The sequence below is a fragment of the Podarcis liolepis genome (assembly GCF_965112155.1).
Source record: "Podarcis liolepis genome assembly, chromosome: 11".
NCBI lineage: Eukaryota > Metazoa > Chordata > Lepidosauria > Squamata > Lacertidae > Podarcis > Podarcis liolepis.
The window spans coordinates 10,578,128-10,650,216 of NC_139565.1; the positions used below are offsets into that span (position 1 = coordinate 10,578,128).

At 42.6% G+C, this 72,089-nt stretch overlaps 1 long non-coding RNA gene across 1 annotated transcript; it reads right to left on the reverse strand.

The window, feature by feature from the left end:
* Positions 1 to 14,115: 14,115 nt before the first annotated feature.
* LOC310688548 lies at positions 14,116 to 40,409 on the reverse strand. Its single transcript, XR_014517029.1, has 3 exons — positions 40,337 to 40,409; positions 19,663 to 19,703; positions 14,116 to 14,346 (listed from the first exon to the last, which is right to left on the reverse strand). It is a non-coding gene; the product is annotated as an uncharacterized lncRNA (long non-coding RNA).
* Positions 40,410 to 72,089: the final 31,680 nt, after the last annotated feature.

Genomic DNA, 72,089 nt, shown 5'->3' on the forward strand with positions numbered 1-72,089 from the left:
GAATTTTTTCCCACTGTACAGTGAAACTTCTCAGATTTCTCTCTCTCTCTCGTCAGAGAAATTGGAAACAAATGTGTGTGTGCGCGCGCACACACACACACACTGGTGAAGATTAGAGGGCAGAGGACTTCAGCGGTATTTTTCAGTGTCTCTTACAAAACATTTTTATTGAATTTTTATTTTTCACTTTCTTTTCAGACCTCATGCTTTTCAATGAAGACAGATAATTTAAACACCAGAATGCCTACAAATCTGAGGCCAGCTCTCTTTTTTATTATTCACTCTCCAAAAATGATACAGTGGAGAAGGATTTTAAGCCATCCTTTTATGCTTACTGAAGATACTAAAGAACTCCGGAAAAGCATTAAACTACTTATGTGCCCATATAGAGATGGTAAATTGTCCCTTCCGAAGTAGGAATAAAACCAGCTTCTCTCTTTACTCTCTAAAGCACAGAAGTTAAATAGACTAATGGTGTATTTTCTATTACTATCATTACAAATCAATTAATGTGACCGTAATTTAACCCAGCTGTGCAGTTGTTTTGGCAATTTGGAAGGTATAAAATGTTTAAGTTTAAACTTTTAACCTTCCTGAGAGGTATAAAGCAAGCTGCAAGTACCGCGGAAGCCATTCAGAAGTATCTAAAGATGATTAGGTGTGTTATTTTGTTTCCAAGCTCAGCAATTCTTTAGTTTTCATTAATTTGCATATTTCACAGCACAGTGGTCAAAAAGCACATATACTACAATTAAGCATAACAGCTTTCTCAGTGTTGAATATGGAGACTTGAGGTGGCATTTCATGGGAATGTACAGCAATGCGAATAGCACAGTCTTAGTCCTAATAGAAGGTTTCAACAAATGTGATTAACGACTAATTGCTAGCATTGGCTAATTATAATGCATTTTGCTCATTGCTAGAATGAGCCAAAAGGAGAGTAACTGCTCATTAGTAGAGGTGGTAACAAAGTTCAAAATGATTTATTTCAGAATATGAACTTGTCCGGCTCAGAATGCTCACACAAAGCATTATTACAAAGTGAGCAATGTTTCTTCCGAAGTTCTGCTCTAGGCTGAATCTTAATCCAGAAAGATATGTCTTTCTTTCTGGTACCCTCAGCACCACCAAGTACCATCCTAGATACTAAGGAGTCTGATAAATTTAGGCTCCTTCCGCAGTATTTATTTAAAGTAGTAACGTATCACTTTAAGCAGTCATGATTCCCCCCATGACTATTATTTGGGAATATTATTTGGTAAGGGTGCTAAGAGTTATGAACCCCCCTTCCCCACACAGTCCTAAAATTCCCAGTGTTGTTTAACTATCTCTCTTCTCAGGGAACAGTGGAAATTCATTATTTAAGTCTAAATCTGATCATTTAAATCTGAAGCTCTGTTTTGTTCCCCTTGACTATAACAGGGAATCGACAAACTTTATTTCATTTTCACATAAGTGGATAAAATTTGCAGGCCAAGGGAGCCCCTTCAAGAGTAGATGAAGACTTACAAATATGGAAAAATCCGTTTTTTCTTCCTACCATTTCTTTTTCATGGAAACACCATTCATGAAAGACAGAGAGAGAAAGAGAAAGAGAAAGAGAAAGAGAGAGAGAGAGAGAGAGAGAGAGGTGGCTTTAAGATGTTTCTTAAGGAAAATATTGAGAAAGATGCAGTCCATCCCAATAGTTTAATATCGGCATTCATGCCCTGTTCTCACATCTCAAACTCTGAGACGTATGACCCTATCATGAGTGTATATTTGCTTATTTCAACCACCCTCCCCCAAATCACTGTGATTAAAGTGCAATTGGAAAATAACGTATTGTGATTCTTAGACCTGCCTATAAAACAAAAGGTCCTCATTCCTCACTGTCCCAGCCCTCCCCTTGTGGGCTCTTGGTGGCTCCCCAGTTAGCTTCCGTTTGGTTCTGATAAAAGGGACAGGGATGAGGTGCGTTTAACTTACTGGAAAAAAACCAAGGCAACAGGGCCATTGAGAAGGTTGGGGACTTCCTCATCTAATTTGAAATCTCTTCTTGGTAGCATGTTCCAATTCAGGAATGTGAGCTCATGCTCCAAATCAACCTGTGGCGCAGTGGTTAGAGTGTTTGAACCGGGACTTGGGAGATCAGGGATCAAGTTCACACTCAGCCCTGAAGCTCATTGGATAACCTTGGGCCAAGACCTGTCTCTCAGACTAACCTGCCTCATGGGGTTATTGTGGGGATTAAATGAGATGCGGTAGAACCATGTACGCCACATGGAGCTCCTTGGAGGAAAAGTGGGATATTAATCAAATACATGAATAAATTATTTTGGGCACCCACAGAGCTGATGCACACCCCGATTAGGTACAATATCTGTTGGATGAACCTGACTGATCAAGAAGACCTTTTATCCAAAGTTCATGTGAATTTATTTTGAAATACTGTGCTTTCCCTATCCCAAAGTATTCCTGTATAAAGGTAAAGGACCCCTGGACGGTTAAGTCCAGTCAAAGGTGACTATGGGGTTGTGACACTCACCTCGCTTTCAGGCCGAGGGAGCCAGTGTTTGTCCACAGACAGTTTTCCAGGTCATGTGAACAGCATGACTAAACCGCTTCTGGTGCAATGGGACATTGTGACGGAAACCAGAGCGCACGGGAAAGCCGTTTATCTTCCTGCTGTAACAATACCCATTTATCTACTTGCACTGGTGTGCTTTCAAACTGCAAGGTTGGCAGGAGCTGGGATAGAGCAACGGGAGCTCACCCTGTTGTAGGGATTCGAACCACCGACCTTCCGATTGGCAAGCCCAAGAGGCTTAGTGGTTTAGACGACAGCGCCACCTGCTGCCTGAATAAACAAGCATACAATCACTGATAGGTCCACCTGCCATTGTGAGGTGCAAAGCAATGAAGATGGTGCCTCCACAGCTGTTGCCATTGGCTGTGGATTTCTTGTGATGTCACAAAAGCACTTGGCAACTGAGTGGATATAAAGGCAGGCCAAGGGGAAAGCCCTTTTCTATTTCCAGCAGGACACACCTGGCAATGGATGTGACATTCAGCACTGCCCGGGTTTCTTTCACTTGCAGGAAGAACACTGGTGAATGGAAGGAGGCAATCCTCTGGCAGTGGGATGCTAGGGAGCAATAATAAGGCAAGTTTTCTTGCTTGAATGCTGCTGGTATCTGTGATTAGAAGCTGGTGGACTTCTCATGATGGACCTAACAGTAGCTTCTGGCACAACACTGTGATGGAAACCAGAGCACACAGAAATGCCATTTACCTTCCTGCCACAGCGGTACCTATTTATCTACTTGCACTGGTGTGCTTTCCAACTTCTAGGTTGGCAGGAGCTGGGACAGAGCAACAGGAGCTCACACCATTACAGGGATTTGAAACACTGACCTTCTGATCAGCAAGTCCAAGAGGCTCAGTGGTTTAGACCACAGCTCCACCCTCATCCCCCCATTATCTATTCCTGTATAGAGAATGTTGACAAAAGAGGAAAGCAGAGGGGAAGGAATGGGGAATGGGAGCATTCATAGATGTCATGGATGTCATAGAATCATAGAGTTGGAAGCAACCATGAGAATTATCTAGTCCAGCCACCTGCAATGCTGGAATCTTTCACCCAACACAGGGCTTGAACCCTTGACCTTGGCATTAAGAGTCTCATGCTCTACCAACTGAACTATTCATCTTATCCTTTCCCCGCCCCACCCATACTTTTAAGAACAATGTGCAGCCTTGGCAACTTCATTAATTGAGGGGGACTTGTGAGGAAAATATTTCTCTTTTAGTCAGATTAGAGCCTTTAACTAAATACTGGCAGATTTCTCTAGATAAGTGGGGAGGACACTGAATTATTTTATTCATGAAAATGGATGGAAACAGTTTAAGATAATTTTGCAGAACACGACAGGAAAATTGTAGAGCTTTAATGTACATTTGCCAGGTCAGTCAAAAAGACACAAAACATTTAAATCCAATGCACACATCACAGTAGGCATTTTTTATTAGCAGAAATAATTTCCCTGCCATGCTTGCCAAGAAGGATGGGGTTATATTACTAGTGGCAGTGACTGTGCCTTGAAATTCATTCCTCTTGTGCCACACATTCAATTGCTTTAATATTCTTGGCTTGACCTCTTGGACCTGTAGTATTTTTATATGCCTCTGAGTCATGGTGATTTATCTACATATTTCACAATGCAGGCCAAGAAATGGAAGCATAATGACCTTCTCTTCTAAGGTGAGTGGGTCCAACATATTTTTGATGTCCTGTCACTACAAAACCTGTTCAGTCACTTTAAAAGACTGTGTAGTTTCTTGGTTACATTTAAAGAAAAGCCAGAGGGCCAAAAGAACTGGTTCGGAATGGACTAATCTTTAATGTAAATTGGTTTTGGAACTAAGATTTAAATTTGCATTGTTGGTTAGCATTAATTAGATTTGCATTTTCACATTAATTAGTTTAACACCTCCAAATCAGTTTCTAAGGGACAATTGAGGCAAGACACTGAGAGCTGCGACATAAATATAATCGGAATTAAGGCATTAAATACTTTTCAAATCCACATGATCAGAGTCCATGAAATTTGGAGGATTAATTCACAGAGCCATAAGATTCTCCAAATACTTTGAGTTTAAAAAATGTGGGCCCTTTGATGGGAGCATGAAAGAAACTGAAGAGACTGACAGTTAACATATTCTCAAGTCTTCCTGCTGTTTAGTCTATGAATAAAAGGGTTTTGTTCACATGTGATAAAATGTGTTTCACCGCAAAGATGGGGGGGGGGGCATATTGCCATTGTTAAACCTTTAGTCTATGCTCTCACACTCAGAGCCACGGCTTATATTCAACCTAGCACAAAGGTTAAAGTTCCACCAAGACAAGGATTTCCCCATCTCTTCCCTCTGTGCACCTTCCTAAAACTGTATTGGGAGTTCTCCCAATCCTCCAGAGCAGATATAGAGGAGGAGAGAGGGGAATTCCTGTTGCACTGACGGGAATCCCTGCTCTAGTTTCCACTAGCATGATGAGTTAGGATCCCATGTACATTTATCACACAGCAAGAGCTTTTTCTGGGTTCACCTGGAGTTTGGAGGTGCTGGGATGGGAACCCAGTAGGGAGCTTCAAAAACCTGACAGGCAGAGGCCAAGAAAATTCCAGCCACCCATTTCAGAGGTTGTGAGATAATTAGAGAGTGGGGTAACAAAACACAAGCAGGTCTAGGTTTGTGAAAGTAGTTCTGGTAAAGGACCGTGAAATCTCAGTGCTCTCCATGGCTAATTAATGGGTACATGTGACAGGTTAGGATCCGAATAGCTGGAGTGCTCCTCTGTCATCCTCTTCTCTTTGTGCCCTCCATCTTTCCCAACATCAGGGTCTTTTCCAGGGAGTCTTCTCTTCTCATGAGGTGGCCAAAGTATTGGAGCCTCAGCTTCAGGATCTGTCCTTCCAGTGAGTACTCAGGGCTGATTTCCTTCAGAATGGAGAGGTTTGATCTTCTTGCAGTCCATGGGACTCTCAAGAGTCTCCTCCAGCACCATAATTCAAAAGCATCAAGTCTTCAACGATCAGCTTTCCTTATGGTCCAGCTCTCACTTCCATGCATCACTAGTGGGAAAACCTTAGCTTTTACTATACAGACCTTTGTTGGCAAGGTGATGTCTCTGCTTTTTAAGATGCTGTCTAGGTTTGTCATTGCTTTTCTCCCAAGAAGCAGGCGTCTTTTAATTTTGTGGCTGCTGTCACCATCTGCAGTGATCATGGAGCCCAAGAAAGTCAGATCTCTCACTGCCTCCATTTCTTCCCCCTTTATTTGCCAGGAGGTGATGGGAACCAGCTGGAGTACAGAAGGTGATTTTTGACAGGATCACAACTGGGAGATCGAGGCTTAAGTTCCCTCCTCTCCTGCTGCCCTTGTCCCAATCCTACTCAGTGACTATTTACTATGTGCCTGTCAGCATGCAATATAGCAAGTTCAATATTGCATCTAATTTGGCCCTAACAGCCTTACCATGGATTCAGAGGGGTGTTTTCTGCAAGTGAGCCCTTTTAGCAGCCATATAATATTTACCTATTTGTGAAGTCACTTACTTACTTCAGAGCATTCTTGGCAATGCAGTAACTGTCTTGGAAATAAACCTTAATAGATGTAATGTTCGTTACCGAACGAGCATGCAAGTGCATCTGGATAGTCTTGTGGCAATTTATTCTAAAGTCCTACCAGCTGTTAAAATGAACCATATTAGAACGGTGTTCTCGCTAAATTGACATGCAGGTCTTGACCTGCACAATAGTCTAACATATCCTTTCACAAACATCTGTTATATAGAAACTCATTATTCAGAACTTGAAATATCACAAGTAAATACTTTCGGCAAGATTATTAGTGTCATGTATATCATTTAAAAACTTCAATTGTCATTGGTGAAGTATACAAGCTGCTCAATTAAAGCAGGCATGTGGTGCAGTAAAAACAAAAGCTCTGTAAATTGACTTCATGTTCATTATAACTGACTCTATATTTTCCCCAAATAACGGTGTCAACATACTATTGTCAATTACTTTGCCAAATACCAAAATGACTCATAAAAGGAAATGCTAATCAGAACCATGGGGATGAACTGCCAGGCTTTGCTCATAAATATTATTAGTATTTTATATTTAAATATCAATGACTACATCATTTCTATAATGATTACTCCTCAATAAGATAATTGGTTTGCAATGTCTTCTCAGACTACGTTCATTGTTGCTGCTCCTTTGCCTTGAATGAACACCTAGACTAGGTCCTCCTCTTTCCTAGCCCCTGAGTGTATACCATTAGACTGCTATAATAAAAGTTTATTTACCTATTTCCTTTTGGATTCAGTCTTTGGTGGGAGCCAGGACCCCAGAAGAGTGAGGCGTCTACACCCTAAAGCCTTGCTTAATGGCTCCCAGCATAGGTGTATATATGTTCTCTGATGGGAGAGTTTAGAAGGACCGCCATGTGTTGCGAAAACCCACAATAATGGTGGGTATAAAGTCCATCAAAGTAAGAGCAACTGAATTACCCCAGGTGGTACATGGGGCAAGGTCCTTGGGTGATGAAGATTGAGTCTCAGACCAAATGTTCATATGCCAAACCTACTTTTTGTATTCTTTTTTCTTCTGTTTAGTTTCAGTCCTTTAATTAACCTAGCTTATTTGCATTGCTTTATGCAAAGGTGTTTAGTTTATTTTTTATTTTTTAAATTTTTATTGGTTTTACAAAATTTTAAAAAGACAAACAAACACTAAAAGTGACAAACATACACGTATAGTTTCAAACATATTTTCATAAACCTCTTTTCTTGGACTTCCCCATACCCCCCCTCTCTGCATCCCAATGTCCATACTTCAACTAGCAACTCCCAATTGTTTCTTTCAAATCTCTGTCATCTTAGTCCTTTTTTTTTTTATATTCTAACCTTATATCCCTGTACCCCTTTGTTTCTGAAAACCACAACATTTTTAACATTCATTAAGTTTATAGTGGTCCTTAAGGTAACTTTTAAATTTTCTCCAGTCTTCTTCCACCGTCTCTTTTCGTTGATCTCGGATTCTGCCTGTCATCTCGGCCAATGTCATATAGTCCATCACTTTCATCTGCCATTCTTCCAGAGTGGGTAGATCTTGTGTCTTCCAGTACTTTGCGATAAGTATTCTTGCTGCTGTTGTAGCGTACATAAAGAAAGTTCTATCCTTCTTTGTCACCAATTGGCCGACAATGCCCAAAAGGAAGGCCTCTGGCTTTTTAGGGAAGGTACATTTAAGTACCTTTTTCATTTCATTATAGATCATTTCCCAGAAGGCCTTAATCTTCGGGCATGTCCACCAAAGGTGATAAAAGGTACCTTCAGTCTCTTTACACTTCCAACATTTATTATCAGGCAAATGATAGATTTTTGCCAGCTTGACTGGGGTCATGTACCACCTGTATACCATTTTCATAATGTTTTCCTTTAAGGCATTGCATGCCGTAAATTTAATACCGGTGTTCCATAACCACTCCCAGTCAGCTGACATAATGTTATGTCCAACATCCTGAGCCCATTTAATCATAGCCGATTTAACTGTTTCTTCCTGTGTGTTCCATTTCAACAGCAAGTTGTACATTCTAGATAAGTTCTTAGTATTGGGTTCTAACAGTTCGGTTTCTAATTTTGATTTTTCCACCTGGAAGCCAATTTTCCTGTCCTGTTTAAAAAATTCCATTATTTGGCGATATTGGAACCAGTTTTCTACTTTATGCTTCAATTTCTCCTGACTTTGTAGTTTGAACTTATCTCCATCCTGTTCTAAGATTTCCCAATACTTCGGCCATCCGACCTCCATATTGAGTTTCTTCACTGCTTTAGCCTCCACTGGTGACACCCATCTAGGGGTTTTATTTTCCAATAGATCTTTGTATCTTATCCAAACATTAATCAATGCTTTCCTGACAATGTGGTTTTTAAAGGCACTATTGACTTTGTCATACCAAAGATATGCATGCCAACCAAAGGCATTATTGAAACCTTCCAGATCCAAAATGTCCGTGTTCTCGAGGAGCATCCATTCTTTCAGCCAGCAAAAAGCTGCAGCCTCATAATACAATTTTAGGTCCGGCAGGGCAAAACCCCCTCTTTCTTTAGCATCTGTCAATATCTTAAATTTAATTCGGGGCTTTTTGCCCTGCCAGACAAATTTCGAAATGTCTTTGTGCCACCTCTTAAAACATTCCATCTTGTCGAGAATCTGCAAGGTCTGAAACAAAAATAACATTCTAGGCAATACATTCATTTTAATTACTGCAATTCGGCCTAACATTGACAATTTCAAATTTGACCATATTTCTAGATCTTTTTTAATTTCTGACCAACATTTTTCATAGTTATCCTTATACAAATTCACATTCTTAGATGTTAAGTAAACCCCTAGGTATTTCACCTTCTTTACCACAGTCAAACCTGTTTCCTCTTGAAATTTCTCCTTTTCCATATCTGTTAAGTTTTTCCCTAAAACTTTAGTTTTTTGCTTGTTCAACTTAAATCCAGCTACCTGGCCAAACTGTTGTATTATTTCTAAAACCCTTTTCGTACTAGTGTTTGGCTCTTGCAAAGTCAATACTAAGTCATCTGCGAACGCTCTTAACTTATAATGTTTAGCTCCGACCTGCACACCTTTGACCTGCTGGTCATTTCTTATCATGTTCAGCAACACCTCCAGAACTGAAATGAAAAGTAATGGGGAAATCGGGCACCCCTGTCGTGTTCCTTTTTCTATCTTAAGTTCCTCAGTCACAACATTGTTTACAATCAGCTTAGCTTTTTGTTCAGAATATACTGCAGCCATACCATTCTCGAAGCCCTGGCCTACCCCCATCCCATGAAGATTCTTCCTCATAAAACTCCAAGAAATATTGTCGAAGGCTTTCTCCGCATCCACAAAAATCAATACTGCTTTAGTGTTTATATTCACCTCTAGCTTTTCCAGAATGTCTATTACATTCCTTACATTGTCTGCCAGGTGTCTTTTAGGGAGAAAGCCTGCTTGGTCCTTATGAATCTTCTCCATCAAAACTCTTTTAAGTCTTTTTGCCAAAATGTCTGCAAAAATTTTGTAATCCACATTAAGGAGTGATATTGGGCGGTAGTTCTTGAGTTGGGTCTTTTCAGTCTCTGACTTTGGTATGAGTGAAATATATGCCTCTTTCCACGATTCAGGCGCCCTTTTTCCCTCAAGAATCTCATTACACACTTCTCTTAATGGTTGAGTCAACCATTCCTTCAACGATTTGTAGTATCTAGAAGTCAGTCCATCTGGTCCCGGAGATTTGCCCAATTGCATATTCTGAATGGCAGCCTCTATCTCTTGTTCTGAGATTCTCTGGTTCAAATCCATCTTGCTTTGATGAGAGATTTTTTGTAATCCATATTTTCCAAGGAATTTATCTATATCTTCTTCATTTTGCGGGCCTTGAGTATAGAGTTTTTTGAAATAACTTAGAAAGCAGTTTCTAATTTCATTAGGTTTGGATATAATCTTTCCATCCACCTCTAGGCTTGTAACTGTATTTAGTTTCTGCCTTTTCTTCAGTTGCCATGCCAGAAGTTTGCCACATTTATTTGCTGATTCAAAGGTCTTTTGCTTCATTTGCTTTATCTTCCATTCAATCTCTTGGTTCATCAATTCCATATATTGTGTTTGATATAGTTTGATTTCTCTTAGAATGTCCTGAGATTTTGGTTTTGTTCTTAATTTTCTCTCTCCTTCCTTTATCATTTCCAAAATCTTCTCTTTTTTCTCATTTTGTTTTTTCCTCTTTATTGAATTTTGTTGAATCAAAAATCCTCTCATGACCGCTTTACTTGCGTCCCAGATCACTCTTTTCTCCACGTCGGTCCTCAAATTTATTTCAAAATAATCTTTTAGGGTCTTTTGGGCCTTCGTGAGAATCTCCTTATCTCGAAAGAGGGTGTCATTCATTTTCCATCTAAATTGACCAGTTATTGTGAGTTTCATCTCCATCTTCACGGCGTTATGGTTGGAGCAAGTTTTTGGGCAGATTTCCACTTTCTTAATCTTTGGAGCCATTCCACTAGTAACCCAGATTTGATCGATTCTGGTCCAGGTCATCATTGCTTGGGAGAAGAAAGTTCCCTCTCTCTCCAGAGGGTTCCTTGTTCTCCATATGTCTATCCAATCCATATTTTCTGTCATTTCGAAAAAAGTCTTAGGGAGTCTCCCTTCCTTGCTAACTGTTAGTCTTTGTGCCTTGTCCATGTTGGTGGAGACCACGCCATTCATGTCTCCCATGATGATCATATTGTAATCCAAATAGTCAGTGAGGGTTTCATGGAGTCTCTTAAAGAAGTCAGATTTGCCTTCATTTGGTGCATAAATTCCAACCACTAGAAATTTCTCTCCTTGTATTTGTATCTCCACTGCCAGGTATCTCCCTTGTTCGTCCTTGAATATCATTTTTGGAGCCCATTTTTCCTTGACATATATTACAACTCCTCTCTTCTTAACTTTGTCTGATGAGATAAATTCTTGTCCTAGCCTTTTATTTATAAGTAGTCTCCTGTGGGCTCTGGTTATGTGAGTTTCTTGTAGGCATATCAAATCCAAATGTTCTTTATTCAATATATGAAATACTTGTCTTCTCTTCAAAGGCCCATTGAGCCCATTACAATTCCAGCTAAGGAATTGCAACGCCATCTTGCTATTTTCCTAGGGCACCTCCAACAGCTCCAAGTTGTTGCTCTTCTTCTGATGGTGGTGGATTTTGTCCAATCGAGAGATTCAGGATATCCAATGCTCTCCTCTGTTCTGCAAGTACATCCACAGTCCCCTTCTGTAGGTCCTCCTGATATCTTGCCAAAAATTTGTCTTTGTCTTGAATTGTCTTTATTTTCACCTTCCTTAACTTGTAGTCGAATGACAGTCCTTGTGGGAATTCCCACCTGAAGCGGATAGAATTTTTCTTTAACAAAAGAGCTAAGTCCTTGTAGAAATTTCTTAAGTCCAAAATGTATTTTGGGATGTCTTTAAAGATCTGTGCAGCTGAATTTCCAATTTGCAAGGCCTTTTCAAAGTGTAGTCTTAGTATTTTATCTCTTTCCTCCTTAGATCTGAGTGTAATCAAACAGTCTCTCGGAGTCTTTCTGTCTTGCTTTTTACCCAATCTAAATGCAGTCGTGATTTTGAATTCGTCTTCCTCAAGGTCCCAGCAATCCGCAAACTCCCGTGTCAGATATTCCACAAGGTTGTCTCTTTCATTCTCCGGAATCAGCCTTAATTTTAAGTTCCTCTCTTTCCTCTGTAACTCCCACAAGGCCAAAGTTGCATCATGCTCATAGACCTTCTTGGCGATCGGCTCTAGTTTCTCCTGTGTCTCTCCCGCCGTGGCCTTGGCGTCTTCCGCAATTTGGCGCGTAGTGGCATTTTCCTCAACCAATTTGTTTATAGATTCTGTATTCTGGTTTAATCTTGCTGAAATTTCTGTTAATTTTAGTGTGTTCTCTGTAGTCTGTTTTGTCAAAGACTCCAGAGTTTGGTTTATCTTGAGCAGAGCATCTGTCACAGCTTCCATAGAGACGGCTGCTCCTTTATCTTGTCCTGTTGTTCCTGCTGATCCGGCTGTAGCGCCTGAAATTGAACCTCTTTTCTTTACCTGTTGCTGCTGCAGCTGTTGTTGTTGATGTTGCTTGGTCTTGGCTCTTGTGACTATCTCTTCTTGTGCGCCACTCATGTCAAGGTCAATTCCCACGGGATTTATTCTCCCTTGGAAAATTCCACTATCAGGCTGTGCTGAACTTTACTTTATCCTCTAGAGGGAGCAAATCAAAATGGCCATAGAGCAAAATTCCAAGTACAAAAACAAGGGGAATTGTCCAGGATATAAAACAAGAGATTTACACAGTCAAAGTCAGTATTGCTGGAAACTTGTTACTTTAAACTGCCACAGTTGTCCAATTTATACTATTTCTTCTTGTATTACACAGTAACCAGGCACTGTGGAAACTTTGTATCAGAGTATCGCTTCACAGGGAAAAGTCAGTTCAGTGTGCTAAAAAGGCAGACCGTTTCATACTTTCAAATGGGTGAGACGGCAGAGGTTTTTTTACTTCCAATATTTCATGCAGTTATTAATCCAATTCACCTCCCCTCTGCCCTGCTAGCTAGAGGGGAGATCAAAGGTCCAAATGTCCGGTTTAGCTGATTAAAGAGCGGGTTTAAACGGATGCAAGTTTAGAGCTCCGTTGCTTTCGCTTTCATGCAGTCGGGGGGAGGCAGACTTCCTTTGTTTAGATCTCCCCCGTTTTTAGTCCAATTTTTAAAATTTAAAGGGTCCCGATTATTTTTCAGCTCTTACTCACGGGAATTCAGTCCAAATTTTCTTTTCAGGAAGGAATCGGCGCTCTCCGCTTATGGTTTCTCTTCAGATCGTATAAATCTTTCGCCTTTTACTAAAGGTGTTTAGTTTAAGCTGTTAAAGTAGGATAGCTTATTTGAATAGTTTATTGTTTATTTATTACCCAATATTGTATGGCCTAGAACCCTCGTACATATGGGACCACCTCTCCCGGCATGCCCCACGGAGGACCTTAAGGTCCATAAATAGCAACACCCTAGAGGTCCTGGGCCCTAAGGAAGTCAGATTAGCCTCAACCAGAGCCAGGGCCTTTTCAACACTTGCCTGGTGGAACGCTCTGTCTCAAGAGACCAGGGCCCTGCGGGATCTGATTTCTTTCCGCAGGGCCTGTAAGACAGAGTTGTTCCGCCTGGCCTTTGGCTTGGAATCAACTTGATCCCCTTCCCCTCTTTCCTTTTTCCTTTCTCATTCTGTGATGGAACTCATATTTGGGGACTTCCCTGGCTTTTTTCTGGCCCACATAGGACCAGTCTGGATAGTTGGCCTTGGTGAAGATTTGACCTTTTCATCCCCAAAAAGTTTTTGATTTGAGTTTCTACTGCAACGAGGCTGCATTTTAATGTTTTAATGTTGTACTTAATCTTGTTTTTAAGTTGTATTTTAATCAATTGTTTTTACCTGGTGTTAGCCACCCTGAGCCTGGTCTTGGCTGGGGAGGGCAGGGTATAATTTATTATTATTATTATTACTGAGTGATATACAGACTGTGATTAGCAATGGGAGCTTCTGCAGTATACAGTGGTACCTCAGGTTACATACGCTTCAGGTTACATACACTTCAGGTTACAGACTCTGCTAACCCAGAAATAGTGCTTCAGGTTAAGAACTTTGCTTCAGGATGAGAACAGAAACCGTGCTCTGGCGCTACAGTGGCAGCAGGAGGCCCCATTAGCTAAAGTGGTGCTTCAGGTTAAGAACAGTTTCAGGATAAGAACGGACCTCCGGAACAAATTAAGTACTTAACCTGAGGTACCACTGTACTGTGATTTATTATTGTTTCTAATGCTTCTGAATGGTTATACTAAGAGCCAGTGTGGTGTATTTATTGGTTACAGTGATGGATTAGGACCTGGGAAACCAGAGTTCAAATCTTAGCTCATCCATGAATCTCACAGGGTGACTTTGGGCCACTCAGTCACAGTCTCACAGCCTAACCTACTTCACAGGGTAGTTGTGAGAATAAAATTGGGAGGATTCATGCACCTCACTTTGGGCTTTCCTTAGAGGAAAGGAGAGATATAAATGCCATAAATAAATGAATACTTATTTGAAATGTTGTGAGTTACTTTGAGCACAAACAGATGGTGATACGCCCTCTTCCATTTGTCTAAGCATATAACATTGACATCTCAGCTCCTGTAATCCTCTTGTGAGACCTTTGAAATACCAGGTTACCTTCTCCTAAGAAAGAAAATCCAGACTGTAAAACTCTTATGAGACAACAAGCAGGTAAAATATGGTATTACCCATGACAAGTGTCTCTTCCTCTGTAGGCTAGTATATTAATGGCTCACACACATGAATGTATATTATGCATTTGTATTTTGCCACCTCCAACACTTGAAATAGTATTTGTGTAATCAATTGACCCCCAAAGGGACTCTGCTCTTTCACTATTGTAACATAGCTACATTGTGCAGCACAAGGGGTTTAGCAGCAATCCTATCCTCATCCAGTCAGCATTACTCAAGGACGGGAATGCACCTGGGAATTAGACTTTTGGCAATGTTATCTAAAGTAGCTGCTAAAATCTGAAGCCAAGTAACATCTTTTTGGAATCAGAAAAGAGATTGCAAAGATGATGAGTTGCAATAACTATTTTCATCTAGGATTTTAGGAGAGCTTCATTCGAGCTTCCCATATTTTTAATTTGAGTTGCTGAAAATGCCCTACTGCATACTCAACAATGTATATTGATCTTTATTGACTCACCATGCTGTACAATAGCAGGTAACTTGATGGTGTTTATGACACAACTTAATTGCATAGTATTTTGAAGTTAATTTTTCACCATGAAATAAAATGTGTGATTATGGTAACAAACAAGAAGACCCCCTTTGCAATAACCCTAATTACTTAGTAGTAGTAGTAGTAGTAGTAATAATAATAATAATAATAATAATAATAATAATAATAATAATAATTTATTATTTATACCCCGCCCATCTGGCTGAGTTTCCCCAGCCACTCTGGGCGGCTCCCAATCCGTGTTAAAAACAGTACAGCATTACATATTAAAAACTTCCCTGAACAGGGCTGCCTTAAGATGTCTTCTGAATGTCAGGTAATTATTTATCTCTTTGACATCTGATGGGAGGGCGTTCCACAGGGCGGGCGCCACTACCGAGAAGGCCCTCTGTCTGGTTCCCTGTAGCCTCACCTCTCGCAATGAGGGAACCGCCAGAAGGCCCTCGGTGCTGGATCTCAGTGTCCGGTCTGAACGATGGGGGTGGAGACGCTCCTTCAGGTATACAGGACCGAGGCCGTGCTATTATTTCTAGATGCATGCATCAATTAGTTCAGTGGTGTGCTGCTCTTAAAACACACACACTTCTAAAAAGTCATCTTGGGGAAATTGTTAACCTTATAAATAAAAAGACACCCCTAACTTTTCCTCTATGATGACAATGTCTGTATTTCCAGTAGAGTGGAACCAATTTTCCCTTCCCATTTTGTGGGGAGCATTCTTCCTTAGTGAAAAATGAGAAGCAAAGATCACCAGCGTCGAAGCAATGATTCTTCAACATCAACTTCGTTGGAGTGGTCATGTTGTGCGGATGCCTGATTATCATCTTCCAAAGCAACTACTGTATTCCGAACTTAAAAATGGAAAGCATAATGCTGGTGGTCAACAAAAAAGGTTTAAAGACTCTCTCAAGGCAAATCTTTAAAAAACCAGTATAAACACCAACAACTGGGAAACACTGGCCTGCAAGTACTCCAATTGGAGAACAGCCTTTACCAAAGGTGTCATGGGCTTTGGAGACACTTGAACTCAGGACAAAAGGGAGAAATGTGCTAAGAGGAAGGCATGCTTGGCAAACCCTCGCCGTGATCAACTCCCACCTGGAAACCTATGTCTCCACTGTGGAAGGACGTGTGGATCCAGAATTGGCCTCCACAGTCACCTACGGACTCACTGTTAAAACTGTGTTTATGGAAGACAATGTTACTCAGCTATGAGTGATCACCAGAGAAGAAGTAGAATGCACCAGTGCCATGCAAGGAAAACCTTCATCCGCCACATAACTGTGTGCCATGGAGCTTAGAATGGTCTAGAACAGTGTTTCTCAGTCTTTTTCCAACCGTGGCCCCCTTCCAACCTTGTTTCCTTCATATGCACCTCTATTCTACCAGTAGAAATGTAGCTATTTTGTTTGTAAACAGAACATGAATTTTATTTATGATTTTTATAATCATATAATTGTGCCTGTGGCCTCCTTGGAATATCCTGGGGCTCCCAGCCCCCCCCCCAAAAAAACCAACCACTGGTCTAGAAGAAGTAGACTAATAACACCGTGGAGCCTCCTAGTTGCTCCTACTATCATGAGGTAGACTTGTTCCTACCTAGAATTGAACCTAGGGCCTTCTGCTTGCAAGGCAGATGCTGCACCTTATTTCTGACTCTAACCCCAACATCCATATAATAATAATAATAATAATAATAATAATAATAATAATAATAATAATAATTTATTATTTATACCCCGCCCATCTGACTGGGCTTCCCCAGCCACTCTGGGCGGCTTCCAAAAGAATATTAAAATACTATAATACATCAAACATTAAAAGCTTCCCGAAACAGGGCTGCCTTCAGATGTCTTCTAAAAGCCTGGTAGTTGTTGTTCTCTTTGACATCTGGTGGGAGGGTGTTCCACAGGGAAGGCGCCACTACCAAGAAGGCCCTCTGCCTGGTTCCCTGTAACTTGGCTTCTCGCAGTGAGGGAACTGCCAGAAGGCCCTCGGTGCTGGACCTCAGTGTCCGGGCAGAACGATGGGGGAGGAGACGCATATACAGTGGTATCTCAGGTTTCAGATGCGTCAAGTTACAGACGCTTCAGGTTACAGACTCTGCTAACCCAGAATTACCGTAGTACCTCGGGTTAAGAGCTTTACCTCAGGATGAGAACAGAAATCGTGCGGCAGCGGCACGGCGGCAGCGAGAGGTCACATTAGTTAAAGTGGTACCTCAGGTTAAGAACATTTTCAGGTTAAGAACGGACCTCCGGTACGAATTAAGTTCTTAACCCAAGGTACCACTGTATTAGGTGTGGATGTCTTCTTTAAAAAAAAAAAGCCTATGAGATCCATCAACACTAGCTCAGTATTGTCCACACCAGGAGTGGGGAAGTGGATCAGTCCAGCAGGCCACAACATTATCTCCCACTCACCCCATGGGCCAAATTTAATAGGCTTCCCATATGCCAAACCAGCTAACATCACAATAATGTCGGGTGGACCTTTCGTCTGCACAGTTCAAAATCAAACTATGTGAGCAAATGCAAAGTGCCGACAACCCTGCAGAGTTTTATTTTATTTTGTTTATTTTATTCTAACTTGTAGTATTGCTACTTTACCGCCACAAGCTTCCAGCTCAAAATGAGCACCTGACAGTGACATACAGAGGGACACATTCTATTTTATATGCATAGCTACAACATAGTAATAATGTATTCAGTACTGTAACAACTAATTCCATTTCCCAGGACTGCAAATGAGATTTGAAAGCTTATCAGATTTTAAACTTGGATATCCAACTTCAAATAGAACTAAATATTTTGTAATTAGATGAGCATTGGTTTCTGAGCAGATGTAGAATTTGGATAACAGTTGAATTGGGAGCATTCTCTGGTGGGGTTCTTTCGGACCAAGTAATTAACTTTTGTTTTCTGAGTCTGTCCTGAACTTTTGGTATGGAGAAGGTTGATACACTGCGGAAAAACTTTTTAAGAGCATCTGTGTTCAAGGGCTTGGTACAATGTTTGTCCTTTGTCTCAGGGAAAGAAAGGAAATGGTGGGACTAATCTCTCTCTCTTGAAAGTGCAGAGCAGATTGGCAACCCAGTCCTATGTCAACACAGCTAAAGTAGCTTTGGGTCGTTGGCTGGCAGCAGGGCATCTACGATCCCAGTGCCCTCATTCTAATGTCTGTAACATGAAGGGGTTTGCTGGCAGAAACCAATTGCGTCAGGGTGAAGAAATACCATCAACCTCTACAGCCTGGAATGCATGAAGTTGCCTTGAATTGAGTCAGACATTGGTCTACCTAGGTCAGTGTGGCTACACTTGATTGGCAGTAGCTCTGGGTTTCTGGACAAAAGTCTCTCCCATCTCTATCTGAAGATGCCAGGGTGGAAAAAGTGGAAGAGTGGAAGAAGATTGGAAGAAATTTAAAGATTATTTACAGAGACATTGTAAAATTAACGAACTTTAGAATAATGTTGGATTAAAATTAAGAGGTTTCTAGCTGTAATGGGTTAAAAGAATATGAAAAAATGGGTTTATAAAAGTAAAATTTTAAGATCATAAAAATTTAAGAATAAAGATTTGGGTAGGATAAAGAGGGAAACAAATTGCTGAGCTAATAAACTGAATTAGAATACAAAAAAGAGAGGTATGAGGGGGTCCAAGAAACAAGTAAACGAAAAATAATGGGATGGAAAGATTGATTGTTTTAAACAATTTTTATTCTGTATTTTTTCTTTTTTCTTTTTCTGTTTGTTTTATTCCTTTTTTGTAATGTAAAAATCTTAATAAAAATCTTATTTTAAAAAAATGAAGATGCCAGGGTTTGAAGTAGGGAGCCTATGCAAGAAAGGCAAAGTTTGTACTTCATATAATATATATATATATATATATATATATATATATATATATATATATATACACACACACACACACACACACACACACACACACACACACACACACCATAGTTTTCACTCCATAAGAGGCACTTTTTTCCTCCTAAAAAGTAAGGAGAAATGTCGGTGTGTCTTTTGGAGTGAACGTGTGGTCCCTGGAGCCAAATTGCCCAGGGGCAAAAAGCAGATCGTGCTTTTTGTTTGTTTGTGTGTTTTTTTAGAAAGAGGGAAGGGGGTGTTGAAACAAAGCTGCTGATCAGCTGATCAGCAAGTGATCGGGAGGGAGGTAAGGGACTCTAGAGACAAAGGAGGCTGCCTGGGAAGGGGGAGGTAAAAGCACATAGATCCTCAGGATTTTTGCATTGGGTCACCCCAAATTCACCATCAGATCACATAGCATGTCCATGGCTACAGCCTGCACCAAAAAACCCACACACCCACTGTTTCCTGGAGTGGTTAGGGGGAGGCCTAGGGTGTGGTTGGTTGTCTTTGGTTGGCTATAGTGAGATTTGTTTTTGTGTGAGAGTGGGGTGTGTGTGTGTGTGTGTGTGTGTTTTGGATCCAACTCTTCTAGACATCAATCATAGAAATATGCAAAATATGCAAAATAACTAAGCAAGTATTAGAAGTCTCCTCAGAACTGGCCCTACTAAACATCTTTAGGGAAGTTTTTTAATGAGTGATGTTTTAATGTATTTTTAATCTCCTGTTGGAAGCCACCCAGAGTGGCTGGGGAGGTCCAGCCAGATGGGTGGGGTATAAGTAATAAATAATAATAATAATAATCATCATCATCATCATCATCTAAGATAATAATGCCCAATCACATCATAAAGAGCTAATAACCCACCTACCCTCAGCAGCCAGAAGCATCATAGCCAGACACTGGAGAGACCTAACAGGAGTAAGCATGGAAAAATGGAATTAAATAGTATGGGAAACAGCCTTATTTTAAAAAACTAACCAATAAACTGAAACTGACATGGGGACAAATAGAAGACGCCTTCACTCTGGTATGGTTTCCCTTTATTACATACATAGCCCAACAAGAAGGGACGCGGGTGGCGCTGTGGGTTAAACCACAGAGCCTAGGACTTGCCAATCAGAAGGTCGGCGGTTCGAATCCCCGCGACGGTGTGAGCTCCCGTTGCTCAGTCCCTGCTCCTGCCAACCTAGCAGTTTGAAAGCACGTCAAAGTGCAAGTAAATAAATAGGTACTGCTCCAGCAGGAAGGTAAATGGCGTTTCCATGCACTGCTCTGGTTCGCCAGAAGTGGCTTAGTCATGCTGGCCACATGACCCGGAAGCTGTACGCTGGCTCCTTCGGCCAATAAAACGAGATGAGCACCACAACCCCAGAGTCGGTCACAACTGGACCTAATGGTGTCCCTTTACCTTTACCTTTAGCCCAACAAGACAACAAGAAGAATCTGCTGACAGCATACGAATCGATCTGGCTAACCTGATCCAAAGGTTATAGTTCTGAACTACAGCCTTTCCCTAAAGCTGTGACTTTCCCCCAAAGCTATGGATATTCCCCAAGGAATCTAGCTCAGTGTGGCCCTATTTAATTTTTATATTTGTGTGATGTCTACACTCCTGTTCTGATGCTAAAGCATATGCATATTGCCACCCTGGGCTCCTTCTGAGGAAAGGGTGGGGTATAAGAGGAATAAATTCAATAAAATAGATTATAGCCTTTAAAAAGAGATAGTGAAGTTCTTCTTACACTGTAAGCAATTTCACGGGAAAGAGCCATTTATCTCAAACCATGCCCACAAAACTATAGTTTCTCTGACATGGGCATTTTTGAATGTGAGTTATTTAAACATGAAAGTTGGCCTTAGGTTCTGTGGCAGAGGGGATGAAGATACACTTTATCAGTGCCTGGTGTTATACTGCCCAGTCAATGCAATTTGCTTGGGTGTTTCATAATGAAATGATTATCCTTAAAATTGCAAACATTGGCCGGGTGTTGGGGGCGGGTTGGAGAGAGACTGGCTATCTGAAATGAGCTTTATTTCCATTCTCTTATTTTCAGCATATTAAAGGCACCAATTAGTTCCGTAAGTGGCTATTCAGAGCTTTTTAAAAATTGTGTGAAATGAAACATTTAACTAGTTTAACTGTAGTGGTATTTTATAAATTACTTTTAAGTATTAGATAAAATGTAGGGTTCTCTCTCTCTCTCTCTCTCTCTCTCTCTCTCTCTCTCACACACACACACACACACACACGTCTCTTCATCTTTTTTGGATATTTAGGGAACGCTCACCACCTTAGCAACCAAATACAATCTAAAATGAAGGCAAGCATATTAAATATGAGGCACAGCTCATGTGTCAGCGTAATTTCCACTGATGTGCTAATCGTGCACTTGCAAATCTGTAGGAGCAAATGTGTATGTTCTCTGCTTGACGACAGCGACCTTTGCTGCAAAACGCAGAGAAACATCCTACGCAGGGAGGAAAAAGTATTATTTTTAATGCATAGCAATATATAGCTAAGCTCGTTTAAACCCTATCACTTTCAAAGGGAATTAACTGTGCATAACCGAGCGCAGGATAGTGACCTGTGCAAATTATCTGTCAGAGAAAGGTTGCCATCTTCTTCCTAGCAAAAGTGCAGAAAAACAAATTATATCTCACCGTATTATTCTTTACCCACCCAGTTCCTATATATAAACCACTCTCTGCTTTTGAGCTATCGCACGATCCACATCTCTTATCCATCTATAGAAATTATGCGTGCCTGCAAGCAGATGTATCTGTGTGTTGACATTCGCTGCTCGACACACGCTAGCCGCTGGAGCAGAAGATGTCCTGTCTGAAAGCTCAAACGCAGTGGAATATAATAGGCTATTTAGTCCCTCTGTGCCCTATCACCTCTAAGAAAACTCCCTCCCAAGTTGCCTTTGCCCACACAAATCAAAGAAAGAAAACAGAAAACTGCCTCAGGTTCTAGGCTCCAGGATCTTTGAGACATTGTTATAAGAAGTCTAAGGTCTCTGATATAGAATACATATTCATAAATGGACACATATCTAAATATATAAACCATTTACAGATAGGTAGCCGTGTTGGTCTGCCATAGTCAAAATAAAATGTGAAGAAGTGTGCATGCACACGAAAGCTCATACCAAGAACTAACTTAGTTGGTCTTTAAGGTGCTACTAGAAGGAATTTTTTTATATAAACCATGTGTCTGAAATAGTACAGGAGAGCAATCCTGAACCCATTTTGATTCTCCCAAGGACCTCAAATATTAGTCTGCAATAAGGGAGGCAAATGGGGAAAGCCTTCCCATTGTCTTTTCGGTTACAAATCCTGTCTTAAGGGCGTATCGGTGTATAAATAGGGTGAGCCTGTGACCTGGCTTCAGGAACTAAAGTATTAGCCATAACAAAAGAATGGCCAGGGCTGCCCAGGTAATGCAATCAGTGACCATTCTCAGGTGTCCTGGCAGACAGGATTTCTGCTGTAGACCATCTCCTATGATGTATGTATGATGATTTTGGGGTGGTCTTTGGCTAAGAGGGTTGGGCAATGTCAAAAGTCTTTGAAGGTTCCTGCACACTTTTGGTCTCTCCCTCCTTGGAAGGAGAGGAAGAAACTCATATGCAACAGAAAAATAAATATCTGCCTTGCTTTCCGCTGGATCCTGCCTCCACCCATTCTTCTCTGACTGATCATGGACTTAGAGGACTCAGAGTCCCATGGGGAGTTGGGTAGCAAATGCCAAACCTCAAATTTTTACATCAACATCACTGGCCAATCTGACAATCACAGTTCCAGTTATTTATTTGTATTTAATTATTACTATTTTTAAGTTCACCTGCCTACCTAAAATGTCACTCAACCTATTAAAAAATACAGTAAGTTCCATGTCTTATTGCACTGGAATACTGCTGGTTCACACTGAACCATGGTTTGCATTCAACTATGGTTTAATATAGGGGTGGGGAAACTCCAGTCTTCAAATATACTCGGAGTCGAGAGTGGATTTCATGCTTTTTATTCAGCTCATAGTGGTGAGGAGGAATGGAAGTTCCCCAAGAATGTCTGCTTTATATACATTATTTACACAATGGGCCGCACGTGATTGGCTAATTCCGGGATTCACCTGTAGGCCAATCAGGTTGCGGATTCACTTCCATCTGGAGCTGGATTGGGTAGCTCCTGTGGACCAATCAGACTGCTGCATTCTGGACCCTATTGTTCTAGGACCAATCAGACTGCTGCATTCTGAATCCTATTGTTCTAGGACCAATCAGACTGCTGCCTTTTGGATCCTATTTAACTCAGTAAATAACAAATCTACAGACCAATCTTGGCCCACGAAGCCATTTCCCCCAAACCACTAATCTGTCCTTCACTTCACATTACTGGTGAGGTCAGCTGACGACAGGAGCACAAGGTTTAATCCTGCATTGGCTGCATGTCCTGTTCCCAGCATGGGACAGGATTGCACATCCAAGGCTGTAGAATTTAAGCTCTGATCAGCATCCTCTCACAGGGGAAGCAGCCCTTTGGAGAAGCGCTTTAAGACTGAAAATGGGACTATGGGGTCTGTCTTAAAGTGTTGTTTGAAGCACCGGACCTCCTTCTCCTTTATGAAGGGGGGGGGGTGCTTTAAAAAATGCTTTTGAAAAGTGCTTTAAGGAAGCCTCCATGGTCCTGTTTCAGCTGAAACGGGGCTGGGAGCTGCCTTGAAAGCACTTCTTGAATCAGCTTGGCTGCTTCTCCTGCTGCAACCAGGCAGGTGGCTTAAAGATTGGAGCAAGACCTGGCACTTAAAAAGAGAAGTCTTCTTTTGTTGTCACTAAAGGAAAGCTTCATTTTTTGCACGCCAGCCACTATTTTGTTTTCTTCATGAGGTTCTAGAAGTAGTGCAATTTCTTGAGAGTCCCATGGACTGCAAGAAGATCAAACCTATCCATTCTGAAGGAAATCAGCCCTGAGTGCTCACTGGAAGGACAGATCCTGAAGCTGAGGCTCCAATACTTTGGCCACCTCATGAGAAGAGAAGACTCCCTGGAAAAGACCCTGATGTTGGGAAAGATGGAGGGCAGAAGGAGAAGGGGACAACAGAGGACGAGATGGTTGGACAGTTTTCTCGAAGCTACAAACATGAGTCTGACCAAATTGCGGGAGGCAGTGGAAGACAGGAGTGTCTGGCGTGCTCTGGTCCATGGGCTCACGAAGAGTCGGACATGACTAAACGACTAAACAACAATTTATGCATAGATGGATGGATGTAGACTCATTTCGGGCAGTGAGAATTCTGAGTTCAAATTAGTTACCCCCCTTTATTCCACCTGAAATGGCTAAAAGAGATTTGCAGCATCCTTTAATGAGTGCTTTCCACGCACTGCCATCCTAAGGTTGTTCACTTTGAAGTGACTCTCAGTGAATACAATGGGGCTTCCTAGTAAGCGTTCATAGGAGTCTCAGCCTTCAGTCAATTGAATTTAAGCTTCACATCCTTTCACATACATACAGTGGTACCTTGGTTCTCAAACTTAATCTGTTCTAGAAGTCTGTTCCAAAACCAAAGCATTCCAAAACCAAGGCATGCTTTCCCATTGAAAGTAACGCAAAACAAATCAATCCGTTCCAGATTTTTAAAAACAACCCCTAAAACAGCAATTTAATGTGAATTTTGCTATCTAATGAGACCATTGATCCATAAAATGAAAGCAATAATCAATGTACTATACTATAAAATAAATAAAACAGTATTGTAAATGATAAAAATTAAATTTTTTTCCCCCTTACCTGCACTGATGATAGTCATTGTTTGCATGGGGGGCTTTTATCCATTTCCACAGTCATACAATCAATCAATCAATCAATCAGTAGCTGAACTGGGATCCACATAGTCACAAAAACAAATTAACTGAAAAAGCCTCAAAACAAAAATCGCAAAATAAATAGCAAAAACAAAAGCACCAAATATAAGCTCCAAATATCACCTTAGAACACTGCAATCAGAAACAGAAGGCTTGAACTACAACAGGGGGCGGGGGATGCAAATTAGCAGCAGAACAGGAAACACAGGGGGACGCAAAACGGAGCATGTTCGGCTTCCAAAAAAAATTCAAAAACCTACTTTACTTTGCAGTGTTCAGGTTCCAAGTTGTTCGTGAACTAAGCTGTTTGAAAACCGAGGTACCACTGTACTTCTTATGTTACTGGTTTTATATGAAACTATTGTGCAAGTGCTATAAATGATCTAATTCAGTGGGGGGGGGTTTCTAGAAAAATAGGTGCCAGTACTCACCCTGAAGTTGTTGCAGTAAGTGCCACAATTTTTAACAACGACAAAAAGAGGTGCCTGTGCTGAGTACCCCCTGAAAAAAGCACTGATCTAATTGTTCTTTCCCTTGATTTTCTACCTATTTGCTCAAAGTTATAGGTGCACATCTGTAGTTTAAAAAAAATGGTGGGGGAAGTATTTTAGATGTGACAGGGAGAATTGTGTAGAAAATAAAAGTGATGACGGTCACGTGATATAGGCTTCATGTTATAGGGCCTTACATCCCAAACAATGTAAAATCGGTCAGAAATAAAAGAGAAGGACAACTTTCCTCATCCTTGTTCAGGAGTTTTATCGTCTTTGGCTGTGAGTGAATCTCTCAAATACATCCATTGGTGCGCAAAGCTCATTTGCTTTAACTGACCTTGTATTCAATGCAGCACTTTGAGGATTGGACCTATCTGTCTCCAACAGCCCAGCAATAAACTGAAGTATAAAGAACAGAAAGAGGGCAAGAGAGACTATGATTCCTCTCATAAAGGGCAGTCTGAGTGAAATCCAAATGTCGGACATAAAATGGATGGCATTCTGAAACAGGGTTATAATGTGAGAAAGAGAGCCAATTCCAAACGAATAAGTTTGAAAGATATATAGCTGCGTATGAAACCGTCCTCAAGAATCTTTTACACATATATTTAAAAAGTAGCATGAAGAACCAGTGAAACTGACCCAGTTGGTTATATTCTGCAAGCAAGTCTTTCCATTATTTCGTATGGCCACTGCCAACACAGATGCTTTCTTGCTGGGCCTGCCAGAACTCTCCATGTATTCTGGAATACTTTAAATGTCAAACCAGGAGGACTTTTGCTTCATAAGTACATTGTTTCTGAACTGCTCTTTAAAGCTCATTCTAACATTGCATGGTTGGAAATCTGTTTGTGCAATAGGACTCCCTCTTTCTCTCTGCCCCCTCTCCAACAAATCTGTCCCAGAGGGTTCCCCAACAATCCAGTAGGATAAGGGGGGAATTTGTTTGGTCCACTTTTCTCAGGAGACTGATCTGCTCTGACAATTCCAAACTTGCTTGCTGATCGGAACTGGATGGTGAACATATTTGGATTTTGCTACGCACCAAAAACACGTGCATTTTTTAATTAAAAGATGCACATGAAGTGCATATTTGATGTATGAATTGCCTGAAAAGTTCATTCAGTTGTACTTTAAAGTAAAAACATAATGTGCATTAAAGGTGGACTTTTTCCAAAGAACCTGCAGAAAATAGAGTGCAACAGACCTATGATTGAATACCAGCAAGATTGAAATGGGATGAAATTAGGCTCTGGAGCAGATTGGAAGAGGCACATAGGTGAGATGGGAGAAAGGGGAAGTCTTGTTTTAGTTCCAGTTCCATTGATGTTAACTGCTTAAGTTCACCATGGACAGAGTGAAATGAAAATAGAGAAATAACTGCATCAGAAATTTGGAAGAGAGAAATAAGTTAGACAATTAGGACTCCCCCCACTCACTGCCTTGCATAGCCAGCTAGTAAGAATGTGACAATTTCTGTTCAGACCCATGTTTGTTACATGCAGTGCTGTTTCCATTCTACTGCAGTTCAGCAACTTACAAGTATTTTATTTTTTAGTATAATTTATTTTATTTTTATTTATTAAAATTATACACCTCCCACCTACAATCTCAAGGCAGTTCACAGAATAAAAGATAAAAACACAAGTAGATAATGTTAAAAAGTTATTCACCTTGCTGCCTGTGGAATTTTTCACAATTATGTAATTAATTGTGTGATTATTATGTTATCTCACACCATTCATTTCACTGGAACGAACATTTTTTTGAATGCAAAATAATTGCAATGCAAATGGGGGGAACGCGATCAATTGTTGTATCATTTGCAGACTGAAAACCGCCGTGGATACTGACTGTATTTGCTAGATTGATTTCTGTTCTGAGCATAGGAAAAATACACTAATATCAGTGATTTCTGCCCCTATTTCCATTTCTATGAGAATTCTCTGACATCCCTTCTACTTAGTTGGCAGCTTGGGTTCTGATATACAGGATAAGTTGGGCTACATTATATCAAAGAACTCCCACTCTTTTGGCTCAATAAAGGTGTATTTCTGCCATTTGAATAGCAGAAATACAATACTGATTAGGTCACACATTTATATCAATTCAGCAATAATTAACTGGAGGATTCATTAGAGACCACTTGTGTGATCATTGTCGCATCATTATAGATAAAATTTTTCCCCATTGATATATGAATGATGAATTCTTACAATCAGAGTGATAAGAAAGACACCCTCTCTCCACTAAAAACTCATTCAAGATAATTATTTAAAATATGCATTTTCTTTTTGGAGACAGGTGAACTCTATAATAGAGTTCTTACATACCTAGTGTGATCAAATCCCATTTGAGTGTCTTCCCCATAAGAAAAGTATGCAGGCTGGACATTGGTTCTGCTACATCCTTTAAAGGAGAAGTAGGCTCAGGGCTTGAAGAAACCACAGGAAATAGTTTAATGAATAAATAAAAATATAGGAAAAAACATTTGAACCAAATAAACAGGCATGATCATGGGTGTTAGGAAAGAAAACAAGAGAAGTCAAGAGCAATATAGCCCATGACTACATTAGCTTTAGCACTGTTGAGTATTAGAACATGAAACAGATTGCATGCCCTTCCCAGAGCCCCTTGAAAACTGGGGACGCAATTAAGGTCCTTGGGAGGGGGTAAAGGTAAAGGTAAAGGACCCCTGGACAGTCCACTCAAAGGAACTATGGGGTTGCAGTGCTCATCTCACTTTCAGGCCAAGGAAGCCATCGTTTGTCCACAGACAGCTTTCTGGGTCATGTGGCCAGTATGACTGAACCACTTCTGGCACAATGCGCCACTGTGACGAGTGCCAGAGTGCACAGAAACGCCATTTACCTTCCTGCTGCAGTGTTACCTATTTATCTACTTGCACTGGGTGTGCCTTCGAACTGCTAGATTGGCAGAAGCTAGAACACAGCAACGGGAGTTCACCATGTCACGGGGATTGAAACCGCCAACCTCCTGATCGGCAAGCCCAACAGGCTCAGTGGTGTAGATCACAGCTCCACCCGTGTCCCGAATAAACAAGCACACAATCACTGATAGGTCCACCCACCATTGTGAGGCTCAAAGCAATGAAGATGATGCCTCCCCACCAGTTGCCATTGGCTGTGGGTTTCTTGTGATGTCACAAAGGCACTTGGCAACTGAGTGGATATAAAGGCAGGCCAAGGGGAAAGCCCTTTTCTGTTTCCAGCAGGACACACCTGGCAATGGATGTGACATTCAGCACTGCCCAGATTTCTTCCACTTGGAGGAGGCAAAGTGGTGAATGGAAGGAAGCAATCCTCTGGCAGTGGGATGCTAGGGAGTGATAATAAGGCAAGTTTGCTTGCTTGAAGGCTGCTGGTATCTGTGATTGGAAGCTGGCGGACCTCTCATGATGGACCTAATAGTAGCTTCTGGCACAATGGGATCGGCAAGCCCAAGGGCTCAGTGGCTTAGGAGGGTGTAGAAGAACAGTGGTCAATGAGACTCACAGGTCACTATGATTGTAGCAGAGGTAGAAACTTTAATTCAATGGTCCATTGCTGGAGACCTTGAAGATCTTTCCTTCTTTCTTTCAGAATAAATACTTTTCAGTGACTGATGGGTCTCTTGAGAGATGCACTGCACAAAGCCACAGACTGTGCAAGAATTAAGAATGAGGCGCTTGTATAAAACAGATCAAAGCCACGTTATCTCTTCTTGCTTAGGAGAGGTTCCCCAGTTATAATCACATGATTGTGAGCACAACTCCAACTTGATCTGCTGCTGTCCAGCTAAGGCTAGCTTTCAGCCTACAGAAGCTGAGGCAGCTTGCTAGAACAGCACTACAGTTACATTTGCTTCCCTGGGCTGTTTCTATTTGCATTTGTTGTTTTATTAAGATCTAAGGTGAGGCAGAGAGTTCTTGAGATTACCTAGCAGTGAAAGCGCCACCATGCCAGAGGAGAGATCTTGCCATTTTCCATCTAGACCAGAGGTGTCTCACTTTGCCCTGGCAGTACCTGAGTTTCAGGGCTGGTTCTGTCCTTCAAGGACACGTGTAGCCAACCTAGCAGTTTGAAAGCACACTGGTGCAAGTAGATAAATAGGTACCGCTGTTTACATGCTCTGGTTTCCATCATGTTGCACCATAAATGGTTTAGTCATGCTGGCTGCATGACCTGGAAATATGTCTGTGGACAAACACTGGCTCCATTGGCCTGGGAAGCGAAATGAGTGCTGCAACCCCATAGTCACTTTTGACTGGACTTAACCATCCAGGGGTCCTTTAGCTTTTTTTACTCCTGTCCTTCAAAAGGGCCTCCTAAGTCATTCTCTTTCTGTTTAGTAATCAAATGTGAACACATACAGCTGTTCTTTTAATCAGGTATTTATTATGAAACTGTTGCAAATTGGATGGGTTGCGCTCCCTCTAAAGGAGCAGGGACTCAGCTTGCAGGTACTTCTGGGACTACTACTGTCATTGAAGGCTCAGGTGACCTTGGTGGCATGGAGTGTCTTCCATCAGCTCTCGCTGGTGGTTCGGCAGCAGCCCTGTCCAGGACAGGGGAAGTCTATCTTCTGTTGTTTATGGTCCGGGAACATTTAAGTTGGACTACTGCAGTGCATGATACACCAGGCTGCTTTGCAGTCTACAAACTGCAAATAGTGCAGAATTCAGTGGCCAGGCTGCCACCATCACAGGAAAGGTAGTACTTGCCAAAGTATTTCCTTGCAGCAATACTTTGTCTTGCATCCAGGGGTTTCTCTCTGCCGATAGAAGGAATCAGTGGAGCAGGTGACGGTGGTAATTTGTGGTGATTTTAGTGACTGGTAAATATCCTAATTTGGGCCAGGGGGTGCCGCAACAATGAAAGGAGATTTTGGGGGGAATGGGACTACGGGGAGGAGGGAAAAACCATCCTCCCTCTCCTGCTGTTGATAGAAGTCTTCTATCAGCAGATGGGATGCAACCTTAGGAGTGGAACTGCAAGTGAGGTTTTAAGAACTAAAGAAATAATCACACAAATTGTATTTCTGTTCTGAGGAAACTTCATTAAAATACTAGATCAGGCTGCTCACTGCTGAACAACGTGCCCAGTTGCTAAAGATCCTGTGGTTAGCATGAATGGAAAGACGAACCATGTTACATTGTTAAGTGCATTGAAAAATCAACTGGCTTTGAAGAATTTCTGGGCATTCTCTTAAGTTCTAATTAGATGTTTCCAACTAACAAATGCCACTGAATTCCACCCAAGTTTGAGCTTTAATCTTAAAAACATTGTCCACCAGACCTGAAATAGGAATCAGAAGTATAGAATGCTAACCCTGTTTGAAACTCATTGTGTTAGATGTTTTGAATGGTGCAATAGAAGCACAAAGCAGTTGCAGGTGTGTGTGTGTGTGTGTGTGTGTGTGTGTGTGTGTGTGTTTCTCTTTCTTCCATATGATATTGCTTATTGTTTTCTGCTCTAAAAATATTAAGGAGAAACCACACACACAATCAGGAATTGGCCACATTGAAGAAACACTTTTCTTTCTCTCTCTCTCTCCCCCATGGCTTTGAAACAAACACCTCATTTGATTTGTGGATCTGGAGCGAAGACAGCTGTGACAAATTCCAGTGACAGATTATAATTAAACTCCACAGAAAAGGGGCTCAGTAACAAAAAGAGAAAAGGATCATAGAAGCCTACTGTCAACATATATTTTTCCTCATACTGATATTAAAATAACAAAATGTACTGACAAAAGGAGCTGTGGCAATGCCATGTGGGCGGCATGTTGCATCCAATGTGTTAAGACAGGATTTTAACAGTTTGCTCACACTTGTTGCTTGGTATAAGAACTCAAGCTTTTCTATTGCAGTTCCCATCAGAAAATGATGTACACAACCTGATTCAGCCTCTGTTTGTATAACAATGGGTGGGAGCAGGTTCATGTCTCCATTGCGCAAACACACATAGGCAGCTTTCCATGACATTGGGAAACCAGCCTTTTCAACTGTGATGATCTCTGTGTACATATAAAGGTGTAAAGTGGGGATGCGGGTGGCGCTGTGACCTAAACCACTGAGCCTCTTGGGCTTGCCTATCAGAAGGTTGACGGTTCAAATCCGCACAACAGGGTGAGCTCCTGTTGCTCTGTCCCAGCTCCTGCCTACCTAGTAGTTTGAAAGCACACCAGTGCAAGTAGATAAATAGGTACTGCTGCGGTGGGAAGGTAAATGGCATTTCTGTGCACTCTGGTTTCCATCACGGTATTCTGTTGCACCAGAAGTGGTTTAGTCCTGCTGGCCACATGACCCAGAAAGCTGTCTGTGGAAAACCGCCGACTCCCTCGGTCTGAAAGCGAGGTGAGCACCACAACCCCATAGTTGCCTTTGACTGGACTTAACCATCCAGGGGTCCTTTACCTTTACCTTAAAAGGTATGTTGCAGACTTGCCCACAAAATAATGCACAAACAGCAGGATACAGAGCCTGTTGCCTCTTGTCGTACAAGCAATTCTGTGAACTGGGCTACTGTTGTGGTCAGGGGTTTCTTTGGCAAAAGGGTTATTAGCTGGGGTCTTGTTATCCTCATCAGAAGGAAACGTCATTCATTACCTGGCAAGCCCAATTGCTGCATACTGTCCACATCACAGAAGCATCTGCAAACATCAATGTACACTGTCCCTCAAAACTTGTGGGGGGCTAGACTATATTTTGGAGGGGGGGAGAATAGAATCATAGAATCATAGAGTTGGAAGAGACCACAAGGGCCATCGAGTCCAACCCCCTGCCAAGCAGGAAACACCATCAGAGCACTCCTGACATATGGTTGCCAAGCCTCTGCTTAAAGACCTCCAAAGAAGGAGACTCCACCACACGCCTTGGCAGCAAATTCCACTGCCGAACAGCTCTTACTGCCAGGAAGTTCTTCCTAATGTTTAGGTGTTTAAAATTCCTATGCCCCACAAATTCCTATGACCGTCCGCGGGCTGGATTTAGAAGGCGATTGGGCTGGATCCAGGCCCCGGGCCTTAGTTTGCCTACCCATGATGTAAGGCATCTTGAATGGGTTTTCTAAAGGCAACCTCTGCATATTTTAAATAAATAAACAGATAAATAAAAAGTTTCCCCTTTAGTCTTTTTTTTTTTTTTTTTGGAACACCTCTCTCTCTCTTTGTGTGTGTGTGTTTCTGTGTCCTTAGCCTTGTCCTTAAAGTCACATAGTTCCTTTCTCCCTTGCTGCTACTGTTTTAGGGATAACCTCTAAGGCATCAGACCTCTGTATATGAATATTAACTTGCACAATCTAGTACCCTGACCACCCTGTGGATCAAGGCACTTTCACCGTTGCATTGACTTTCTTTCCTATTTCAAGAAAATGTCTGTCATGAACCTGTGGTCAGACTCCCCTTCCTCAGAGGATGAGGCTGGGGATTGAGATTGGGAAAGAGAATATCCCTCAGATGCAAATACTGAACCAGAAGCACTTGCCCAAAGGCCCCATTTTGACAGGACTTTTCTGACCCAAAGTCTCCAGCTCAGAAGACCTTGGGCAATCACAATCTTTCCTGCTCATTCAGAGTCAATGATTGCTAATGTATGCTGTTTCCCTTTAACTGAAGACAGTCCTCTCATGGAAAGTGGAACTAGGTGCAGCACCTGTTTAAAGCTCAGTTCCAGGATGACTGCTGCTGAAACAACATTTGAGCTCAAGTCTTATGGAGTTGCATGCCAGAGCTCTGCATGGAGAAGCCTTGCTGCTGCTGAAGTCTTGCTGCTGCTGCTGCCAAACCCGTTGCTCAAAATAGAACATAACCCTAATTTCCATTCCCTTGCCCTTGCAGTAGCACAGGCACATCCAACGGGTAAGGTAGATCTCCCTTTAGAAAAGCTCAAAAACTTTGACCTGAACCCCCCAAAACAGGGATTTCCTTCCTAAAAAAGCTCAACAACTCTGACCTGAATCCCAGGGGTAGATCACCCTGCCAGTCCTTAAGTCCATGAGTAGATCAGTCTCTTGGGAGTTGGCCACCCCTGAACTAGCAGAACCAGTCATCAAAATCCATTGATTTTGGCATGGCATGGTCTCTGGGAGATGGAACCAGAGGCCATTAGATGTGGGCTGTCCTCTGAGAGGGAGGTCTCACAAGGCCTCTGCCAGCTGTTGTGGAAACCTCCACAACCCCTGCTTTACTAATGTCAGAGCTGTATTATTGGTTAGTAGTGACAGATCATGGGATCACTTTTGTCAGAAGGATCTACAGCCTTCCTATTTCCTCCACACACCCTGAACCAGGAGATGGAGACCTAAAGGAATGTTTCCACCCCCCTATTGTTCAGCCCGGACACTGAGGTCCAGCTCCGAGAGCCTTCTGGTGGTTCCCTCACTGTGAGAAGTGAGGTTACAGGGAACCAGGCAGAGGGCCTTCTCGGTCGTGGTGCCCGCCCTGTGGAACGCCCTCCCATCAGATGTCAAGGAAATAAACAACTATCTGACTTTTAGAAGACATCTGAAGGCAACCCTGCTTAGGGAAGTTTTTAATGTTTGATGTTTTATCGTGTTTTTAATATTCTGTTGGCAGCCGCACAGAGTGGGCAGGGTATAAGTAATAAATTATATTATTCTTATTCTGGCATACACATTCTCCCTCTTCTTAGAAACCATGTAATGAAAATTGTAAAACGAAAAAGAAAATCTCAGAAAGGGAAAGAAGGAGAGAATGAATTTTCTCCCCACTTAACCATCCTGCTGCCTGTCTGGAAGGCTTTGTAAGACTTGGATTCTCTGCCCCCGCCCACCCCGCCACACACATTTCTGGTGGGATTGCTCTGCCTGGGAGCTTTTTGCGAAGAAAGTAAGTATCCATTTTTGTCATGTAATGATTTTATTGCCAGTGACTTTGGAGACGGTTAAAAAACACACACACTCCCTAGGAAAAATTACCCTTAAGATCAGCCTGGGCAACCCTAGTGGAATTTAGTGCACCAGGATATAATAGATCACCTTCCTGACTGAATTAAGTGCATTGACAGATTCTTGGTTATCTTACTACCTCCCCCAAATCTCATGTTAACAGCTTGTATATGAACCTTTTAGTGAATAACTAAAGGCTTTGAAGGTTTACAAACAAATCTTCATGTTCAAAATGAATTGACCCAAATGAATAGCCTATCCACATCCTGAATAGTCCATCTAACAATGTATATTTTATACTTACAAACTGGCTGAAATCTTTGCTGCTAGGCTTGGGGGCTTTGGCACAAGAGAACAGGCAACTGTTTAGCAAAGCTGAAATCTTTGCTGATGTACAATTTTTAAGAAGAAACTGCAATGCAGATAAGAGCCTTGCCATGTAAACTGCAGGGCACTGGGCCGTGTGTTGATTGAGTGAGTGCAGAAAATCTAATTTAAACCAAGTGGGCAATTATAGTCCCACAATTGGTGATTACCTGTTCCACATTTGTCTTTAGTGATATTTATCCCTCTCTTTCCCTCTCTTAAGTTTCCATCATAGCACAGACTGCTTTTCTCTTTAAGATACTTTACAGACTTAGCATTTTACTGGTGGCAAATATGAACTGCTCAATGTGGACACAAATTGGCTCCAGCTGCCATCAAACAAAACAGCTTCGAGAATCAAATCTACTACAGCATCCCCTGTAGGAAACCATTTATTCTAAGGCTTCTATTATTTTAATTGGAAATTCTCTCTGTTTATGCTGCCAAGGATTTGAGACAGTAAAGATTGGCTCCAAAGTGCATTGCATGGAATTTTAGCATGCTTGCTGAATGATTCCTCCATCCCCTTTTTCTCTCTTTTTAAAAACTACAGTATATTATATATAGGCTTCAATCTTGCACACAGACTGCCTAAATACCATTGAAGTCAATTGGATTCAAACAGAATTGCAGCTGTAATGTGTAGCTTGTGTTTACTAGTCAAGCGGTGGAGAGAGGTGAAGCTTGTGTTTCCAGCTCTGATCTCAAGTCCCTTTTCATTGATTATTTTTTTTTTGAAGCGTGTCCATTCTGACCTCTTGCTGCCTTTTCCATCTTAGTCTTCTTCACTAGCTAAGCCATGACTTTGCACCTGGTGTGAAGAAAAAGACTAAATGCAAAAAAGAAGAGGCGGGATTTGTTAATGCTTGAGAACAAGCACGGGGCCAGTGGAAGGTTTTCACATCTTCCGTATCCCTCCCCTGCAATTTGGGTGAATAGGTATGAATGGGAAACATTGCAAGCTTCTCTGTGGAATCACCGTATGGCACTATGGTAACATTTAAAGGCCTGCATTCACATGGGCAACACCAAACACATACCTATATACAAGAAAGTCACCTAGTTGGGATTGACCAATCCTCTTTCTTGCCCCCTGCAGGAATGAATCACAATATAGCATTGTTCTCATGGGCTATTCTTTTCCATGGATATAGATGTGCTGCTGAGAGAAGCTTGAAACAGTGTCAAAGGCTTCTATCTTTTTGTACAAGTGAGTGAGAAAGAGGGAAAGAGACTCCGCAATCTCATATTTAAAAGGACGAAAATCCTTAACATTCACGCATTCCCCTGAAAATTAATCTAATTCACAGAAATTTCTGGGTCAAATACTTCAGTCTATCAATAGTTGCAATTATTGTGGCATGAAGATACTTTCTGAATAAGATGTTTAATTGCCAAGGCATAAGGTCAAAGTGGATGAATCTTATTCAACTAGAGAAGTTTAAAGACTGAAAGGAAAGAGAGAGAAGACGGAGAACTGTGCTATCAACCCACACATGTCTGAGCAGATACCCACTTATACTTCTTGAGAATGTATTCCATCTGTAGAGCAACAGTAGGTGGCTGGAAGCAGTCTTGAAAATTCATTTGTAGTTTAAGAAATGGCAACAAAAACTTAAGGATACGTACTTTAAATGTAACAGTCACATATAAGAAGTCTAACCACCAAGAGATGCTATTGTCAAAACACAAAATTCAAATTATCAGTCTAAACACAATTATTTTGAAGTAAGCGCTATTGACCCATGGGAACCACTCCCAAATAAATCTGTGTGGAGTTACAGTTGAAAATAAGTTTTATGCACATTGAAAACCTGGCAACATTTCACAATTTTTAATGTTCATTTTTTAAAAACACACAAAAACCCACCACCACAAACATCTTAGATTTTGATCCTTCCTGATGACTTTCAACAATTAATTGAAACATTTTTTCTTCCCTCATAGCTCCGGAACCTAATGTCAGCATTTCAACACATTAATGAAGTCTTTCAGAGAAAGTTAGAACAAATTTAAACATATGCAAAGTCAGATCAGATCATTGAGGGAGCTGGCGTTTGTCCCCAGACAGGCAGCAGGACTAAATTGCTTCTGGCACAATTGGACACTGTGACAAGTGCCAGAGCGCATGGAAACGCCGTTTACCTTCCCCCTACAGCAGTACCTATTTACCTACTCACACTGGTGTGCTTTTGAACTGCTAGTTTGGCAGGAGCTGGGACAGAGAAACGGGAGCTCACCCCATCATGGGGATTCAAACCACCGACCTTCAGATCGGCAAGCCCAAGAGGCTCAGTGGTTTGGATCACAGCGCCACCCATGCCCCAGTCTTTACCAGTCTGTGTGCAAGTACTTCCCACAGCCTTCCTCAGGAAAACACTCTCTTGGTGCTGAATTGGAACAAACAGCATTTCGAGTTTTCTGCAGAATTGTTTCCAGTGGGTTTTCATGGGGAAAGTGCTGGAGGTAAAAAATAATAATAGCAGCACTCTGACACAGAGCTTTAAAGCATGAAACTGTTTCTAGAAATGTGGCACACAAGGAAGTTCCGATGATCCCTTAATTTATGGCAGATCCAGCAATGTGTACTTGAAACTACTCTTCTACCCATCTCACAATGACCTCTATGTTTTAAACTAGACTTTTTATTATGTATTTTACAACTAAAGGAGATGTAAGAGGGGCACATAGAGGGGAAAAGTTAAGGCTCTGCTTATAGTCCCATCATTTGAATTGATAGGACACAAAGAGAAAGGAAATTAATCGTAGAAATTGTGTCTTATTTTACGAAAGGAAGAAAGATGGGGAGATGAAGACAAAAACGGATTGGTACAGAAGTGTGATTCCATTGGATCCAAAGTGTTGGATATGGGTGCATTTTTTAAAAAACAAATTAAGGGTTTTTTTTGTGTAAAGTACACGCATTGTCTCTTTTTCAGGTTGAGTTTTCTACAGATCATTTATATTTGTTGCGAGACATTGGTGTTGTATGTATCTTATATGCAGTATAAGATTGGGAGGAGAAAAAGGGTGGTGGCAAATTATATAAATTCTTCTACTTTGTTTGGGGGCGGGTTGTGTCAGCATCAACTGGATAGGTTTTCTTTTTATTCGCTTGTTACAGGACCTTGGTAATGAGAGGGATTGGGAGGGCAGCATGTGGTTGGTTGTCTGTGGCCGGCTGCAGTGGGGTTTCTTTGCAATTACGATGGGAGGAAGGCTTAGAAAGCGGTGGGTTCTTGTTGTCTTGTTGGGCTGTGTACGTGAAAAAGGGGCGGAAACGACTGGCAGAAATCCGAGACCAGGGAGAAGTTTAAGACTATTTATAGAAATATTGTAAAAATAATGAATGTTAGAAAAATGTTGGAATGAAGTTATATGGCTTTAGTAGAAATGTTATAAGGAATCAAGTATAAATAGATTAATAGAGTATTAAAGGGAAAAATAAGGTTAGAATATGTTAAGATAATTATAGGATAGAAAACAGAGGAAGATGGAAAGGAATTGCTGAAACAATTAACAGAAGTGGAATACAAAAAGGGAGGTGTGAGGAGGTCGTGGAAATAAGGGAATGAAAGATAAGATATTGAAATTGTTTTGTGTTTTAAATGGTTTGTGTCTTGTTTTGTTAGTTTTATGGGTTTTTTTGTTTTTTGTTGTGTTTAAACGGTTGGAAAATTAATAAATATTATTTTTTTTAAAAAAAAGATAAAGGGGAGCCATACTGGGGTGAAGGCGTCTTCTTCTATTTGTTCCCGTATCAGTTTCAGTAGGCTCGCTTTCAAGTTGAGGGAGCTGGCGTTTGTCCACAGACAGCTTTCTGGGTCATGTGGCCAGCATGACTAAACTGCTTCTGGTGCAATGGGACACCGTGACGGAAACCAGAGTGCACAAAACACCGTTTACCTTCCCGCTGCAGTGGTACTTATTTATCTACTTGCACTGGCGTATTTTCGAACTGCTTGATTGGCAGGAGCTGGAACAGAGCAACCGGAGCTCATCCCGTCATGGGGATTTGAACCGCCAAACATCTGATTGGCAAACCCAAGAGACTCAGTGGTTTAGACCACAGCATCAAGTTTTTTGTATTGTTCTATGGAGTATTGTTTAGTTTAAGCTGTTGAATTAGTTTAAGGCATTTGTATTGTTTTATATAATGTTGCAGGATGCGGGTGGCGCTGTGGGTTAAACCACAGAGCCTATGAGTTGCCAATCAGAAGGTTGGCAGTTCGAATCCCCACAACGGGGTAAGCTCCCATTGCACACTCCTGCCAACCTAGTAGTTCGAAAGCACGTCAAAGTGCAAGTAGATAAAAAGGTACCGCTCCGGCGGGAAGGTAAACGCCATTTCCGTGCGCTGCTCTGGTTCGCTAGAAGCGGCTTAGTCATGCTGGCCACATGACCCGGAAGCTGTATGTCAGCTCCCTTGGCCAATAAAGTGAGATGAGTGCTGCAACCCCAGAGCCGGCCATGACTGGACCTAATGGTCAGGAGTCCCTTTACCTTTACTATATAATGTTGCATATAGATTTTAATTTTTTTGTTTTTACTTATGGTTATTTCTAATTGTTTCTACCATGTTTTTTGAACTGTTGCTGTTGATTTGATATGTTATGAGCTGCTACGGGGACGATTTGATGGGAAGGAGATGCGGAAGGCATCAGACCCTGCAACACTCAGACTCCATTTGGCTCATAATTTGGCTCAGGAAATGTAGACGCTACTGCCTCCCATAACTCAGGAGGAGCTTGCTGAGTCCTAATCAAAAGACTACCATGATCTATTGCTTTTGCAGTTGCCAATTTTAGCTATTATTTCTCTCGTCTTATTATTTTAGGAGGAGCACTTCTTTTGAATGGATCAAGACATGCATATGTATTACCTGAAAGGTGAAGCAGGGATAACTGCAGTGCCTTAAGGGTTAGTCATAAAAATGACAAAGCAGAAGGCGAAAATACCAAAGATGGAATTCTTACTTATCTATGTACCATGATGGTATCTCTGCTGTTTCCAGTAGGCACAAAGAAAGAACATAATGTACCTAGACAAGGGAGGTTGTTAAGGGCGCATAATCATAATAGTAATAAAATATATATATCCAAAAAGGGATGATAATTCTCTGACAGTTGCAGTCACACAATTACTTGCAATTTAATCGAAAATAGTACTCTTGTCATTTTCAGACACTTGCAGAGAATGACAGATGGTAGTTCTGATCTAGTCAGTTCATAAAAAGATACCAACATAATGTGAAGATTATTAGAGCTTATAACAATGCTCACAGACCAGGGGAAGTGATTTGCTCCATGTGAATAATGCAGCAGTAAAAGTAACAAGTATATGATTGTTGATTTAATTTAGAACTATTAGTGGGGAAATTGCTACCACAAGGCAGTAACATATTGATAAATCCAATTTAACTCAGGAGGGCTTGCATCTGAGTAACCATGCACAGGATTGCAATGGAAGGTCCCAATTCATGTTAATCGCTTTTACCGAGAGAGCATATTTTGTGTGTTTCCCCAGAACCTTTTCCCATTTTGCCTGAAAAATTATTCAGATGCTGTTGGTGGGTTCTTGTTGTTGTTGTATTGTTCTGTGTATGTGATAAAGGGGAGCCATACTGGGGTGAAGGCGTCCTCTTCCAAACTGAATGTTGGAAGGTTCAGGACAGATTTCGAAAAGTGCTTCTTCATGTAGTTCATAGTGAAACTACGAAACGCAGTTCCAATGGAGGTGGTGATGGCTGCCATTTTGGATGGCTTTCATAGGCGCCAACTCTATGGGGCTGAGGGCAGTTCAGCTCCCCAGCCCACGCCAGTATGCAGTGATGAGTCTGAGCCCCCCAATCTTGAAGGGCTGGCCCCATTGGGCCTACCCATGGCAGTGGAAGGCCTCGGCAGGCTTACCCACAGTGGCGGAGGGCCTTGCTGGGCCCTGTGGCCTCTTCCCGATGCATCTCTGACAGCTTTAAAAGAGAACTGGAAAAAAATCATGCAAGATGAGGCAATCAATGGCTACCAACGATGATGGCTATGCCTTGCCTCCATGATTGGAGGCAGTAATGCTTTTGAATATCAGTTGTGTAGCCTTATTGGAATTCACCGATTGGGTCTGCGTTGCTCCGGGACAGGAGGAAGGAAGTCAAATGACACCTGAGGTTGATTCAAAGAAAGAGTTTATTCTGCTCTCCGGATAGCAGAAGACACTTGCGTGATCAAGTCCACAGCAAGTCCAAAGAAATGACAGGTTTCATGCAGTTTATATATCCTCCAGGCACCCTCTCGCTCCTCCCCTAGGAGCCCAACCACGTCGGCCTACGTACACAGGTTGACTTACATATGTTCACAGGTTGACTTACATATGTTGACGTACATATGTTCCTGCTCTGGTACTCTCAACCATAAAAGGATCTTCCTTCCTGTACTTCTGACCATAAAAGGATCTTCCTCTTTCTACTCTTATCTGGGAAGACGTCATAATCTCCGGGAACACGCTTCTGGCGTTTTTCCCGGACATTGGTCTTGTGCGTATTTTGTGGTCAGCACATAAGATAAAGTTCTGACGTGTTTTTGTTGTTCCCCTGGGGAGCCAAGGCCATCCCTTGCCTGTCCTGATAAAGGACAGAACTGTTTATGCAGTTGTGTCCTTATTATGGTTTTGCTCAACAGTTCATGTTTTATGCATTTAAAAGTGCTCTCTTTTGAAAGAACAAAAGGGGGGGGGGTTGAGTCAGTTTTTAAACTTACTACACAGAAACCCATTCCTTCAGTTGATGAAACCCGCAGGAGGGGCAAGTGCTTATGTGCTTAAACCTTGTTTTCTCCCTGCCAGGCTTAGGCAGAACAGCAGCAGCCCTATTCAGTGGCGTAGCAAGGTTACGTGGTATCCGGTGTGGAAAATTTCTTGTCACCCCCCCCCCCACACACACACATTGAAATCTAGTTGGACTCCCAAGAGACTGCGATCTGCTCACAGTATAAAAATACTGACTGTGATCTACACATTGTCATTGTTGAGCTTTTTTAAGGGGAGGGTCAGCCAAAGTTGTTGAGCTTTTTGTGGGGTTACAGGGTTTGGGTCTTAATTTGAGGGAGCTTTTGCTTCTCTCTTTCCATCCACCCTCTGCTTGTTTACTCGCCAGCCTCCTTCCCACCATCTCCCTGCCTGCCTGCCTGCCTCCTCCTGCAGCCCAGGAACGCAGGGCTGTCAAAACAAAGGGGGAAGACAGCCAGCAAAGCGGTGCAACTCCCTCCTCCCCCCCTCCGACGGCTCGGGGCAGGCAGGAGTCGTGGGCGGGCAGTACACCAAATGTCACCCTCCTCGGCGATGACATCCAAGGCAGTCCGCCCCCACTGCCCCCACCTTGCTCCGCCCCGGGCCCTATTGCTTTATGAGGTTTGGATCTGGTGTAACTTTGTGCTGACTTAACATACGCCAGCTTCTTGGGCATAGGATTTCTCCCTTGATGGAAAGCTTGGGAAGGCTCCATTGATTAAGCTGCTATTATCTGCTACACATGACTGTTTGAGCTTATGAAATAAATAAAAAAATCTCCTACTGTCCTTCTGATAAAAACCCCACCCCACCCTCCCACTATATATAAGGGTCTGGTGACTTCTGTTTCAGTGTATCTGAAGAAGTGTGCATGCACATGAAAGCTTATACCCAGAACAAACTTAGTTGGTCTCTAAGGTGCTACTGGACAATTTTTTAATTTATTTTGACTGCGTCAGACCAACACGGCTACCTACCTGAGCTTATGAAGTTTCAGTATGTAGTACATTCACTGACCTTAAAGAAAATTCTAAAGGATTCCTCAAAATTCCACGGAAGACAAAAGTGCTTAGAGAGGGTGGGGAAATAAAGAGAAATCCTACAATTTTTTTCCCTCACAGTCATTTGAGGTCTGGGTTTCCCTCAACATGCAAAATGGAAACCATAACGATAATGAGCAAGAAGCAGAGCTTTAAATAAAAGCGACAGGGATGGGCTTCTTACAATGCCCTGCCTGTTCCACAAGAACAGTTACAGTAATTTGGGGATATTCATTTTCATTCTTACCAGCTTCTAATGGCAGAGGGGACGGGGGGATAAGAAGCAACAGGTTATTTAATTTAAATTTAAATGACTCTGTTACTCAAAATAGAGTTTACAGGAAAGCCTTTTGGAAAACTCCCATGGAATTTTTAATAGCACATTATACCAAATACGGTTATGAAGCCTGAAAAGCTAATCAATGAATCTATCCACATTTTCCTCTTGGGCAAAAAATAAATAAAAAATGTGGGCATGCATTGGATTCTAAATAAATAATGATGGGGACAGTGAAATAATGATGGGGACCAATTCAAACAAAAAAATGTAAAGGGAAAGTGTCACATTCATTCACCTGAACACTTGCATGCAGAAGGCTGTATGTTTGCTGCTAACCTTTGTTCTTCTGTCCTGGTCTCCACAGGGAGATGCATATGCGTCTGTATCAATATCTGTGGGGTTACTCTTTTCAGTAGCATACCCATATATTTTTCTGCAATCCCTGAAGTGGTGACATTGAAATTCAAGTTTCTCTGCCTGCCCTCTGTGACAAAAAGTTGGTTTTGCTGGATCAGTTGGCTCAAAAAACAAAAAAAGGTTCCTTCTTTCCCTGCCAGCAAATGGTTAATGAACGGCAGCCTCTGATTGGCTGTGGTTCCAGGAGGGAGAGTTTAAAAGGAGAGGATCTGAGAGAAAGCAAAGTTAGAGTGAGGTTGGTTGCAGTGGCGTAGCGTGGGGGGTGCAGGGGGGGCCGGCCGCACCGGGCGCAACATCTGGGGGTTAGGGTTAGGGGGCGCAAATCCACGGGTTAGGGGGCGCAAATCCACGGGTTAGGGGGCGCAAATCACGGGTTAGGGGGCGCAAATCCACGGGTTAGGGGGCGCAAGTTACTTGCCTTGCCCCGGGTGCTGACAACCCACGCTACGCCACTGGTTGGTTGAGAGGGTTGGAATAGAGGTTGGAGATGTTGGGAGACAGGATGAGGTAGAAAGAGTGAAAGCAAGAAAGAGTTGGTTCTGGGGGGAAGAAGAAGAAGAAGAAGAAGAAGAAGAAGAAGAAGAAGAAGAAGAAGAAGAAGAAGAAGAAGAAATAATAATTTATTATTTGTACCCCGCCCATCTGGCTGGGCTTCCCCAGCCACTCTGGGCGGCTTCCCAAAAAATATTAAAATACTGTAATAAATCAAACATTAAAAGCTTCCCTAAAAAGAAGAAGAAGAAGAAGAAGAAGAAGAAGAAGAAGAAGAAGAAGAAGAAGAAGAAGAAGAAGAAGAAGAAGAAGAAACTTCCACTCTGAGTGTATTGTGAAGGACAGAGTGTGGTGTCCTGTAGAAGGAATAGACCGGAAATTTTACTGGGAGGCAGAAGAAGTAGCAGCTGGAAAGGAACAGCCTACTTGGGACTCTAATCTAGTCTGGAGGGGAGATCTTCTAAGGAGAAGAAGAAACTCCCAAAGCCAGTGAAGGGAGGGGTGTGTGGAGAGCCCTTGGGTCTATTGCTTAAGGTACCCCAGGAGCAGGATTGTTAAAAGGGGTGGATAACTGAAAGAAAGTATCACCGTATAAAGGAACCAAACTTATAATGCAAAAACAACTGAGGACGAATTAAAGTGTAATCGTACTGTATGCCTGAAGTAACCTAAGTTTAATCGATTTGTGTTATATACTATCTTGCCTTGAATAAATCTTTATTGTTTATTTAAAGAAAACCTGAGACTACAACTTACTAAATATCCCCTCACAAAGGTCGCCCGCAAGACACTCTGGGCTAGAATTTTAAGAGGAAAGGAAAAGAAACCTTCAGGTAAAGGGTTGTTCAGTGAGGTGGGGGCAATTTATCTAAGTGAGAGCAGCCCCAACGGTGTGAGAGGAAAAAGGGGTGTTGCGCCCGTGGCACCCTCTGTTTCCCTAGCAGTTGCTTGTGGAACTACATTGCATATTGCATTTTTACTTATGAAACATTAGCAGGGGGAGAGAAGAGTAAAAGATATGAGACTGCTCTTTTTCATGGGAGTCACAGCTCTCCAGTGATTTTAACTTCTTTCCTTCCATTGATACAGTCCATTGGGGGATGTAATATATTACCATGTACTAGTCAGAGTTTGAAGGAACTCTTAGGTCTAACTAAAACCCTGGCAGAGTTTAACAAAGCAAGGTTTGACCACCCTATCTAGGTTTTTAAAAAGGTAAAGGACCCTGGACGGTTAAGTCCAGTCAAAGGCGACTCTGGGGTTGAAGAACTCATCTCGTTTTAGGCCGAGGGAGCCGGCAATTGTCCACAGACAGCTTTCCGGGTCATGTGGACAGCAGGACTAAATTGCTTCTGGCACAATGGAACACCGTGACATAAGCCAGAGCGCATAGAAATGCCATTTACCTTCCTGCTGCAGTGGTACCTATTAATCTACGTGCACTGGTGTGCTTTCGAACTGCTAGGTTGGCAGGAGCTGGGACAGAGAAACGGGAGCTCACCTTGTCAAGGGATTCAAATTGCTGATTGACAAGCCCAAGAGATTCAGTGGTTTAGACCACAGTGCCACCTGCTTCCTGAATAAACAAGCATATAATCACTGATAGGTCCACCTGCCATTGTGAGGCTCAAAGCAATGAAGGTGATGCCTCCCCAGCTGTTGCCATTGGCTGTGGGTTTCTTGTGATGTCACAAAAGCCCTTGGCAACTGAGTGGATATAAAGGCAGGAGGCAGCAGGACACACCTGGCAACGGATGTGACATTCAGCACTGTCCAGGTTTCTTCCACTTGCAGGAGGCAACCTGGAGAATGGAAGGAGCCAATCCTCTGGCAGTGGGATGCTAGGGAGCGATAATAAGGCACGTTTGCTTGCTTGAAGGCTGCTGGTATCTGTGATTAGAAGCTGGTGGATGTCTCATGAAGGACCTAACAGTAGCTTCTGGCACAATGGGACACCGTGATGGAAACCAGAGTGCATGGAAACACAGTTTCCCTTCCCGCTGCAGAGGTTCCTATTTATCTACTTGCATTGGTATGCTTTCAAACTTCTGGGTTGTCAGGAGCTGGCACAGAGCAACGGGAGCTCACCCTGTTGTGGGAATTTGAACCGCCAACCTTCTGATTGGCAAGCCCAAGAGGCTCAGTGGTTTAGACCACAGTGCCACCCACATTCCTAGCCATGCTGAACATGGTGACCGGGATGAAAGTTGGTGGGTAGGCAGATGGTTGTGCCACCCTGGAGCTGGTGCAGTGATCAAGCCTGGTTTGGGATTGATGCCATCACAGGATGGCTGTGAGGCTGGCTCAGGATCCAAAAGATCCTAGGCCAACTAAGACTCTTCCCCTTCCTACATCCCATTTGGGGGTTTTCTGCTGGCTGCTGCACTTTCACCCATCTTCCCCAGAAGGGGAAGTTCCATGCTGTCGGAGTGATGCTGGCATCACATTGCAAGTTAAGCTCAGAAGTCCTGGGCCTGAAGAAGACTTTTGTATTTGGCATTCAGGGGCAGGGAGCGGGGGTTGACAGAAAAAGAGCTGTACCTAACTTCCTAATTCACTACAAACTTCCAGAAAAATTGCAAACTAAACATGCTTCTTCCTCTTCCTTTAAGAAGTCTTCGCTTCTTTTTATGAACAGATGATTGCCGGTGGCTTTACAATGTGATTGCATTAAAGCTAACACTCCAGTTTTCACTGTAATGTACTCTTAGAATAAAATCACAAATTTCATATTCATCAGTAAACTTGTGCCTTTTTTCCTTTCTTTTCTTTTCCCATTGTCATTGTATCCATGTGGTTTGGTCCTAGTATGGAAGACTGTGAAACTATTAAGGCACTAGAAATACTGTAACCTAAGAATGAATGTATTTCCACAGTCCACACACTGATGGTGTATAACATGCAATGGGATAGTGACTGCAAATGTTTTATGCTTTAGCAACAGCAGCATTTCTGCCCCCCTTTTTTACAAATCCTCAATTAATTTAATTATGATATTTGAGAAACTGACAACATTTTAATGCATGGTGTGAGGTTTACATAAATATTTCCAGTTGCACCCATACAAGTGCAAATGCAGTTTGCTTACCGATGAAGCTTTATATGACAGTGGCAATAGGACATGAATCCCTCTAACTGCAACACATCTCTAGGTAGGGCTGGGAATGTCCCCTGTAGAACTGGTGTACAATACTGTGGAAAATATTACAGCACAGTGGTACCTCGGATTACATGCACTTCAGATTACATACGCTTCAGGGTATAGGCTCTGCTAACCCAGAAATAGTACCTCGGGTTAAGAACTTTGCTTCAGGATGAGAACAGAAATTGTGCTCCAGTGGCGCGGCAGCAGCAGGAGGCCCCATTAGCTAAAGTGGTGCTTCAGGTTAAGAAAAGTTTCAGGTTAAGAATGGACCTCCAGAATGAATTAAGTTCTTAACCCGAAGTACCACTGTACAATATTGTCCATTATTGTATGGACAACATTGAGCTAGATGGACACCACAATTTAGAGGATGCAGAGGAGGGCAACCAAGATGATCAAGGGTCTGGAAACCAAGCCTTCTGAGTAGCAGTTGAAGGAGCTGAGTGTGTTTAGCCTGGAAAAGAGGAGACTGAGAGGGAGATATGATAGCCATCTTCAAATATCTCAAAGGCTGTCACATGGAAGATGGAGCAAGCTCATTTTCTCCAGCTCTGGAGGGTAGGACTCAAACCAATGGCTTTAAGTTACAAGAAATGAGATTCCAACTAAATGTCAACTTTCTGACAGTAAGAGCTGTTTGACAGTGCAACAGTCTCCCATGGGAGGCTGTGGAATCTCCTTTTTGGGAGGTTTTTAAGCTGAGGCTGGGTGGCCATCTGTCATGGAACCTTATCTGAGATTCCTGCATTGCAGGAGATTGAACTAGATACAATTCTATGATTCTATGATCCAATAATCAAAATCTGTATAATGTAACTTCCTGTGTGCTTACATCCCCTGCTGGAAACCTGGCCTAGTTAGGAAACATAATATGGCCTTCTGTAAAAGGGAGAGGCCATTTTAGATAGGCCAAAGGAGAAATGAAATACAGTTCTGGTCTAGTAAAAGAGAACCCTCAAAGCTGGCTGTTCTAGCCTCTGAGAAGGGGAAACTGAGAAGTTTGTTATACTTTACAAATAACTGGCAGTGCCAAATTCAGGATGAGGGCAAGATGCTTGTCAAACCTATCCGGCCAGTTTCCCATTCAAGGGCAACACCTGAAAGAGCAAGGCCAGAAAAGATACATAATAAAAGGTTTGTCCCAGTAAGGTCCTCAGTATTTGCAATAAGCTGCCAAATATAAAAATTGGGGCAGTTAGCTAAATGGATTTTCAGTTTATGAAAGTAAAAATATCAATGGAAACAAGTAACATAACACATTATAATTATGGTAGGTAGAGGTAGACCTGCCCTAGATCTGGGAATATATTTGAGGTACATAGACAAAGTGACCCTTTATGCGCTGCCACATCCATAGTAAATATGTGAGCATTTACAACAGAACAAATTAACTTTGGTGTGGATATAAAAAGCTCACCTTGTCATCGGGAGGAGATACTGTCAGAGGATTTGCACTGATGCAGATGACAAGTGAAGGGCAAAGGCAATTGAGGTCTAGATACCAAATGAAAGCCCACTTTCATGACAACCTCTAGCACAGGAGCCTCTGTTTGTGATGACCGCAAGTCTCCAGAACCACACTCGTTATGCACTGCAAGTGTGTGCTCATTTGAGAGCCAATATACCTTAGTGTCATGGTGGGGGACTTGTGACCCTCAAGGCATTTCTGGATAGCTCAGTTGGTTAGAGTGTGGTGTTGATAATGCCAAGGTTGCAGGTTTGGTCCCCATATGAGACAGTTGCATATTCCTGCATTTCATGGGTTGAACTAGATGATCCTCAAGGTTCCTTCCAATTCTACAATTCTCTTATTCATCCCTCTTGGCTGGGGTTGATGGGAGCTGAAGTCCAGCAACATCTAAAGATCCTTAGGCTCCCCATCCCTGTCTTCATGGCTGAGAAACTGAGCTGCAGACCCTAACGTTTTCAGTTCAGGTCTTCATTTCTTCCATGTAATCAGTAGCTGCTCTTACAAAAGCCATAATCTCTTAGCCTCTCCACCCCAAATGGAGGGATGCCCTTAGCATATTCCTGCAAATGGCTGGCAGAAGAGTGCTGAAATTCAAGAGTGGGCATGAAACAGTCTGGTGTATGCCACTTTCCCATTCATTTGTTAATAAGCTCCATCCTGTTCCAGCATTAATCTGCAATTTGTAAAAATCTGCACATGAAAATTGCATTCAAGTGGGCTTGTAATCAGACCAAGAAGCGACCAATACATTGAAGATGGCTGTGAAAATGGGTTCTGGCCACGAGTCTTCAGTTCTTATATGAAATAGCCTTTGAAAGACACCCCATTATCCTTTTCTACTTCAAGCGAACTGTTAACATCCCTTGAATGTGCAATGAAGAATGAATATAAATAAGTGAGTTTGCCTTTTAAAATCATAATCTATCAAGGTTTGTACAGCTGTTGCTAATATTTATGAATAGAAATTATATGGAACGCTGACATAAGCAGAGAGTTCCTGCAGTCGGCTTGACCTCATGCAAATGAAATCACCTTCAGGAGACATTTTCCCTCACAGCCTAGAGCTAAGGCTTTCGTTTAGTTTCTGTCACATGAGATCCTTCCAACCCAAAAGTCCAAAAAGCTGAGGTCAAGCTCCGACAGTGACACAGCAGAGGCAGCAGATCAGTTTTAATGTCCAAGGGACAAATTAACTTCCCTCCTCCCCTGCCTTAGGAATCCACCTTGAGTCACCCAAAGATCTTGTCTTCCGCCACCAGTTCAGCTCTGACACTATGAGCCTTCTGTTTGAGAGAAATGTGCTTAAGGTGATGGAATGGGAGAAAATGTGTGTGAAAACTGGGGGAGATTCAGCTAGCCTCACCCACAGACCCCTTTGGATGCTAAATCAGACCCCCACATCCAACTGGAAATGAGACAAACCAAATGTGGCTGTCCCCATATCTGACGAGTTAACATAGATGTTCCCAAGCTTTTAATCCCACAGATCACTCCTATAAACCATTCAGCCTCATTTCTTTTTAGTTTTAGAGATGTGACACAACCCCATTTAAATTTCAACCGTGTTATAACTTGCAAGCGCCGAAGTCAAGTGATTCAGTCAGAATTTATTTCCTTCTCTTTCATGCTGTTTTCTTAACGGCTCTCCTTTGAGTAGTCTGTCACCATTAAAAGTTATTATTGCTTTGTAACCTTTCGCATCCACTTTTCAGTCTCTTGAAAATGGAAGGACATTTGTCTTTCTGAGCTACAATTATGAGGTTTGGGCTTCCTTTGAACTACAGCAGCAGACCCAGAGAAAGAAGCAGAAGCTGCAGACATGGTTTCTATGAACTCTACTTTCAGCCACACTGAAGTGCTAATCATGCTTTTCTCATAATCTTGAAGTGTTTGTTTCTAACGCACCAATCTTAGTGCATTAAGACAACCCTTAGAACCACAGAGATCATACTCTCCTCAAAGAGTTATTGGCCAATCTTCTAAAATTGATTTTTCTCCCCCCCAACCCACCCCCCACTCCATTCATTTGTTACTAAAACGAATGCTTAAAGCAGCCATTTCACTGGCATGTTTGCTCTTTCTTTCATCATCACAAATAGTCATTTACATTTTCCCTTACTATTTCAAAGGCCGTTCTGAATACAATGATTTTCAGAAGAGATCTCGTAATAAAAATTGATCAGATATAGTAGGAATTCACTTCTTTAATTATTTATGGCTATGGCACCATTGGGATGCGCGCTGCTTTACAGAAGAATAGATGGACGGGCTGTTGTCTCCCCTGACGACTTGTAATCGAAATTTCAACAGCAGATGACACAACAAATGGTTGGGAGGAAAGGAAGGAGCCCAGGCAAAAAGCGATCAATATGAGCAAATGCATTTCAGTGAGGGAGGAGGAATCCTAGATTATTAGACGGCCTGGATTAAAGCAGTTGCATCCTATCCTGCTGAATTCAGACCTGGTCTCAGTCATACATTTCCCAGTCACAGCTCTATGTCAAAGTGGAGTTCCTTCTGTGAGGCTAGTCTTGAAGGACCAATTGCCCTGGGACTGGGCAAACCCCTGGCCTGAAATCCTGGAGAACTACTGTAGGCAATGCAGGCAATTCTGAGCTAGATGTGTCTCAATATGAGACAAATTTCAATGTTCACATTCTGGCTCTTGTCATTAGCTTGGGGACCAACAGCTACACCATCAACCTGCCTGGAATAGCATCAAGACAAGAGAGAGACCAACCTGGCTCCATCCATTGGCCAGAAAAAGAGCAACTGTAAGGTTCTTCCCACCTCCTTGTATGAAAGAAATCTCCAAGTGATGGTTACCCAAGGACTGCAGAAGCAAGAAAAGGGGCACTCTGGCCAAAGGAACAAGCACCACCAATTGCTATTTAAGCAAGAAAACCAGCAAGGGAAAATCAATCCAACCTGAATTGGATGTCAATGGTCACTTATAAGCTGGCCATTTTGTTCTGACCTCGAGTAACTAATCTCCTCTGCCTTGCCTTTCCGCCCCCCTACCCGTGTGTGTCTTGTCATTTTAATTCATAGGCCTGATGGTGTAGCCCATCATTTGTTGATGTGACCTGCTTTGAAAAGCAAGGCTCGGCAAAGGAAGGAAGGAAGGAAGGAAGGAAGGAAGGAAGGAAGGAAGGAAGGAAGGAAGGAAGGAAGGAAGGAAGGCTCTCCTCTGTTCCTCTCTCCTCTGTTTTTTTTGGGGGGGGGGGGTTTGCAGGTCTCTAAGTACAGAATGACTATCAGTATGGCCAATGAAGCATCTGTATGGGAGGGAGCCAAACACAGGGTCTGGATTGTGCTCTTGCTGTCCTTGCATTGTTTATCAGAAATACCATTTCCTCCATCTCATTGTTACACCCCTTCTTCCAAAATAAGTATATTCTCTGTATCTCAAGTTTAAAGGACTGTCTAAATGTAAAATCCCTCCTGCCTTTTATCGCAGCATCACTGTGGGTGGGAGGGAGCCTGCGCCCAGCTTTATAAATCAACTTTCACCGGGGGGGGGGGGGAGGAACTGGCTTTGATACTAATACTCTCCAATTATCCTTGTGAGATACTTTGAGGCCTCCTAAATGTTCTTAGAATTAAAGTGGGCGGGGGGAGTACATAAGAGATAAAACTTCAAGAGGGCTAGAGGATTTCAAGAGGAAACATTTTATAGCTCATATAGGCAGACATTTAATAAGGGGAGATGGCAAGCATTGTATACGGAATTTCAGACACGATTTAAGTGGGACTTTTCTAAAAGAAATTGCCCACACAACTGAAGAGGAAGTAATTCTAAGAGTCTTTTAAGAGCTGAATCCGTTTCCAGAATGCATCACAGTTCCAATGCTAAGCAGTTCCTCTCTATAAAACAAAGAATTGGGCTCCCACCTTAGGGGAGACGGTAAGTCTCAGACGTAGGCTTTGACTTGAAAGTTTTCTTGTATGAGGAAAGAGTACTAGAGACCATTGTTTCAACTAGAGACTTACAGATTTTTCCAACCAATATCTTACTTTTCTACAAATATGCACACAGACTGTGGGAGAGGAAAGCAGTAAGACATTCGTCTTTAAACCAATCTGGGCAGCATGGTGATGCTCACCTGACCTCCTGACAGCTGAGTTGCTGCTGTTTACTGGGAGGAAGAGAGCTGAGATGACAAAGAAGTTTCCACGGCACTAATTTCCCCACTGCCATGCCATTCCACCTCTCCTTCCCTGGTAGCAACAGCAGATCATGTAGGCAATTTCTTTCAGAGCATGACATTGACTTGTGCCCAGTATTGTGAAGGTGGTGCTGTGGTCTAAACTACTGAGCCTCTTGGGCTTGCCGATCAGAAGGTTGGCGGTTCGAATCCCAGTGATAGGGGGAGCTCCCATTGCTTGGGACGCAGGTGGTGCTATGGTTTAAACCACTGAGCCTCTTGGGCTTGCTGATCAGAAGGCTGGCAGTTCGAATCCCCGTGACGGAGTGAGCTCCTGTTGCTCTCTTCCAGCTCCTGCCAACCTAGCAGTTCGAAAGCACTCCAGTGCAAGTAGATAAATAGGTACCGCTGTGCCAGGAAGGTAAACGGTGTTTTCGTACACTCTGGGTTCCATCACGGTGTCCCATTGTGCCAGAAGCAGTTTAGTCATGCTGGCTACATGACCCAGAAAGCTTTCTGTGGACAGATGCCTCCTCCCTCAGCCTGAAAGTGAGATGAGCACTGGAACCCCATAGTCGCCTTTGACTGGACTTAACCGTCCAGGGGTCCTTTACCTTTACCTTTTTTATTGTGAACAGGTATGGGTTTCAATCTGAACTTATTGTGTGGTTCATCTCTGTAGATCACAGCATAAGTCTAAAGATTGACATAACTTAAATTTGACAAGCGTTCCCCCGTTATGAACCTTGCCAGTATTCCTAAAGGAGCGTCTCCACCCCCATCGTTCTGCCCAGACCTTTTGGTGGTTCGCTCACTGCGAGAAGCCAAGTTACAGGGAACCAAGCAGAGGGCCTTCTCGGTAGTGGCACCTGCCCTGTGGAATGCCCTCCCACCAGATGTTAAAGAGAAGAACAACTACCAGACTTTGAGAAGACATCTGAAGGCAGCCTTGTTTAGGGAAGCTTTTAATGTTTAATAGCAGACCACTGTATTTTAATACTTTGGTGGAAGCCACCCAGAGTGGCTGGGGAAACCCAGCCAGATGGGCGAGGTATAAATAATAAATTATTATTATTATTATTATTATTATTATTATTATTATTATTATTGCTTGACCTTGGTAGGAGCCTGATCTGTGCCCCATCTTCTGAAAGGCATTCAGGCATCTCCTGAGTCCCTCTCACCTTGTAAAGTTAAACACATGTAAATCAAGTTGCTAAGTACTGTGCTTACTCCTCAATGGAGACCATCAATAGAATGGTAAGGCAGACAAAAGCAGACAAAAGATTGCCAGTTCAGTAACAGCTGACTAGGGTGATTTTCATTCAAACACTTCATTTGCAAGATGGGAGAGGTGAGAAGAGGACAGGAAATTATGGGATGAATTCAAAAGCACTGTAAAACTAGCTGCTCCTCTCAAGGCTCCTCTCTATACCTTGACCAAGAAAATAGCCCACATTCAAAACAGTCATTTTTGCTTTCCTAGCCCCAGCGGAGGACCTTAATTCATTGCTCAAAAGGAACAAACACACATGTGCTTAAGGACAGGTATGTTCTCACCTCCACAACTTACATTAACTTCTATTAGTGTGAATGCTGCTGGCAAAATTGCCAGGCTCACTTCTGTAGGCTTTTGAGAGTAGGTGGGGATTCTTCCACTCTTTAGATCAAGGTGTGCATGTATGGAAGTATTTGCCGCCTACTTAAATTGCAATTTTACTGTCTGAAATGGCACATATGTATTCTGTCATTTTCATGTCATATAATAAACCAAGCTTTCGTGTCTCTTGAGAATCTTAATGTAAAGCTATTTGTATGCCTCTTTAAAATTACTGGGTTGCCTGTCTGGCATTTAAGATGTCCTTAGGATCGCCAGTCCAGAATTAAGTACCGGGTGTCTGGAGTTTTATTTCGGTAGTAATAGAGGCAAACGCATATTCACAAACAGATGGATGTTATAACTGTAGGAAAAGATCCCTCATCTCTTGTTGGTGTGTGCATCTGAATACATGCGAGTGCTGGACTCACATGCGGGTTCAGACTAATGCTGTAACAATATGTTTAAAATGAAATGCTAATGTGAACTATATCACTATTTTTCTTTCAGAAGTCAAATATCTTGCAAAAGTCAAATATCTGAGACAAGCTCAGATATGACCCTAAAATGAACTTCCCCCTCTGTGCCTATATATATATATATATATATATATATGCAGGTTTTGGTGTCTTCGGGTGTCTTCCCGTGTAAGAGTTGGGGTGTCTAGGCGACGTTTCGACGAGGTCTCACTCGTCATCTTCAGGCTGGTGCTTTCGGCTTCTTGTTACTGGAACAGAGCAGGATCTCAGTGTTTGAGTTCCTATAAATACTGTTGAGGGGGTGTGGTATATAGCCTCCAACGTTCTGGGCAGAGGGGAAGTTCCCAGGTTAGTGTGTCTTTTCTTCTTTTGTTCCTTAATTACTTGAGGGATATCTTGAGTGATTTCTTGAGTGATATTCTGAGTACCACTTAGGTGGGTCATTAAGTGTGGATTAGTTGCTAAAGCTTTCGTGTCTTGACCTCTTGAGCTTGTGAAGAGTTTTTCTGAGAAGATGGCTGTACTGCACTTAGTTGTGCTCTGGCTTGGCTTCGTGTATAGGGGCGAGCTGTGGTTTTGTGCCCTGTGCCAGCCAGATCTGTGTAGGGATTGCAGAGGGGTGCAGCATCCGGAGGTGCCACTATGGTTTGGCTACTGGATGGAGTCTGTAATTTATCTGTGGAGAGGGTCTGGGTTTGGGTCTGGTGTGGTTGATTGGTGATGGCGTTCTGTGTGCCTCTGGTTCTGGTGTCGGTTTTTGTGGGGAGGGCTAATTTCCAGATGTCTGGCAGGCGGGACGTGTCGTCACGCTTGTTCATGTTGTGGGGGTGTTTCTCTATCTCGATGGCTTCCATGATTATTCTCTTGTGGTGATGTTCCATGTTAAAGAGCAATTTGGAATCTGCAAAATTAATTTCGTGTCCTGTTTCTTTCATGTGTTGGAAAAGAGAGGAGGTTTTTTCTTCTTTTTTGACGGCATTCTTGTGTTCTGCGATACGTGCATTTATTCGTCTGTTTGTTTGTCCAATGTACGTGGCTGGGCAGACTTTGCAGGGTATTTCATAGACCCCTTGGTTTTCCAACTGGATTTTATCTTTGGGGTTTCTGAGGATATTGGCTATTTTTTGGTTGGTGCAAAAGGCTGTTTTGATATTGTGTTTATGGAGGATTTTGCTAATTTTATCTGTAGTGCCCTTGATATAAGGAAGGAGGGCCATGCCATTGTTTTCTTCTGTGTCTTGGTTTTTGGGGGGTGTTTCTTTTTGGATTAGCTTCGTAACCCTGTTTTGCTGGTATCCATTGGCGATTAACACATTTGAGAGATTCTGTAACTCAGTTGTCAAGTGGTCTTTGTCAGCCAGGCGTTTGGTTCTAGAGATGAGAGTCTTGGCTATGGAGTTTATTTGTGCAGGGTGGTGGTGTGATTGTGCATGTAAGTAGCGGTTGGTGTGTGTGTTTTTCCGGTAGATAGTGTGTCCTAAGGAGCCATCAGGTTTTTTGTAGATTAGGACGTCAAGGAAGGGAAGTTGGTTGTTGGCTTCTATTTCCATAGTGAATTGTATTTTGGGGTGTAGGCTGTTGAGATGTGTGAGGAAGCTATCTAGTTTTTCTTTCCCGTGTGGCCAAATTACAAAGGTGTCGTCAACATATCTGAGCCAAAGTTTGGGTTTGTGTTCTGACTTGTCTAAAGCATTGGTTTCAAAGTGTTCCATGTACAAATTTGCGATGACCGGTGAGAGGGGTGATCCCATAGGTGCTCCTTCTATCTGTTTGTATCTTTGTCCATTGTGGATGAAGTACGTGTTGGTTAGGCAGTGGTTGGTCAGGTCCAGGATGTATTCGGGGGGATTGTATTTGTTTTGAATGGCTGTCAAGGCTTCATTAATGGGCACTTGAGTGAAGAGAGATACAACATCGAAGCTCACAAGTAGGTCATCGGGATGTAGGTTTTGCTTCTTTATTGTTTCTATGAACTGGAAGGAGTTAGTAACGTGTGAAGCGATGGATTCTGCATAGGGCTGAAGTTGCTTAGCGAGAAATTTAGCGAGATTTTGTAGAGGTGAGCCTATGGAGCTGACTATTGGTCTGAGTGGTGTTCCTTCTTTGTGTATCTTGGGGAGACCGTAGAGTTTGGGGCATCTGGATGATTTTTCTCTGGGGATGATTCTTAGCTGGATTTCTTCACTGATAGGAGAGGCTTTTATTTTGGATTTGGTGGTTTTTTCCAGATAGGTGGTGGGATCTGTTTTTATAGGTTGGTAGGTAGGGTCTTGGAGTAGATTTGATAGTTTTGCTTGGTAGTCCGATGTGTTCATCACAACAGTGGCATTACCTTTGTCTGCTGGGAGAATGATTATGTTGTTGTCTTTCCTCAGGTTGGTGAGTGCTTTCTGTTCTTCTTTGTGTAAATTGCTTCTGGGTGGTTTGCTGGAGCAGAGGATGTTGGTGACTTCAAGTCTGATTTTATTGGCTTCATCTGGGTCGATTTTGGTTAGGCTAGCTTCGACTCCGCATATGATGTTTTCCGTGGGGATGCGTCTCGGGGCGACTGCAAAGTTGAAACCTTTGGAGAGTACTTTGGTTTCAGTTGGGGTGAGGATCCTGTCTGATATGTTATGTATTGTTTGTTTCATGGGTTGTTGTGGAGGGTGGCTGGGCTTCTGGCGTTTCTCTAGTTTGTGGAGTTTGTTGGTGTGTCTGTCTGTCTTATGTGAGGTCTCAGTTTCAGCTCTCCAGACGGCTAGTTGTTTGCATTTGTCCCAGAGTGCAGGGTGGATTTTGTTACAAAGTTTGAGGTGAAGAGTGAGCAGATCTTTGTTGGTTTGGTTTAGTAGGTATCTTTTCTTATGTATTTCGTTTCTGATTAGGGATAGTTCAGTTCGTTTCAGGATCCTTTCGGTAGCTGGGGTTTTAGAGTGGAATTTAAGTTGGAAGCATGTGGGAATTAAGTTGTTGTCTCGGCAGTTGCGTAGGAACAAGAGATCACATAAGATGGTGGCTCTTCGGATTTCTAGTTTCTCGTAGGTTCTTGTCAGCTGGAAGGTTTCCTCCCCGTAGAGGTGAGATATTTGCTTTCGTAGATTTTCACGGGTACAGGAATGCAGGTTTTGGTGTCTTCGGGTGTCTTCCCGTGTAAGAGTTGGGGTGTCTAGGCGACGTTTCGACGAGGTCTCACTCGTCATCTTCAGGCTGGTGCTTTCGGCTTCTTGTTACTGGAACAGAGCAGGATCTCAGTGTTTGAGTTCCTATAAATACTGTTGAGGGGGTGTGGTATATAGCCTCCAACGTTCTGGGCAGAGGGGAAGTTCCCAGGTTAGTGTGTCTTTTCTTCTTTTGTTCCTTAATTACTTGAGGGATATCTTGAGTGATTTCTTGAGTGATATTCTGAGTACCACTTAGGTGGGTCATTAAGTGTGGATTAGTTGCTAAAGCTTTCGTGTCTTGACCTCTTGAGCTTGTGAAGAGTTTTTCTGAGAAGATGGCTGTACTGCACTTAGTTGTGCTCTGGCTTGGCTTCGTGTATAGGGGCGAGCTGTGGTTTTGTGCCCTGTGCCAGCCAGATCTGTGTAGGGATTGCAGAGGGGTGCAGCATCCGGAGGTGCCACTATGGTTTGGCTACTGGATGGAGTCTGTAATTTATCTGTGGAGAGGGTCTGGGTTTGGGTCTGGTGTGGTTGATTGGTGATGGCGTTCTGTGTGCCTCTGGTTCTGGTGTCGGTTTTTGTGGGGAGGGCTAATTTCCAGATGTCTGGCAGGCGGGACGTGTCGTCACGCTTGTTCATGTTGTGGGGGTGTTTCTCTATCTCGATGGCTTCCATGATTATTCTCTTGTGGTGATGTTCCATGTTAAAGAGCAATTTGGAATCTGCAAAATTAATTTCGTGTCCTGTTTCTTTCATGTGTTGGAAAAGAGAGGAGGTTTTTTCTTCTTTTTTGACGGCATTCATTTTTCTTCTTTTTTGACGGCATTCTTGTGTTCTGCGATACGTGCATTTATTCGTCTGTTTGTTTGTCCAATGTACGTGGCTGGGCAGACTTTGCAGGGTATTTCATAGACCCCTTGGTTTTCCAACTGGATATATATATATATATATATATATATATATATAATTTTCTGATACTACCACTGCTTGAGGGTGTTTCGTGATAGAAACGTTGAATACGGTTTGTGGGAAAAAGAAGTAAATACATTTTCTAGACTAAACCCTTCAAAAGTCTAGACTTGCTGAGAATACTTGATGTATAGTCAAAAGGATAAGAATGGCTTTTTGAAGAGATTTTATACACGATGGGCATGTAAGACTGATGTTTCAAAAGGGTTTTCCATGCTGAATAATCCCTAGATTCCTTCTGACTACTGCAAACTATTTTCTGCAACTGGAAGAAAGACTTCTATCAATCATTTTCCATACTTAAAAAACCCGAGCCATTCCTATGTAAAATGTAGGGTCATTTTTTCCCCCACCTAGAAACCTATCCTAGTGAGCTGAGAAGTAATTTATGAATGTCTATAATATCACCGAACGAAGCTTGAAAACGGTAGACACTGGATATATGAAGTGACAGTGTCCAGCTGATGGCAAAGTAAGGAGTTATATCCCTTTCCTGCAGCACGATTTAGGACAAACTACTTTATTTTTCTTTTCCCTTTGATGACCCATATTAATAAGAGAGCAAAGAAAAAGAGCACAGGCTGAACGAAAGAGTTTTGCACGCAAACTAGAGCAACAAATCTTATCTGTACGGGTTCTATGGTAATTGTCTGACAGTAGCAGATAAGGTAAATCTCCACCTCTGCCCAGACCAAATCTATAAAAGATGGAAGATAAAATTATTTTCCTGATGTTACTAGTTCCATCAGCTGTAGTTGCTTCTTTCTCTTAAAACTCTTCAGTTCTTAGTAGAGTATTTTGATAGTATCTCTCTCCCCACTCCACCCCGAAACTTATCAGCAAAAAGTAGTACCGTACAGTTTTTGTATGGACAAAGGAAGGAACAATACGAAGTCTGGGTACTAAACAGACCACATTATTAAATTGGCACATCAGTGCAAAGTTGGCTAATACAACCAATATAAAGGTGAGTCACTAGCCTCAGGCATGAGATATTCAGATTACAAGCTTTTGCCCTTTTTACCAGCTAAGAGTTACCTCTAAACTCTTCAGATCATTCAGAAAATACAAACCACCCACCCATTCACCCTTGCTGGTTGTCTCATTCCTCTGCTACCAAAAGCCATGAACCAACTGGGGTGAAGAAGAAGAAGAAGAAGAAGAAGAAGAAGAAGAAGAAGAAGAAGAAGAAGAAGAAGAAGAAGAGTAGTAGTAGTAGTAGTAGTAGTAGTAGTAGTAGTTTGGATTTGATATCCTGCTTTATCACTACCCGAAGGAGTCTCAAAGAAGCTAACATTGTCCTTTCCCTTCCTCCCCCACAACAAACACTCTGTGAGGTGAGTGGCGCTGAGAGACTTCAGAGAAGTGTGACTAGCCCAAGGTCACCCAGCAGCTGCATGTGGAGGAGCGGAGACGTGAACCCGGTTCACCAGATTACGAGTCTACCACTTTTAACCACTACACCACACTGGCTCTTGAGAAAACCCTGCCATACCTCATTGACCAGAGACACCCCTCAACCAAAGTTGTAATGAAAAAATAATAACACAGGAGTTGAACGAATGTGTCCTTCATCTTATCATGATTTCTTTCTGGAAGGAAGGAAGGAAGGAAGGAAGGAAGGAAGATGTATTTTAGGACTTGTGTCTTCTTAGGGAACTCATTCTGTCCAGCTCTAAAATCAGAACATCATGTGGAATATTACAAGACGTACTTCACAATAGAAAAATTAGCATTGCAATGTTTTTTGGAAACTGGCAGCCTCTTCCTGATGGTGTCTACTCAGTCACAAGTAAGGCCCTAGCTTTTAGGAATGTCTTCTGATTTTGTACTTTCAGATTAACACCAGTTTTGAAAAATCTGGTGATTCTGAGTGGCAGACATTTCACAAAACCTTCGTTTGAGCCAACATGGCTGGATGAAAGTGAAAGGCAAAGGTAATATACTGTCATTGATACTGCTGTCAAAAGTGGAGACACAGTTTCCTTGCAAATTTATTAATAGTATATGTGATGAGCAATGGGTTTTTTGGGGGAAGTTAATTAGCAGGTGAATCTATTGTTGAGAAGTAGGTCATCTTTCAAGGTAATTGGATTTGCAGGTATATGACCTTCTTATCACCTGGCTAGGAAAATAGGTTATCTCAAAATAAAACTGAAATTCAGGACATGACTGACGCAAATTTTGTGTGTGTGTGTGTGTGTGTTATTTATTTATTTTTTAAAAAATCGAAAATGATTTCAAACACATACTTGTCAGAACTGGGTGTACCTGTAACTTACTTTTGGCCTTGCCCTTGTCTTAGAGCACCTTTCCAAAATGATTTATTTTTTGCTGAGTAAGAACATAAGGGGGAACCAAATGGTCCAATAGCAACCTTGAAGGCTTCTGCAAAGCCTAAAGTCATGTGACAACCCACTCCAATTCCTCTTTCTAAAACTGACGTTCAGAGGTCTGTGTTTTTATAAATAACTCATCCAGTAGAAGTACTTTACAAATGGAGAAGTAAGAAAACTCACAGAGGGCCCTAATAACCCCAAGAGAAGAAAAACCATACAGCAATGTCAAAGACTTGCCACCAGATGGTACAAACAGGATGATAGCTTTATAAAGCCTACACTGACTGGCAGCAGCTCAGCACATAAACCCAGCTCACTATTATCCGCCAGACTGGCAGCAGCTATACTGCTCAGCTTAGTTGCTTATTGGCAACACGGACTGACAGCAGCTCCACTGGTTAAACCAGTTCAGTATCGTCTACACTTCTTGTTGTTGTTGTTTAGTCGTGTCCGACTCTTTGTGACCCCATGGACCAGAGCACGCCAGGCACTCCTGTCTTCCACTGCCTTCCGCAGTTTGATCAAACTCATGCTAGTAGCTTTGAGAACACTGTCCAACCATCTCATCCTCTGTCGTCCCCTTCTCCTTGTGCCCTCCATCTTTCCCAACATCAGGGTCTTTTCGAGGGAGTCTTCTCTTCTCATGAGGTGGCCAAAATATTGGAGCCTCAGGATCTGTCTTTCCAGGGAGAACTCAGGGCTGATTTCCTTCAGAATGGATAGGTTTGATCTTCTTGCAGGCCATGGGACTCTCAAGAGTCTCCTCCAGCACCAGAATTCAAAAGCATCAATTCTTCGACAATCAGCCTTCTTTATGGTCCAGCTCTCACTTCCATACATCACTACTGGGAAAACCATAGCTTTTACTATACGGACCTTTGTTGGCAAGGTGATGTCTCTGCTTTTTAAGATGCTGTCTAGGTTTGCCATCGCCTTCCTCGCAAGGAGCAGACGTCTTTTAATTTCGTGGCTGCTGTCACCATCTGCAGTGATCATGGAGCCCAAGAAAGGAAAATCTCTCACTGCCTCCATTTCTTCCCCTTCTATCTGCCAGGAGGTGATGGGACCAGTGGCCATGATCTTCGTTTCTTTGATGTTGAGCTTCAGACCATATTTTGCGCTCTCCTCTTTCACCCTCAATAGAAGGTTCTTTAATTCCTCCTCGCTTTCTGCCATCGTGGTGAAGGGGCTTGAATAACTCAGAGAAGTTATGAACTATGCCGAGTAGGGCACCCAAGATCGTCTACACTGACTGGCAGCAATTCTTATGTATTACCAACACCAACTGGCAGAAGCTCCGTTGATTAACCTAGTTCATTATCATCTACACTGACGGGCAGCAGCTCTCAAGATCAACCCGAATTCAGCATTGCCAACACTGGCTGGCAACAGCTCCACTGGTTAACTTAGTTCAGTATTGTTTGCACTGACTGGCAGCCACATTTTAAAAGGGCATAGGATGTCAATCAGATCAACCAAAGCCTGGTTAAAAAGGAAAGTCTTTGCCCAGCACCTAAAGGTGTATAATGAAGGTGCCAGGCAAACTTCCCTGGGAGGAGGACCTGAGGGAAGACTTCCTGCTCCATTGGCTCTGCCCCACAGCCCAGCCCCTATCTTGTCCTGCATCCCCATTGGTCAATCTGGGATGCTGGCTAGGATCTGGCATCTGATAGGCCCTCTCCGACTCAGGCTCTGAGGATCGGGGCCTCTGCTGTCCTGCAGCAGTGATGCACCCGAAAGGATGAGTGGACGTCTCTTTCTAAAATTGACATTCATAAGTCTACATTTCTGTAAATCATTCATCTGAATATGTGCTATCTGAATATTTTAAATTTTACGACTCTTTCAACCAGCAGTCCGAGTACTTTCATCATTACTGTACAAACACCTTATTTACCGGGTACTTAGATGAAATATGTATTGTCCAACCTTGAGCTGAATAGGCCAGTATTTGAGATGTGTAGAAAATTGCCACCACCACATCATAGGATAGGTTTTTCCTTGCGTAACACCGAGTCAGACATCTTTGACTATGTGCCACTTGGAGTGGGGTGACCCAGTGATCTATCATGTGATCTAACAGTGTGTGGATGGGTCATACAAACAGATGGCTGGAGCTGTGAAACTCAACAGTGTGCAATATCAGAGACATATTGATGTGACAGAACACATGAGTGATTCACCTGAATTGAGCTAGTCTGCCCTCTCCCTCTTTCTCTCTGGAGGGGTCAGTAGTCTGTAAAAAACACACCCAAATATGAGGATCCAATGTCTTTTCACAACAGGAGGACTATACAAAGAGCAGGTTGCATATATCAAGAGTCTGCTCATATCATTTTAGCTGTCATGGCTTACCCCAAATTATCTTGGGAAATGTAGTCTTGAAAACTACTAGGAATCAAAGGAATCAGCGAAGAGTTCCCTAAAAACTCTCAGCATCCTTAACAAACTACAGTTCCCAGAATTTTGGGGGGAGAAGCTACATGATGTAAGAGTGCTTTAAATGTATGGTATGGATACAACCTGTGGATGGGCCAGCCAGATGGGCAGGGTATAAATAATATATTATTATTATTATTATTATTATTATTATTATTATTATTATTAGGATTAATTGTACCAAATAATCATTTTGGACTTTGGTGATATGTCATGATACCAACCCTGTGACTCACTTGAGGAAAGTTATGCATGTTTGTACATCTGGTTGGCACAAATAATCTGTGGGTTAACATTTAATTACATAAAAAAATAAAATTATTTTTCACTCCATAGGACACACTGGACCACAGGACGCACCTAGTTTTTAGAGAGGGAAATCAAGAAAAAAAAATATTATTCCCCCCCCCAGCCCCAAAGAGCAGCGGACAGCCTGTGTGCAGCCTGTCCGCTTCTCCCAGAGCTTCTCAGGGCTGCGGGGAAGCCCGGGTCCCCCCCCCCCAGCCCCAAAGAGCAAAGAAGCCAAGACAGCGAGCGGGATCCAAGGCACTCACTGCCTTGGCTTCTTTAGCCTTGCGCAGCCTCTCCCGGCAATTCCCCCACCTCCTGCAAAAGCCCACAGGAGCCGCGCACCCGTTAAGGAGCGTGCGGCTCCTGCGGGCTTTTCTACGAGGAGGGAGAAGGGACTGACTGGCCGCGTCAGTCCCTTCTCCCTCCTCGTAGAAAAGCCCGCAAGAGCCGCACGAAGCTTGTGTGAAGCTCTTGGGGGCTTTTCCTGCCTGCCTCCCCCCTGCATTCGCTCCATAGGACGCACAGACTTTCCCCCTTAGTTTTTAAGAGGGGAAAATTGTGTCCTATGGAGCGAAAAATACAGTATGTTAGCATGGCTAATTTAAGAGTTAACCCACAGATTATTTGTTCCGACCAGATATACAACATGTTGGTCATGTGTAAAAGAAAAAGGGAAAGGAAAAAAAAAATCTTGTGGTGTATTTTCCTATTACCGCCACATTAGGAGGAACCGTGGTTTGAAGAGGAAATTTGAGGATTTGTTATACTGTTCAATTATTGTGCCTCGTTGGGGGGGGGGAGGCAACATATTTATGTAATAAATGGAATGGACTTCCCTTCCCACTTAATCCAAGAGCAATTGTAAGAGAAATTTATATGCTCCTGTCACAAGATACCAATCCATGAAAATTAATCGACCATCCACTTCTAGGCGGCTGATAGGTGATTGTTAGGAACCAGCATAGCTTCTTGCAGCCTGCCAGCTTTGGAATGATTGGCTTTGACAGGTGTGGTTTCTGAATGAAATAGGAAAATTAGGTAGAGGATTCAATGAGGAACTTGCTGTGTTTCATAATGTGGCTTTTATTCATCTCCAGTTTTGAAAGTTTAACTCTTTTGCAACATAATCCCATCCAATGTCTAATCACAGGTGAGCCTCATCGAGTTCAAGGGGGCTTCTTTCTAGGTAAAGGCGATGCAGAATTGCAGCTTTAGACTCTTAAAAGGAAGACGCAATCTCACAGGGGAAACCAAACCTAACTGGGAGGTGCCTGGGTAGGGTGGGGGGGTCTATGAACTTAGAAAACAGGTGGGAAATCTCAGTCCTGGGGGTCTCCCAGGGGTCCGCCAGACCTCTCTATATGGCCATCAGAAGGCTCTCCACCTCTGCTTTCCACCCTCCTTGAGTGTTTTTGCCTGCTAAGGGGGCAGATGGTGCTCATCTCGCTTTCAGGTGGAGGGAGCTGGCGTTTGTCCACAGACAGCTTCCAGGTCATGTGGCCAGGATAACTAACCGCTTCTGGCACAACAGAAGACTGTGACAGAAACCAGAGCGCACGGAAAAACCATTTACCTTCCCACCACAGCGGTACCTTTTTATCTACTTGCACTGGTGTGCTTTCAAACTGCTAGGTTGGCAGGAGCTGGGACAGAGCAATGGGAGCTCACTCCATCACACAGATTCAAACCGCCAACCTTCTGATTGGCAAGCGCAAGAGGCTCAGTGGTTTCGACCACAGCTCCACCCGTGTCCCAAATAAACAAGCACACAATCACTGAGAGGTCCACCCACCACTGTGAGGCTCAAAGCAATGAAGTTGATGCCTCCCCAGCTGTTGCCATTGGCTGTGGGTTGTGATGTCACAAAGGCACTTGGCAACTGAGCGGATATAAAGGCAGGCCAAGGGGAAAGCCCTTTTCTGTTTCCAGCAGTACACACCTGGCAATGGATGTGACATTCAACACTGCCCAGGATTCATCCACTTGGAGGAGGCAAACTGGTGAATGGAAGGAGGCAATCCCCTGGCAGTGGGATGCTAAGGACCAATAATAAGGCAAGTTTGCTTGCTTGAAGGCTGCTGGTATCTGTGATTAGAAGCTGGCAGACGTCGCATGATGGACCTAATAGTAACTTCTGGCACAATGGGACACTGTGACGGAAAGCAGAGCTCATGGCAACGCCATTTACCTTACCACCACAGCAGTACCTGTTTATCTACTTGTGCTGGCGTGCTTTCCAACTGCTAGGTTGGCAGGAGCTGGGACCGAGCAACGGGAGCTCACCCCATTGTGGGGATTCAAACCTCCGACCTTCCGATCAGCAAGCCCAAGAGGCTCAGTGGTTTAGACCACAGTGCCACCCGCATCCCATGCCAAAAGGGTGTAGGAGAATATGATGCCCATGACTAATAAATATCCAGATGAAGGTCTACCAGGCTTGCGTGTTGAACACACTGCAAATGTCTGCAAATTTGACATGAAGGCTGTCAGGTTGTGTATCCATCGCAGTGATCAGAGGAAAAATTACTGCTGGGAGGAGCACAGAGAGAAGAAACGCAATAGTGCATCTGCAGCAGGACAACCAGATGCCTTTATCTGCCCCAGCTGCAACTAAACATCTCTCCCCCATATTGGTCTCTACAGCCACAGAAGATGCTGCAACCTTCCAACAGTCTGACTTCACCCCAAAGATTCACTTCCTCATTGTCTCTCGAGGCTGATAGATGCCAACAAGAATATCTTGGAAAAGAGGAGGTGGGGATCTGGAAATCTCACTCTATTCAGGGGTCTCCAATGTGAATCCTATGGCACACATATGCCTGCAGAGGCCTTCCTTAGAACCTGAAAAATCTTCCCACTGCTGAAGTTTGATCTGAAAGAAGAATTCTGTTGTAGCCAACAGAATAAGCTGTGGTGTGTGTTTCATTGTGGAGAACTATAATATCGAGAGTGAATGTTACTGATGTGGCCTACAAAACAGAAGGAAGCCATGTTTAAATGGAACACACATTCTTCTAGTCAATGTAGTGTGTTTTTTCATTCGATTTACAGATGCGGGAAATGCAAAAACCAATTTGAGAGCCACTTGTGAAAATAGCATAAATGTTTATAGATCTAATTCACATTTCACAACCTATAAAAAGAGCTGCATAACTACCTCTGAGATATTAAAGGCTTTCTACCCTTTGCGATATGTTTCTGGCAAAACACAGCAATAAGTTTATTGATTTCTGGCTTTCCGAGTTGAGACCTAATGATGAATTCTGATTAGACTCCGTGATTATGTTTATTGCTGTTGTCTAGGGGAAACAGAAAGAAGAGAAAGTTGGCTGAAGGATTCTAAGGACAATGCCTTGATTGCCACTTTTATGAGGGTGCTTCTAATTTGATTGGTTTTCCCTTTAATTTTAATGAAGAAAATGTAACTATCTGTGACCGAATTGATCATTAGGCACCCACATACTGGTAGTGTATCATTAAGATATTCTAATTACATTTTACGTTGTGAAGACAGGTTACTCTAAAGCAAGAGTGGGGAATCTTCTTTTCTTTCAGGGCCCCATTTTTTTTCAAGTCAACAGCTGCAAGCCAGTAGTGGCTGGGGTCGGAGCCAGCAGGTGGAAGCACAAATTGTCAGTGTGAACACTCCCATTTTTTGTGCACTCCCTGTGTTTCTGGGTTTTTAAGCTGTAAACAATGCTTATGTTTACTGATGTTTGATGCCTTGTTTCTCAAACCAGCTTTACGCTGCTTAGAGTCCTTCCAGTGGTGTCCAAATTTTTTCAAAGAGGGCCAGATTTGATGAAGTGAAGGGCCATGGGGGCCGACTAAAGGGTCAACCAGAGTTGTTGATTGTGTTGTTGATTGTGAGCTTTATTTATGATTTTACCCCATTGTTGTTGAGCTTCTTTTGGGATTGGAGTTGTTGGCTTTTGAAGATGAGGGGTTTTTTAATAGGATTTTACCCCCCCCCCAATAAACTGCCACAGGGGCTGGGTTAAACCGACTGGCAGGCTGGATTAGGCCCTTGAAATGGACTTTGGACATGCCTGCGTAACCATTCCTATGAAAAATTCAGTGTACGCAAACTGAAATGAACGTAATACTCATGAAAAAGTGTTGATGTGAACAGTTGGGTGAGGGGAGAATTGTTGTGGAATGATAATGGCGGGGAGCAATTTCATGGTAGTGTAACCCTCTCTGTTTTCCTTTTCTATGGCACCCCATGTTCTCTCCTCCCCATGCCAACTCCCTCTCTCTTGGTCAGGAGTGCCAGCTTGGCCCTAGACTGTGGGTACATGGGGCTGTGGATGCCATGCAGTGTGCATGACCCTGGTGCCAAAATTTGTGGGCGCCCAGCCCCTTCATGGGCAATTTTGCGGGTGCTCGGGCACCCAGGGTCCTAGGGAGCCGGCACCTATGCTCTTGACCACCACTGTTCCTGCTTTACAGAGAAGTGATCCCTTCCGGTCCCCAACTCTGTCTTTTCCTTACTTATCCCCCCACGGGAACACAGAAACGGGCTTCAGAAGACAAGCACAGATTCTGGGTTGGTACATATGAGGAGTGGTGATCTTTATGGTTTTGAGGTCCTCAGCTGTGTAAGGCTTTATAGGTCATAGCAGCAAACAATTATGTCTGGGGTGCTTTTGCTACCCATAGTAGCATGCAAGTATTTGCAGAAAGAGAAGGAATGGTATTTCCATGACTTCCTATCGTCTTCTAAGTACCATAGTCTAAGCACCAAGGGCCATGCTTTAAAGTGTGAACCTGCTAAAGTAAATGTTACAATGATGATACTTCCCCCTATAAGGCCAATACAAGTGTCATGTCATTAAGACATATTCAAGGCGCTTAAGGGGCTGAGACAAAATGCAAGCATTTATTCCCATTTGGTAATGTCATCAGATGTTACAAAACACACCAGTGTTGTGACATGCTGAGAAACAGAGATAGCAGTTCAAAAATAAACGCCCCTCCTACCCCATCCTAAAGATGCTTTGTGCAAAGAAGGGCCTTTATGCAGCTACTACTGAGAACCTAGGACTTGCCGATCAGAAGGTCAGCGGTTTGAATCCCCATAACAGGGTGAGCTCCCGTTGCTCAGTCCTTGCTCCTGCCAACCTAGCAGTTCGAAAGCACATCAAAGTGCAAGTAGATAAATAGGTACCGCTCCGACGGGAAGGTAAATGGCGTTTCCATGCACTGCTCTGGTTCGCCAGAAGCAGCTTAGTCATGCTGGCCACATGGCTCACTTGGCCAGTAAAGCGAGATGAGCGCTGCAACCCCAGAGTCATCCACAACTAGACCTAATGGTCAGGGATCCCTTTACCTTTACTGAGTTGGACAAAAATGTAGCTTTCCGCTATTAATCAGGTTAGATTCTTGGAAGGGCATTGGGCAAAATGTGTCTCTAAACAGTGTCTCTAGTATCAGTAAGAGAATACCTTCCAGTGAAAATAGGGTCATCCCATTCCATAATGATAATTTTACTATTTATACCCCACACATCTTATTGGTTTGTCCACTCTGGGCGGCTTCTAACATATTTTAAAACATAATAAAACATTTTTTTAAAAAAACCTTCCCTGTACAGGATCGCCTTCAATCGGCTCGGAGGTCGGATAACTCCATACCCTCCAACATTTCTCCAATGAAAATAGGAACATCCTAAGGAAAAGTGGGACACTCCATGATCAAACCAGAATCTGGGACAACTTTTCTAAATCAGGGATGTCCCTGGAAAACAGGGACACTTGGAGGGTTTGTAATATTGCTATCTGTCTGACATTAACATGGAAGTAACTGCAAGCGTGGGTGAGTTTTTGTCAATAGTATCTTTTAGTGAATGGAATTATTTAGCGGAAAGAAACTCCAATGAAAATCCTCATTGTTACATATTTTGCATGGCTGTTTATTTGCATATATTTTAAAATTTTATATATGGATGTTTTATGATGGTGTATACTTGTAATGCCTAATAAATGTTTGACGAAATAAGAAATAAGCTTCATAGGTCAACACCAGCATTCTGAATTGTTTCACTAGGTACAGTGGTACCTCGGGTTAGGAACTTAATTCGTTCTGGAGGTCCATTCTTAACCTGAAGCACCACTTTAGCTAATGGGGCCTCCTGCTGCTGCTGCGCCGCCGGAGCATGATTTCTGTTCTCATCCTGAAGCAAAGTTCTTAACCTGAGGTACTATTTCTGGGTTAGCGGAGTCTGTAACCTGAAGCATCTGTAACCCAAGGTTCCACTGTACTGCTGTTAAGGAGCATTCTCTTCAGGACATGATGTGGATAGGCTGATGTCAGGGAATGGCCTGGACAGGAGAGCTGGGAAGGGTCCCCTCAGTTTGCTCAGCTCCTCTCGGAAAAAAGAAGAGGAGTGGGAAGTTTTGCCCCCCTCCCTGTCTCCAGCAGTTTCAGAAGGAGAAGGAGACAGGGCTGCTTCACAGCTGCGTGAAGAAATGCTTAGTATGAGATAGTGGAAGAGAGGGAGGGAGGAGTTAAAGAGCAGCCAGCAGAGACCTCACTGGGGAGTCTGGCAGATCATCCTTCACCAAGGGCTCGTAGGTCCCTATGCATTCAAGAACAAAGGATGGGAAGGAGTAAGACTCCTGGGACTTCCCATAAACTTTCAGGATGTTGTTGTGGATGGAAGGGGAGAGGCTTAGAGTAGCCAATGTCTCAGAAACAACAAGAAGTACCAACAAAAGAAGAGCGGCAGATGATGATGGACTTTGCAGAATTGGCGAAGCTGACAGGAAAAATCGGAAACAAGCATGATCAAGTATTCCAAAAGGACTGGAGTAAATTTATACAATATTTGAAAGATTACTGTAAGCAATTATCATCACTATCAGGGTTACCAGAAGACTTGTAATGAGAAGTTTTTGTTGTTGTTTAGTCATTTAGTTGTGTCTGAGTCTTCGTGAGCCCATGGACCAGAGCACACCAGGCACTCCTGTCTTCCACTGCCTCCCACAGTTTGGTCAAACTCATGTTGGTAGCTTCGAGAACACTGTCCAACCATCTCGTCCTCTGTCGCCCCCTTCTCCTTGTGCCCTCCATCTTTCCCAACATCAGGGTCTTTTCCAGGGTGTTTTCCAAGTTTTCTACCTTTCTATATTTATTTAAATTTTGAGCTATTTTGTAATGAGTGTAATTGGAATTGGAAAACGTACAAAATGCAATGATATAAAGGTTAATTTTGAAAGCCATGAGGCAGGAGGGAAGGAAGTCGATAGCTCTAAAGAGCCAGGGAGGTAAAGTGGATACTAATGATGTGAATATATATTATTAAATGGAAAATAAATAAAGTAGCCAATGTCTCTTTTTGTGTGGAGACATGGATTCTTTGTCTTGTAACCAGATGCCTGAACAAAAAGATTATAAACTGAACTGCTTCTTTTTCTTGCCTCTGACGCTACAGGGGTGGAGAGGATTCTCTATGCCTGACAGCTGCTGTGTGAGTGGTCCTCTCTGTCCTGAACACCCCCTAAAATCTTCTTTGGAGGGACCCCTGACCCTATGGAACAGATCTGAGGCACCTGTAGGAAGTACAGGGGAAAAGAAAACCTGTCCCACTGGTGGGCAGGCCCCACTGGAGAAGAAGGAAAAGCATGCCCCTGCTTCATAACGTATGTTTCTTAAAAAATAAATTAAATAAATCAACGCATGATGGGATGGAATACATCCAAATTCTTTTTCTCACTCTAGAGCCCACTTGAAAGGAAAAAAGCCTGAGATCACCCAGAGTAAAAATGTGAGTGTCTTTTCCCCTCTCATGTAAAAAGTACTTCCACATCAGCTCCGCGTGATGATATACAGCCTCCAAGCAAACACAGAGCCGTAATTCACTCAAGGGACTCTGCTTCCATTATAAACTGCAAGTGAGCACCACTTGAGCAGGTTTGATGAATGACAGGGAAGCTCCAAATGTGAAGTCAACCATGTATTATAGGGATGACTGAGCATCGTGGCATGAAATAAGAAGAGTCTGCAACCTTCCCACAATCTCTGACCCAGTCACGTCTTACACTTCAGATTCATATGGGCTTGTAAGGCGCCACTTATTCCGAGCACACATATCAAAAGGACATTTCAGTGCTCCGTGTACCCTCAGAAAGACCCACCTGAGATTTATCTGTGGCCCAGCTTGCTCTTCACTTTTATTTAATATTTTAACCATGAGATGAGATGAGATGTTGTACAGGGCACTGCTGGTGTTTGAACATCTTGTGAGAACTATAATCCATCACTTGGAGATGGCTCATTAGAACGTGAAATGTTAATTTAGTGATGTTATCTTTTGTAAATGATTTGTTATTCGATTATGTCTCAGAAAGGGATTTGCATTACCAGTCAGTAGCTCATTCGGAGATATACTGCACCTTTTCCAGAAGAGACAGGAGATGATTTCACAGGATTATAATCCAGAATATGTATCGTGATGGGGAGATTTGTCCTCATTAAAGAGGGGAAATGGTGTGTGTAATGATCCAAAGAGTTACATACCAACCACATGTAATGTAATATGTCTAATGATAATTTCTGAACAGGGTCAGAGTTGGCTCCTGGGGAACTGATGGGACATTAGCTTGCCATCAAACACAATATATTGATATTAAAG